This window comes from Pseudoliparis swirei, chromosome 19, assembly GCF_029220125.1.
Source record: "Pseudoliparis swirei isolate HS2019 ecotype Mariana Trench chromosome 19, NWPU_hadal_v1, whole genome shotgun sequence".
In the NCBI taxonomy this organism is placed as follows: Eukaryota; Metazoa; Chordata; class Actinopteri; order Perciformes; family Liparidae; genus Pseudoliparis; species Pseudoliparis swirei.
The window spans coordinates 10,637,770-10,709,157 of record NC_079406.1 but is presented as its reverse complement, the minus strand read 5'-3'; the positions used below and the strand labels follow the sequence as shown (position 1 = coordinate 10,709,157).

At 41.8% G+C, this 71,388-nt stretch overlaps 4 protein-coding genes and 1 non-coding gene across 7 annotated transcripts; 3 read left to right on the top strand and 2 right to left on the bottom strand.

The window, feature by feature from the left end:
• Positions 1-371: 371 nt before the first annotated feature.
• Positions 372-443, bottom strand: trnaa-ugc (transfer RNA alanine (anticodon UGC)). The gene has a single exon. It is a non-coding gene; the product is annotated as a tRNA-Ala (tRNA).
• A 3,362-nt stretch (positions 444-3,805) lies between these two features.
• On the top strand, positions 3,806-13,240 carry setd7 (SET domain containing 7, histone lysine methyltransferase). The gene is made up of 8 exons (XM_056439097.1): positions 3,806-3,999; positions 5,403-5,532; positions 6,386-6,587; positions 6,828-7,017; positions 8,232-8,313; positions 8,445-8,562; positions 10,935-11,092; positions 12,715-13,240. The coding sequence occupies exons 1-8, from the start codon at positions 3,960-3,962 to the stop codon at positions 12,905-12,907; spliced, it is 1,113 nt and encodes a 370-aa protein (XP_056295072.1). The 5' UTR covers positions 3,806-3,959; the 3' UTR covers positions 12,908-13,240.
• Positions 13,241-13,340: 100 nt separating this feature from the next.
• Positions 13,341-19,963, top strand: zgc:113425 (uncharacterized protein LOC541425 homolog). 2 transcript variants are annotated; one of them, XM_056439100.1, is made up of 6 exons: positions 13,341-15,026; positions 15,495-15,554; positions 16,492-16,623; positions 17,656-17,802; positions 18,759-18,816; positions 19,243-19,963. In XM_056439100.1, exons 1-6 carry the CDS (start codon positions 14,862-14,864, stop codon positions 19,374-19,376), a joined length of 696 nt encoding a protein of 231 aa, XP_056295075.1. In that variant the 5' UTR covers positions 13,341-14,861; the 3' UTR covers positions 19,377-19,963. The 2 variants fall into 2 exon arrangements, with proteins under 2 accessions (XP_056295075.1, XP_056295076.1); XM_056439101.1 differs by lacking the exon at positions 16,492-16,623.
• A 1,739-nt stretch (positions 19,964-21,702) lies between these two features.
• rab33ba (RAB33B, member RAS oncogene family a) lies at positions 21,703-23,839 on the bottom strand. Of its 2 annotated transcripts, XM_056439099.1 has the most exons (3): positions 23,469-23,839; positions 23,119-23,389; positions 21,703-22,574 (listed from the first exon to the last, which is right to left on the bottom strand). In XM_056439099.1, the coding sequence occupies exons 2-3, from the start codon at positions 23,344-23,346 to the stop codon at positions 22,077-22,079; spliced, it is 726 nt and encodes a 241-aa protein (XP_056295074.1). In that variant the 5' UTR covers positions 23,347-23,389; positions 23,469-23,839; the 3' UTR covers positions 21,703-22,076. The 2 variants fall into 2 exon arrangements, with proteins under 2 accessions (XP_056295074.1, XP_056295073.1); XM_056439098.1 differs by lacking the exon at positions 23,469-23,839 and having other exon boundaries at positions 23,119-23,459.
• Positions 23,840-30,814: 6,975 nt separating this feature from the next.
• On the top strand, positions 30,815-56,451 carry hspa9 (heat shock protein 9). The gene is made up of 16 exons (XM_056439095.1): positions 30,815-31,077; positions 32,339-32,400; positions 33,941-34,028; positions 35,865-36,046; positions 37,020-37,144; positions 37,230-37,303; positions 44,335-44,441; positions 44,599-44,761; positions 44,858-44,950; positions 47,016-47,225; positions 48,419-48,646; positions 48,792-49,014; positions 49,346-49,440; positions 53,341-53,433; positions 54,556-54,696; positions 55,215-56,451. The coding sequence occupies exons 1-16, from the start codon at positions 30,997-30,999 to the stop codon at positions 55,293-55,295; spliced, it is 2,046 nt and encodes a 681-aa protein (XP_056295070.1). The 5' UTR covers positions 30,815-30,996; the 3' UTR covers positions 55,296-56,451.
• The last annotated feature ends 14,937 nt before the right edge of the window (positions 56,452-71,388 follow it).

Here is a 71,388-nt window from a genome sequence, read left to right as displayed (position 1 = left end):
ATTGATGCTATCAGCTCAAGCTACAGGTAACTTTGACTTTGTGTTGATTTGGATTGTCCCTGTGGACAAAAGTGGTAATGTTTCCTTGCACCAGATCTTTGGAAAACCTCTCACTTTACTGCTGGCAGTCTGACAGTCTGCTCCCTGCAGTCCTAGTAGCCTACTGGTTATGCTGTGCCCCTGTGTTGCCGATTGGCTGAAACCATAAAGACATTTCATTTCTTAGATTGACTCTAAATGTATGATATAATATTATGAGCAGAATGTAGAGGATGTGTGGTTGTTCCCGGGTGGTTTTTTGTTGAACAATTGCATCCATTATCGGCATGCGGCCTAAAAGAGCATAACATAAATACACTTAAAAGAAACCATGGAGATGCCGGGGATTGAACCCGGGGCCTCATACATGCAAAGCATGCGCTCTACCACTGAGCTACAACCCCTGGATAGAAATCTGGGCTTGTACTTGTTTATTAAAAGATGGTGACGAAGAAGACAACTACGGCAAATAGCTTTGTATATAGTGTTTGCACCGGTTTGAATGGACATTCAGAGTTGAGTAGCAGGGACGAGCACAAAAAGCCCTCTATCGGAAGAAATAAGTGTTTACTTGGAATGAGGGAACCCACAACAAAGCTCTGTATTTCCTGTATCCTGTATCTCGTATTTTAATCCGCCACTTGTTTACGGATTAGCATAATGCGCACTTGATGAATATTAAATATATTTAAAGAAATAAAAATGTAAAACACAGCAAGAGTGCTCACAGGGGGGAAGCGGAAGTGCTCTGCTTCCACAGTGACGCAGTGGGTCTGACCGACGCGATCAGTCCAGTACTGCAAATAGCCTCCAGGGAGCGGAATAATACAAGCAGGAAAAGAAAGCAACACACTGCTGTCAATCACATTCAGCTATAAAGGTCAAGGAGATAATATATTGGCGTCATCCAGATAGTTAGTAGTGTTGTCTACATTATATAGAACGTATCTATGTATGTATAGTTTACATACGTATTACAATCAATAAAAGACACCCCAGTATGTTTAATATAGGTGAAATTACACCAAATGAAGCTCATGAACTGAAGAAAAACACACATTTCATTTATTGATGAATTAACCGTCTTTTTTTTGTTATAAAACGTCACTGTGCAGGAGAGTAATATAGGATAGTATATGTGATCAACAACATTAGAGTTGCAAACAATTGACTATCCTGTGATAAATCCTATTTAATTTCATAGACCTAATTGAAGTATGGAAGTAGGTGACTCAGATGAAATCTTCAGAGGTGGGTGTGAAAATACTTGTGTGGAATTTCATGCATGCAGTATTCCAATGAAACTCTGGAAGAGACAGAGTCCAGTAATTCTCAAGTAACCCACAAACCAGTAAGCACCCAATTATTCTCACATTGTGGAAAGTTACTCATCAAATACTTATATTCTGTCATGCCATATTATATTGAAAACACGCATTTAAATATTTGTTAAAACAATGTGTTGGTGCTTAAAAGTTCCGGGCAGCTGACCTTGAGAAATGCCACTTCATGCAGAGAGATGTAGCACTTTTGGTGCACTGGGTGCGTGGTGAATGCATTGGCACCATGCAAGATAAAGTGCAGGCAGTTACAGACTGACCCACCCCCACCAACCAGAAGCAGCTGAAGAGTTTTGGTAGGCCTAGCCTCGAACTACAGGAAGTTTGTATCGGGTTTTGCTTCCACTGCTGCGCCTTGTTTCAGCTGCTACAGAAGGTGCTTGCACAAGCCGACCCCAACTTGCCCTTTAGTTAATATGTCATTTACTGAGGTTAGTGCATGAGGGACGTTGAGGACTTTTTCCGTTGCTGCGACACCTATAAGACCCACCGGTTGTTCCCATGCTCCACAACAAAAGTTTTCATTGGAGAAACGGAAAGGCTGGCAGTGGATGTGGTGTGTCCGCTACCTAGCTTGGACAAGTGAAACCACTATGTCCTCTCCACCATATACTGTTTAACAGATTGGCCAGAGGTGTAAATGGTAAATGGATTATACTTGTATTGTGTTTTTCTTGTCTTCCGACCACTCAAAGCTCTTTAACAGTGCATGTCATCATTCACCCATTCATACACTGATGGGAGGAGCTACCATGCAAGGTGCCACCTGTCCATCAGGACTTTCTAACATTCACACACTGAAGGCACAACTGCGGGAGCAATTTGAGCTTCAGTGTCTTGCCTATAAGGGCACATCGACATGGACTAGTGGAGCTGGGAATCAAACCGCCGATCCTCTGATTGAAGGACGACCCTGCTCTACCACGTTTAGCCTTTCAAAAGCAAAATGTTTCACTATTGTCAAAAAATGATATACTCCAATGATCTATCAGCCCCATAAATTACATTTATATAGCCACTACTACACAAAATCATATTTTTCATATAATAATATATATAATTTAATAAATGGTATTAAATATCAGAACACACATTTGAACGCTTTATTCTAAAAGCTCAATTTGACAGAATCTTTGGTGCATGCATCTTAAATAGCTACACAGCATGGAGACCCATTTGCAAGAGCATTAGAGCAAGATATGTTTGCGAATATAATATTAATAGTCCTATATAATATAATAGTATTCATAATAATATAGGCAATTCCGGCTTCAAGGAAGAAGTTCAGTTGCCCAAAATAAAGCAGCAGGCAGCAAGTTTCACAAAGAGGAGCAAAGCCATTTTAGTTAGTTTCAGTTGAACCAATCACGCGCTTGTTTGATCATGATGCAGCTTGCATTCATATTTCTTGGCATTTGAGGGCATGTTTTAACAGCTTAATTAAAAATAACCAGCAGGTTTGGTAATGTTAGGACAAACTGTCTTTGATTCAAGGTCAAATTTAGTTTGGAACTAGCAGCCATTGAGAACCCATTGAGCAATGTTCAACAGTTTTACACATGTATTGTGATGAAACATTGCCAGCAGGATTTATATTGATCATAAAAACAATTTCATGTAATGCGTTAATTCAATTCAATTCAGTTTATTTGTATAGCCCATTTTCGCAAATTACAAATCTGTCTCGGAGTGCTTTACAATCTGTACATATAGACATCCCTGTCCCAGACCCTCACATCGGATCAGGAAAAACTCCCAAACAACCCGAGTACGATTTCTGTTCAGATTAGGGTTGTTATAGTAAACTGTGACTGAAACTAAACTGAAAAGAAGTAGTGAAAATATGGAAATATAGAGAAATTAATGAAATCTTAAAATGTGAAACTATAAAGACTAATAACAACATAAAAAATAAATAATTGGAAGAATTTTATTTATGTGATAATGTACCTTTGGACATATATATTTATATATTTTATTTTGTGTAATGTCATGTAATCAGGGTTGTTATTCTTATTCTTTAAACTGTTTTGTGTCTGTTTTTCACTGTGGACTATGTCTATTGTTGTCTGTATGAGTTTCCCTACTGGGGATTTATAAAATGGTCAATACTAATGAAATAAGACATTAAGCAAGACAAGAAATATGCAGTCACCAAACTGTCCACTGTGTAGCTTATTTTCCATCTAGATTCTAGAAGAAACACATCCCGCTTGTGATTGTTGGACTATCAAATCACTTTATTCTCATGAGTCCTCAGAGAAAGTTTTACATTTACCAGACGATGTAATCTCTCCAGTCTCCACACTGTTGTCCACCACGTGGTTCACTCTAGTTTGCTCTCAGATCAGATTAACCTGCAAGATGAATGTCTCATTTTACTGATTTCAAATTTTACAATACAGCATGATGTGCGTTTGATCGGAGTGTTTCCGTCTCCAGAGACACTTTGAGGATGAAGCGGAGAACTTCGGACAGAAAGAGGGACCTGTTGTCCCGTCATGTCCAAAATGAGCCACATGGGGGGCATGAGAAGCAGTCCTTACAGTGGCGTGGTGGGTCTCAGCAGCTTCCTGCGGCATGGACAGCGAGGATGAAAATATAGAAGAGGTTGTTGAAGGTAAGCAACATATTCTATTGTATACCCTGTTAGACGACACCGTAGCCTTTGCACGGTGTTTCTCGGTTGATTTGAGATTCGGAGTGTTCCGTAACTCTCCACGAGTCAGTCTGTCGCGAGGCCCGCCGTTAACTTCTCAGCGCCGGGGACTTTATTTATGCAGGAACCCCATTTGACGGGCTTTGAGGGCGGCCTGGGTAATATCAGAATCCCGCTGGCCCGGGTTATAGTGGTTCTTACCATTGAAGAGGTGTGCTTTGGATACTCTGTTGCTTACCTGAGCTGTTGAGTTGGTAGAAGTGAATGATTGAAACGAGCGTTATGTCACCTCCACGAAAAACCGGACACACAGGTGCAAAAATGGTCAAACGTTTGCTCTTTTTGTTGTTAGTTTTTATGAATCGTTAGGGTCAACTAGTACATTGGGTAATCCTGTGACCCACCAATATAATCAATAGTTTTTATGAAAGACAACTCTTGATTAACAAAAGTCATTCCTGCCTAAACTGTGACACTCTAAATCCAGCTCTAAAACAAAGAGCTTAAACACTGCTATTATTGCGATTTGTTTCTATTATGTATCCAATGCATGGAGCCCATGACGTTACACTCTTCATGTCTAATTGGCATGACAAGTCAGAGGGTTCTAACACATATTTGTAGAAATGCTAAGATGAGGGACGCTTGAGAGTATATGGCTCCTTGTTTACCTTTTTTTTTATTCACAATACTATTCCTGACAAATTGAAAAGATTAAAGCTGCTCTCGAAGTGACGATGGACCCCGTTTTGAACATTCACTGGACCGGAAATGCCCTCATATCCAGAGCTAAACCAGAGCTGAAAGAATCAATATTAGACATGCATTTGTCAGGTGGTATTTGCGATGTGCACCACCTAGTCCTATAATGTCAGTTTTTTAAATATGTAGCACTCACTGTATTGGGGATGAATCTAAATGAAAGAATGCGACAATGGAGAGTCTTTCAATGAATCTCTGATTACTTAAGGTTTAGGCTGACTTACAATATGATGGAGACACTAATTATGAAGGCATCCCAGCACCTCTTATAAAACATGTACATGCTTTACCTGATAGTTAGTTTATTTCCGTCCAAAGTAAATTCACAATGCCCAACATACTTTCTGTGATACCTTTCGGAATTTAATTATTAGATGCAGAGACTTCAACTTGAGTTGAGCTGATCTTGCAACATGACCATCATGGGGCCTCCTGGCTAGATCCTTCGACTAGACATACAGCACTGGAGCCCTTGACTGGTCCTTGACTGTGTCATACTTACAAACCAGCTACTAAATAACACGTTCTGTTCAGTTTCTTCAAGAATTAGAGTTTGGGTCACTGAGATATATGTGTGTGTGTGTGTGTGTGTGTGTGTTTAGGTCCAGTGGATGAAGATGATCAGCTCCACGGGTTCTGCACAGTAACCTATTCATCCAGTGATCGTTTTGAAGGACACTTCAACCACGGAGAGAAGAATGGCAAGGGAAAGTTCTTCTTCTTTGATGGAAGGTACTCTAAAGATAAGACAGCTGAGTAGTTTACCTCAACAATCACAATATGGTTTTAAAAAAAAGTTGATTCTAATACTACTTTTCAATAAAGAGATGAGAGCAGTCTGATTGTATGTGTTTGTGGGCTTTTTATGCAAAAGTTCTTGTGCATCGCATTTTATTGAATGTTGGAAAGTTAAGAATATGAACTTGCCTGCTTTTCAATGGATGTACTGGATCAGTCGATCATCTTGCCAGATAAGGGCAACCAGAAGTAACAGAAGTCTGCTCGCACAGAACACAGCTGTTTGCTTGTCACAGGACAGAGACCAAATACAAGGAACATTAGTGACTGTACTGTACATTGGCATGTGTTGTTGTTGAGCAGCTGTTTTCTCATAATTCTCCGACTTTATTCTGAAAATGGCATCCTATCAATATTTTTCCCAAAAAGTTTGGAAGATTACAACTTTGATCTCAAGATGCATTACATTTTCTTCTACGCATATCATCTACCTTTAAAAAAAAATATTTCCACTTAAATGAATATTGAATAATTGCAACATTTTTTAATAGTAAGACCACTTTTTCTCAAAATATTCTCATTATCAAAACATTTTGTGATCTAATAAACTATATACTCAAACTCTCAACAATGGCCCTAATACTATGTTGTATGTATTTCGTTGTAATAGTATACATCCAGCGGTATGTGTAATATTTTATTAGTTCGTAAGGTTAGTTGATAGACTAACATATTATCCGCACTGGGTGTGTTTACATGTACATTAATAATTCCATGTTGACCCTACTTGTCTTAAGGTGATTGACTTTAGTTAATTTAATTGTTCTTTTCTTCTGTCTATGCGTAGTATACTGGAAGGTTTCTATGTAGAGGATGGTCTGCAGGGCCAGGGCCTGTATACATACGAAGATGGAGCTGTCCTCTATGGGACATATTTGGATGGAGAGCTCAATGGACCCGCTCAGGAGTGCGATGCAGAGGGCCGGCTGGTGTTTAAGGGCCAATACAAAGACAACGACCGCTGTGGGGAATGCTGGATCTACTACCCTGTGAGTCAGCGCTGTGCTCACTGAAACACAGTACCTGTATGGAGAATTCACTCTCACATGACTTCAAGCCCCTCTGAAGATGAATACCTTATTTATATGGCAATGAATGTCCTCAAAAGCCTTGTTAGGCAGGAATATGGTAGGAATATGATATACTTCATATAGTTGAAGTAAAGTAAATGAGTGGTCTATGTTAACTGTCTGTATTATGCATGTTGGTGTGTACTGTGGTGCGTCTAGGATGGAGGCTGTGTGTTTGGGGAGGTGAATGTGGATGGGGAGATGACTGGAGAATCTGTAGGATACATCTACCCTGATGGACACACGGCTTTCTGTGGGAGCTTTGTTGATGGAGACATAATTAAGGCTCGCCTTGCCACCCTGATCACCAACGAAAGTGGAAGGCCGCGCTTCGAAATCACACCAAACAGTAAGGAGTAAATGGATCCGTTCAGAGTCCTCTCCTGAAATTGTCCACATTTGTTTGTCGAGATGCAAATCTTCTTTCTAGAAATGGGTACAAATAATGTGTAGGCTTGTTATTTCATGTTATGATATTGAGGTGTAAGAGATGAGAACTTTTATGAAATGTAAAACAAGCAAATATATGTTTTATCTATTTTTAAATTCCTTAAAAAAATCAATGTTTTTATCATATAGATGCAATATTACGGTTTGCCATAAATGGTCTTGAGATATTAAAGGCCCAGTGTGTAAGATTTAGTGGTGTTCTGCAGATTGCAACCAACTCAATACCCCTCTGCTCGCCCCTCCCTTTCCAAGCATGTCTGAGAACTACGGTGGCCTCGAGGTAGAGAGTTATCTTCAGCATTTTACTAGGAACTACTTATCAATACTCGGTTCAGTTTATCAATGACTGAATAATGTTTGTTTTTTAAACTAGTTTTTAAACAAATCAATTCAGAACAGGATTAGAATTTCTTTATAATACATTTTATTATAAAGAAAATGATTAATTTGTCCAAGCTAACGAAAAGATAACGATTCTTAGTTTCAATTCATTATACATCCACGAAAACATAGTTCTGAATACTATATTCCATTTCTGCCAATACAGCCATCTAAATATTACGCATTGTTCCTTTTTTAAAGGGATATTTGGCCCAGTATAAACGGTACACTTGACACATTTTGGTTGTCAAATATTATCAAAGAAGAGAGGGCTGAACTCCCGACTCTTGTGGTCAAATGTGGAGTGGCTAATTATATTATATCAATATTCAAGGACCGTTAAGTAGTGTTAAAGAACTGCATTACACTGCGTTTAGTTTTCAATAATCTTCTCTTACTGTGCATATAACGAGTACAATATTACTTTTCATAACGTTTTGTGATTTCAATGGCTGCAGTTCCTGCAATGCCTGTGGGCATGTAGAAGAACCAGCTATGCACATTTATAGGTTGATTTGGGATTTATAAAAGGAAATTGGAAGTGTACGCAAGGTTTCATAAATCAGAATATATTGTGTTGTTCGACCATTTCTTCATTTGTACATAAGCAAACATTAAGTGTGGATTTCACTCACTGTTTTATAAATGAGACCCCCTGGTTAATATTGTTCAACTTTGAATCACAGTGTAGGTAGACATCTTGACACCAGCATGACATCCTCTGTTTTTAAGGTTCTGTGTACTCGTACGACAAGTCCACATCCACTTGTATCACCACCCACGCTTTGCTTCCTGACCCTTATGAGAGTCAAAGGTAAGTAAGCTTCATACTGTACATGCTGCAAATCTGAAAAAGGACATCTCTCTCCCTGAATTCACCATCAGAATTGGAATGTGGGCACTCAGCACATCAGGACTGTGCTTCATATTGTATCCTTGTGTCAGGGTGTTTGTGGCAGACTCTCTGATCAGAGGAGCAGGAGAGGGCCTGTTTGCCAAGATGGACGCTGGTACTGACACTGTGATGGCTTTTTATAATGGAGTTCGCATCACACACTCTGAGGTATGATATGTAGAGCTTGTGTAAAGACCTGCAAGGCTTGTGGAGTAGCTGAACTCATTTTGAAAAAAAGAATTGTATCTACAATGTCTATGATAAAAAAATTTAATCCTCATATTAAATTTAAATAATGTAGTGAACAGGGAAGCATAAACATTTTAATTATTTGTAAAATTGTAAATGCAAAGGTTAACAGTGGTTAAGATAGATGGCTAAAAGTAATGACTACATGATTAACATAGTCTACTTAATATAATGCATACATGATTGAAATCTTTAGCTTAGGTAATAACATTTGAAATAGCTTATGGTAATAAATAAGCAGTGTTTAATAGGTAAGTTGAGCAATATATGACATTCAGAGCATTGATAACTATTTGCAATATTAAGATGTTGTGGAGTAAGGTCTAGCTGAAGACTTGCTGGGAAAGCAAGAGGTGGCGTCACCACGGTAAACTCTTAACTGCCTGCACGTTCGCATGTTGCAATATAAATGAAGTATAGAATTTCAATAACATTTTCATTATCGACAAACATGCTTTCACTTTCTGAATATACTTTATGTTAAGAACAAATAATTCTAAGGCAGGGAAACAGTATTCTATAGTTAACGTTATTTTACGATCTAACATGCAAGCTACCAAAACATAATATGCGATACCTATAGTTAGTTATTGCCTGTTTGTTATTAATGTAAATTAGATTCAGAAAGTGATGGCATGTTTATTTATATTGCAAATGTTGTTTCTATATTACACATTCATATCACCACTGGAAGGCAGTTATTACCTTCGCATTGAAAATGCCGGAAGGTTATGTTTTGATCGCCGTGTATTTATTTATTTATTTGTATGCGTGTTATTCGCAAAACTCAAAAAGTATTGAACCGAATCGCATGAAATTTGGTGGGATGATTGTTTATTATCCGGGGACCAGTTGATTAGATTTTGGGATCGATCGGGTCAAAGGTCAAGGTCATGAACAGGTCAAAATCTTTCGCAGAACTCAAAAAGTATTGAACTGAATCGCATGAAATTTGGTGGGATGATTGTTTATTATCCGGGGACCAGTTGATTAGATTTTGGGATCGATCGGGTCAAAGGTCAAGGTCAAAGGTCATGAACAGGTCAAATCTTCTTGAATCACATGGAATTTGGTGGGATGATTGGTTATTATCCGGGGACCATTTGATTAGATTTTGGGATCAATCGGGTCAAAGGTCAAAGGTCAAGGTCATGGAAAGGTCCAAAAAAAAAATTACCATACCACGATACATTTTTGTCCAATTGGCATGCAACTAATGCCAAAATGTTCATAATTCAATGCCCAATCTTGTGATATGCGAAGGTATGCGCTCTACCGAGTGCCCGTTCTAGTTACCTTCGCATTGAAAATGCCGGAATGTTTTGTTTTGATCGCCGTGTATTTATTTATTTATTTGTATGCGTGTTATTCGCAAAACTCAAAAAGTATTGAACCGAATCGCATGAAATTTAGTGGGATGATTGTTTATTATCCGGGGACCAGTTGATGAGATTTTGGGATCGATCGGGTCAAAGGTCAAAGGTCATGAACATGTCAAAATCTTTCGCAGAACTCAAAAAGTATTGAACCGAATCGTATGAAATTTGGTGGGATGATTGTTTATTATCCGGGGACCAGTTGATTAGATTTTGGGATTGATCGGGTCAAAGGTCAAAGGTCATGAACAGGTCAAAATCTTTCGCAGGACTCAAAGTATTGAACCGAATCGCATGAAATTTGGTGGGATGATTGTTTATTATCCGGGGACCAGTTGATTAGATTTTGGGATCGATCGGGTCAAAGGTCAAGGTCAAACGTCATGAACAGGTCAAAATGTTCTTGAATCGCATGAAATTTGGTGGGATGATTGGTTATTATCCGGGGACCATTTGATTAGATTTTGGGATCAATCGGGTCAAAGGTCAATGTCAAGGTCATGTAAAGGTCAAACTCTTTTTTTACCATAGCACGATACATTTTTGTCCAATTGGCATGCAACTAATGCCAAAATGTTCATAATTCAATGCCCAATCTTGTGATATGCGAAGGTATGCGCTCTACCGAGTGCCCATTCTAGTTATTTATTGTAATGATGCTTCCTCACTGTTTGCGCATACATGAGCAGGTTACAGTATTTATTTCATCATGTTATATTGTGTGGGTGTCTGTGTCTGTGTGTGTCTGACTGACTATTTTTTTTTATGGATTATGAAATATATATATAATTACTACACGTTTGAAATATTTAGCTAAAAGTATTGGATCTGTTAGAAACCAATTATTTTTGCAGTAGTTGTACTTATTAAACTATTTGTCATTGGGGTTTTTTATTAAACAAATGGACTCCTCAGGTGGACAGCAGAGACTGGGCACTGAACGGGAACACAATCTCATTGGACGAGGATACAGTGATTGACGTCCCTCAGCCATTGGATCAGACGGAGCACTACTGTGCCTCTCTTGGTCACAAGGCAAACCACTCCTTCATCCCTAATTGCAAATATGACCCGTGAGTACAAGCGGTCAGAAGTCTAGCACAGGGAGGGGAAGGGAGTCATGCATTTTCCAAACAAGATTACCATTTTCCGATTGAAAGTGAATTGACCCTTAATACCTAGCAGACAGAAGGCATATGCATTTAAAGGATATATCCAGGATGTCAAATTGATTGAACTCAACTAAATAAGTTTAATCATATTTATATTTTACTAGATGTAATTAAACCAAACCAATTTAAGCCTACATAAACTCAACTAAGCTGTAAATGGAACTCATCTCCTGATTCCCACCCCCCAAAAAAACTAGACAAAAGGTCTGAAAACTCACACATTTTCTGGTCTCGTACTGACCATGTAAATGTCTTGTAGAAGTAAGAACAATACAGACTCTAGGTATTACAAATAACATCATTAGGGCTGTCAATCGATTAAAACAAATTAACTAATTAATCGCTCATTTTGAAATTCATTAATCGCGATTAAAAGGTTTTTTTTCTTCCCAAGACTAAATCTTCTAAATGAACGAGTAATCCCTTCAGACAGTGTGTATTTTAGACACTTGTTTAATTGTATCTTTTTTTAAAGACAAAACTTCACACAGAGCTGTGTTTTCAAAGAGGCTCCTACCTATAAAGTGCCAGCGAGGTATTTAATATCGTGGATGATAAATTGTTTCTTCAGTGAAACATCCAGATTAGTAAACAAAGGTGTATTAGAGACCCCATTGGTCCTGTCATCTTTAACATTGAACAACAGCAGAACAAGTGGCCTTGGTAAACTGACAAATGTATCACGTTAACCCTCTGGAGTCTGGGCTCATTTTCTCGATTTTACAAAAAATGTAAATTCACCTTTTAAAGGCATGTGACACGTCCCAGTGTTTCCCCCACCATTCTATCAGGGTGAGGCCCCGCCCCCCTGTAATGTTCTCTATAGCGCCAGATTACAGCAGAAGTAATGTAAGGTTCTTTTCTTAAAGACGTCTTTGTTCTTTTATTAAACTAAACGTCTGTTATTGATCGTCTCTACACAGCAGCATGTCATTCTGTCTCGACGTGTCGTTCACTCTTCTCGGCTCTCCGTCCCGCGTGCCACAGAGCTCCATGCCGGCGTGTCTGCGCGCGCATCGGGGCGGAGCAACAACAAAAAAAGTCACCTGCACCTTCCGCCCCGCGTCACCGACATGTCGCCCTCTGCTTCTCTGTGAATATCGAGGAGCAGACGGGAGGAAGGAGGCGGACTGCCGCGGTTTGACACTCAGAGGAGTGCAAAAACTTAAACGCACACCGGAAGTAAACAAAGTTGCGTGAATTGCGTTAAAATATTTTAGTGCGTTAATCGCGGCCAAATTAATCGCATAGATTAACGCGTTAACGCTGACAGCCCTAAAAATAATACATGTGAATATTTGGGGATTATGGTACACATTAGTGGATTGTCTTCTGTGGCAATACAAATATTGAACTGCAATAAATCCTGTTTTCTCTTTACTGTGAAATCTCTAAAGGCACAATATGCTCCAAAATAATTAGAAAAGTTGATTCATGGTAATAGTGAATTATTGTCCAGCATTATGTGTCATTCTAAAAGCAAAGTGAAGTCATTATGGTTTTTGTGTGTTTGTTTTGTGTAGGTTTGTCCACCCTCGTTTTGGGCCCATCAAGTGTGTCCGAACCTTGAGGGCTGTGCAGAAAGATGAAGAGCTAACGGTTGCTTATGGTTATGATCACGAGACGCCTGGGAATAATGGCCCTGAGGCCCCTGATTGGTACAAACTGGGGCTGAAAGAGTTCCAGCAAAGACCGACAGCTCCCACTAAACTGTGAAAATACAGATGAATTACTGTCGACAATAAAACAGACCTCTACTGTACTAGCTTACAAGACTCCTGCAGTATTATGGCACTCAATATCACCTGCAGCTAACCACACCATATGCATTTGAGAAGTTGTCATGCACTATATGGTATTCAAATGTAATACTCCTTGAGCAACTCGGTAGGAATAGAAGCCTAAAGGTCTAAGCAACAGAAGAGCTATGCAAGAAACCAAATATTGATCGAGGAGACATGTCTCTGGCTGAAGGTGATTATCTGTCTGATTTTATCAGTGTTCTCTTTATCACATATTACTGGAAATAAAAATGACACTCAACTTTCACCATTTTCCAAATGTCACTCTCTGTACTTATTTATAATTATTTAATGCAGCACCTGCAGTTTACTTAGGGCTCCCCTCAAGGTGTAGAGTTTGACAGACTTTTTTAGGAAAACATTTATCTTTTGTCAAACTAGCTCACACCCCATTTGAACTAATTCACCCTGACTCGATCCATGTATGAGAGTATATCATATAGACAATTCATTCAGAATATCTGAAATTGGTTAAGAACTGTTATTTCAGGCTTATTTGTAATGTAAGGACTCTGATAGAAAATAATGGATGGCAGCAAAAGCCGACACAAAGCTTGTTCCACTTTTCAAACATGAGTATCTGTTCATATGCTACAAAATAAAGCTAAATTAAAAAAAATGTTGTATATCTACTACTAATAGTTAACCAATAAACATAGTATATGATGTCATGTTGCTATCCTTTTTGAAAACTAAAACACTGCACCTGTGCTGAAGACAAAATGGCAAATAAAATTGTACTTTTATATTTTGCGAGGATCAAAACCAAGACTATCTGAGGGTATTATGAATGAAATGCAGAAAGATAGGCAGCTAAGCTAAAATCCAGTTAAGATCATTTAAGTTTCATAAATATTTGTTCATACATCTGCTGCAACTGTATTATGTATTTTGCCAGGTTCATGTATCTGGAGTTAACATTTTTCAGCAGGCTAGTGTAATGTTCCCCATTCAACAGTTCAAAGGAATAACTATTACAGGTTTTGATGCATACATGATAACTATCAAACCTGTATTTAAATGTTTTACATCTGTAAATCTCTCAATCACACGTTACTAACTCTGCTTTCTCCCCGGAGTCCTTTTGACTTCACGTCTCATGGGGTCATCGGACCCTATGAGACGACATTGATCCTATCTGCCTGATGGATCATCGAGGTCTGGGTCGTGGAATTCCTGCTACCGACGACGCCACTGTCCTGTTGAGACTCCACCCACTGTTGAGACTCCGCCCACTGTTGAGACTCCGTCCACTCCGCCTCCCCACCGCCATCTGCCTGATGGATCGTGGAGGTCTCCATCGTGGAATAAGCCTACTATGAACTATTCATACACTCTGTCATATTCATTGAATGTATTTTAACTCTAAATCTGTCCTTCTGTACACATTACATCTATTGCATCTGTCCATCCTGGAGAGGGATCCTCCTCTGTTGCTCTCCTGAAGGTTTCTTCCCTTTTTTTCCCCCTGAAGGGTTATTTGGGAGTTTTTCCTGATCCGATGCGTGGTTTTGGGGCAGGGATGTCTATGTGTACAGATTGTAAAGCACTCCGAGACTAATTTGTAATTTGTGAAATTGGGCTATACAAATAAACTGAATTGAATTGAATCAAATCCTAACGCGAGAGTAGGGGGCGGGGCATCACTGCCTGAGAGTTCAACTCTGGGCTCTAAACCCGTTTCCACCTGCTGCCCGTCAGCAAGTTAATGGCTAAACCTCTACCTGCGGCCCGGAAGTTACACACAGCTGGAGAGAGAAAGTGTTTCAGAAACAGGCGCAAAGCCCGAACAAGTATCAAAGCGAGTCTCTCCTCGAGCTCAAACCGTCTCCCCTGACCGTAGAGAGATTGGTAGCGGCAGAGCGGCGATGGACCGATACAGGTATTTCATTTTCAACCAGAAGAGCGTGCTCGGCCTCGGTATTCTCCAGCTGGCTTGTGCGGGTCTTTGTGTGGTGTGTGGGTTCATAGACGCTGTTTTCCGCATCGACACCCCGCTGAGTACCACCAGGACACCGGTGTGGGGAGGACTGGTGAGCTGTCGATCCTGTGTCAGAAGTCTGCAGTATCAATTCAGTGGATCCATTCGGCATCTTGGAGCACAACGGGACTGACCGTTATGACCACCAGAAGTGCCCGTGTTCTGTGTGGCGAATAACATACGGGTTAACGTAGGGCTACTTTAGCCAAATCTGGGTGTAAATCATGTATACAAAAATAACGATTGTCTATATTATTAATATAATTGACATATGTCGAAGATCTGTATTTCAGCATTTCAACTCCGGCACTTCTCTTTTTATATATATATAGATATATATACACACACATACATATATTAATTAATAATTGAGAAAGGCAACAGTAAATGTCCTGAATCTTGAATGTGTTTAGGTGGGGAACTCATGGAAGAGATGTGATATAAAGGGATTTACCTGTCATCTGTACATGTATGTTGTAGTAATAACAATCTGCTTGTCATTTCTCTCACTTTCTTTTAGGTCATGGCCTCTCCAGGTGTACTGGCGCTGTTTGCCTCCCAACGGAAAAACTCCATACTGGTAAGTGATGTTTCCTCAACCTGTATGAGTTTTGGAATAATTTCCTCAGTAATTAAAGTTATTTTTGTTTTTCACAAAAGTAGAAAGCATTCTATTGATACACACTTAGTAAATATGCGAGACCGAACACTGTATTAATAATGTCTTGGCACTCCTTATTTATTTTCAAGAATTAGTTTTATGATTTTGATCTCCTACCTCTGTTCTTAGGGCATACATTCACAAAATACTATTTTTGGAAACAGTAACCCAAATTAAGCCTAACCCCAACCATGGAGTCCAAGATTGGAGGATCATTAGTTCTAACACAGAATTTAAAAATTCAACAATAGTAATTTCTCTTAACTATCTTGATACGGAACTTAATCATACTCTATACGGAGATTGTACAGCGATTTTTTTCAAGGAACATTGTGTGGCAATTACGGGGCTCTATTGGCAGAAATGGAAAATCTAATTATTTTTAAAAAAGCTTATATTACTGAGAAAAAAGGAATCATTGTGTTTTTGTGATTTTAGAATGAGCCATTTATAGTTTAAAGACAGTTTTATTTGTTTTAATTTTTCTGGACTTTTAGACACAAGTTAGATTGTAAAATCCACTGAAGCAAATTTGTGATTTTGGGCTTTACAAAATAAACTGAATTTAATTAAAATGTACAAATACATTTCTCATCATCTTTGATATTTTCTCTGCAGTATCAGTGTCCTACAGCAGTAAGACTTTGAAATTACATAGAGGAAGGCATGACTCCTCTCTGCATATTTGTAAATTGAACCTAACATAAATTGAATTACATTCTTTAAACAATATAATAATATAATAAGAAATTAAATGAATAATTAGTTAGAAAAAGAATTGCACAAATTCGCTCTTTCTTACTATCATGTACAGAGTTCCTTTTCTTTTGCCAAACTTGTCTTCCTGTCCCTGCAGGTGAGTGTGATGGTGGTAGCAGCCGGACTCTCCTGTGTGGCCGCAGTGTTTATATCAGGTTACTCCTGTCTGACACTGACCTACGGGGAGGAGGATAAAGAGGTCTTCCACCACCACGATAGTCCTCAAGTGGTAACGCATGCACGCTCGCACGCATGTTATTGGGGTCCACTCAACTAAATGTTGTTATAGAATGTTACAGTAGTCTCCCCTGGTATGTAACACTGTGGGGAGTGGGGACTTTGACAAAACATACATTTTATTAAAGTAATTCTTCTTCTTTTGGGGCCAAAACTATTACAAATGTAAAAAATACATTTAGTGTATAAATTATACTATTGCTTTCTCTAAAATAGTCATCATTAAAAGGAAAGAAAAAACATCAACATACCAGATGTGTCCAAACTTTTGACTGGTAGCCTACTGTATGTATGTGATACAGTGGCGGGCCGTGGGCCTGGGGCCTGGGCCTTCAGTGAGGTCCTACACAGTCCCCACCGAATTATGATGCTTTGACCAGGGCTCAGGCACTCAACTCACGGGCGTAGTATTGGTAGATCAGATCAAAAAAAAAAAAAAAAATTGCCGCCATTTTTCTCTATAGCATCTTGTTTTTTTTTATTAAACTAAACAGCCGCCTGATGTTGATCGATCTACACAACAGCATGTGTTTTTCTTCTGCCCTCGCGCCGCCTGCCAGAAATGCGCGCCGCGACGGAGGAGAAAAGAAAAAAAAAAAAACACTGCTTTCGTTGTTCACTAAACAGGTTCACCAAAGCGCAGCAGCAGATTTCAAGTATATGCTCCAAAATCGACATCTTCTCCTCCTTCCGCCATTGTGGGTTGAAAAAACAGCTTGTAGTCCGCGAATTAATTCCTTTATCAGTTTTCTACCTGCCCGCCCCACCCGCCGACCCGCCTTGTAATCCAATCAAAAGACCTGCTGCTCACGCCTGCTAGCTCAGCTGGCTCCTGTGGCCTTCGGGCCTTCGAAGGCCTAGAGGAACCAACTCTAGCTGATTGATTGAACAACACATGTCATTTCCATTTGAAGCTACCAGCGCCTTCAATGTGTGATATAGGCTATATGTACACTCTCAGATCGTCACATCTACAACTGGGCTACTTGAAGAAGGATTTCTACATTCTTTGTCATTTGCTCAGACGTTGGTGCTTCATCGGATGGTAAAGGGGGCCAACGCCACCATACTACTGACCTGCACCATCTGCCTGGCTCTCTCCTCTCTCGTGGCCTACGTGGGCTGCCGTAGTCTTCCATGCTGTGGCTGCTATGATGCCCGAACCGGATTGGTATAACAGAACGTTACTGTTGCTGTCTGTTCTCCACTGCACAAACGCAATTGTCAAGTAGTTATTTAGAATAACTGTAGAAAAAAGCGGCCTCTGTCACAGGGGGTGTATCAGCTGTATCTAGCTAGCTGATTGAGCTAATGCTCGCTCCAGGAGTTGGATAAGTGTCTCATATGCACATGTTATCATGGTAAAACGCTAAATTTGATTGTCTCAGATGAAATGTTTTCTATACAAACAATGTTCATGTATTGAGACGCATAGCTAGTTAGCCCTCATAACCTATTACAGTATGATAGTGAAAAACACAAGCTCAGACTTCTTTCCTCTCTAACATAACCATGTTAATTATGTTGTTAATAAGGCAAGATAAAGGTTATATTTTTGCTTACTTGTTACTATATTCCCTTCCCACATGTACATTGGCAAACGTGGAACAAGGAAACGTTTGTATCGTAATAGGCCGACTCCTCGTGGCAAATCAACATTTTCAAAACTCCCCAAGGTTCTCAACACTCACAACCCTCACGTATGCAACGGATATCATCTCAGGGAAACCACCAAATCTAAGAGGACAGAGCTGCTAACCTCACCATTAACTCTAAAATAGAAACAATGTAACAAAAGAAGAAGTGATTGGCTGATGATATGCTCTTGGAAGCAACACAACTTTAGCGTTCGGCCAGTCGTGCCTAGCATAAGATAGAATTGAAAAGTCATTGTATGATAAAAGAGAACCGTATGTTTTGAACACCATAATCACAAAGATGCTCTTATTCTGGACATGCTGTGAGAAATGTGCAACCTCTTTGGTGTTTTGTTAATGTTTTGCTTCCACTTGACAAAGAAAATCTTGTTGATTACGGTACACTGAATGCAAGGCTTTTTTTCCTCTTTGTAGAAAATATATTATATCTCCATAGCTGTGATTCTTTTGTTCTGTGTATATTTTACAGGAGACGCTTGTTCCTGAGTGTGACCCAGGTGACACCGAGATGGTTTGTACATGGCAAGGTAACTTATGTTAAATGTTGTCTTTACTGTTTCGTGGGTCAGCTGTGGCTGGCTGTGATTGGAAGATCGGCCGTTCAATCCCGGACTCCTCCAGAGCTCAGTGGTGGTTCAATCCCCGGCTCCTCCAGTCTGCTTGGTTAAGTGTCAATGGGCAGGATTCTAAACCCAACATACTGACCATCGGTGTGTGAGTGTATGTAAATAATTAGTTTAGATCCTGATGCTGCCAGTGTATGACTGTATGAATGAGTGGATGTTGACGTACAGCGCTTTGTGTAGTCGCAAGACTAGAAAAACGCTATATAAATGCAAGTCTATTTACCAACCATCACCATTTCCCAAACTAATCCTTGCGCCTAGTTGCTGCTGCTGTGTTTGGCAGTGTTTTTCTCCGACAGTCGAGTGATCCAGATTCCCTGTATCCAGCAGGAGGTGACAACAGTCTTTTCAACTGTCCTGCTCAGCCCACTGACCAGGGCATCAAGGAGGATGAGGGTCCCTCCAAACTGCTTCCATATAGCAGAATGACCTGGCACACATCCACAGAGAGACTTGTCTGACACATTCTTATTTTAGTTTTTTTCAATTCAATTCAATTTATTTTGTATAGCCCAAAATCACAAATTCCCCTCAGAAAACTTTACAATCTGAACACATACGACATCTCTGTCCCAGGACCTCAGATGAGATCAGGAAAACTCCCCAAAAAACTGGAAAAAAACTTTCACAGGGGAAAAAAAAGGAGAAACGTTTAGGAGAGCAACAGAGGAGGATCCATCTCCCCAGATGTACAGAAGCAATAGATGTCATGTGTGCAGATTTGTTATTTGTTTTCTCCATTCCAGAGAAGAGGGGGGTGGATTATGTTTCCTTATAGCTTTGCCTTCACCTTTCTTAATCTTTGGATGGAGTGAATATTGTGATTCAAGTTGTTTGTATTCTTGATTAGTCCGAACACTTTGGGCCTTGGTTTCTTCTTGACCAAAGCTTTCTGTAGCCAAAATCATTTAAACCTCGCCAGAGTTGAATACATGTTCATGAATTAATTGAATGCCTAATTCACTGAATGCTAAGTGCAAGTTAGCTATGTTCACAATATATGAATCCAAGATATTGTGTATTTAAAATAAAACTTTTTTTCAAGAGATCACAACATTTTGAAATGTTCAGGGTAGTTTAGTGCATGACAAAACCATTGCAACTACTTTTCCTGAGTAGTTTCATTCATTTGTAAATTGATACCCTTCTGTAAATTGTGATTTTTCTTTCTGGGCATTTGCAATAAGCAACACGTTTAGCATTATGCGTTAATGGCTTCAGTGAAGGAAAGGAAAAACAACATTATAGTCGGCCCTGGTGTGACACGACACTTTAAGAACAGAAGACAGCAGCAAATGGCTCAAACAAATTTCCCCAGAGATCAAGCACAGCCTGTCTCTTAATATTTTATCTGTTTGTATCTGAACACTGAGTCCTGAGACAAGGCCGTTTGGTTTGATATAGTTGTGTGCAGCATGATCAGCAGAGAAACCACAGGACCAGCTGTGGCCACTGCACACATAAAAGCACTAACCCAAAGCTGCAACCTCTGGTGATAACGACATCATGGCATATGGAGGGTTAATCGCTGTCAGCTTTTATCATACAATGGTGTCCGCCACATGCTAAATGTTGTTTTACAAGCTTACATACAGGATAAGTAATGGTGTACATGTAGAGGTGCACACTACGAAGCCGTACAGGCTATGGGAGGTATGTGTTTTTCCCGTTCTATTCACTAGCCGACACAGGTCGAATCTCTACTCGTTGACACATCTGGCTATTTGGTTGCCTTTCATAGAAGGAAATAGAAACATACAACTAGCAAAGATAAAATAGTAAATTCCATTCGCATCCTTAATCATAACATTCAGACGATTTCTGTAACACCCTTCACCCTTCCATCACTGATAGCACTTTTCCACCAAATTATCTTCCATTCAGGATTCAGGAATTCTTGGTGCTGGCAATCGGATCAACACAACCGTTGTAATCATTACCTTAACAGAGGGCATTGCACAATGCACAACAGAAGTAAACGTTAGTAGCAAGATGGCGGATGACATAGATTGAAAGCAAGCTCTTCCATTATCAGATGTTTTTCTTTTATCCAAAAAACAATAACGACAATAATAAGACAATTTTACACTTGACTTAAATCTGTAGAGTATAATATACTGCCACCAATGTATTTCATCATGGTCCAAACTTCATGGAATATTTAGTTTGTTGGTGAAAGTGCTGCAAACACAACCTGTTCCATGAGGCTGGAAAAGCGGTAGCCACCCACTGCAGAATTTTTTTTTAAAGGAAGAAACGTCAGAAACAAACTTGAGCTTAACAAAAAGGTACTTTCCATCAAAAGTAGGTGTCTTGAAGCAGTGGTAAGTATTTGTTCCTGACCACTTGAGAGCAGCTGGAGCAAGCGGTGAACAAAACCGTGACCAGTGTCTGACTAGCAGTGAGAAGCTTCCAACTGCAATTAGAAATGGAAGCAATGTGATAGAGTATTCCCTTCAGTCTCAATAAGTATTAGAATCGGGATGTGATTCGGCCATTTCCCAATGTGGTTCTACAGTAGTATAAATCTGTTTTACTACTACTCAATCAACTGCATAACTTCAGTGAGCTTGCTAAGCATGTTTTTATGTAAAGCATAATCAAGGCTTGGAGAAATTAGAGTTTATGACCACTGATATAACCAATATGTTTTTAAGAGCGGGTCCCACATGTGAATGCTCTGCTTGCGTGAACATGATGGTGATGCAATACTCATCGAAAATATTCCCTTGATTGGCAGTTGTTGGTGTTAACATGCAATACGTTGAGCATATTTTTTGAAGGAAATGCATTCAACAGGTTTTTATTATGTAACATGTTTTGATAAGAAACATGAAAATAAGTGAATTGAAACTGAATTAGAATCTCTTATTTGGCCACTTGTTAATTTCAGTTCATCATTGACCAATGATAGCTTTTGGCAGTCGAAAACAACATCCATACTGTAAATATTAACTCAAAACCAGTCAACGTAATTTAGAAAGTTAAGCATAGCATTGGGAAAACAGTATCCTCTTCTAATGGAGAAACTATCTCTGTTTGTGCTGATTGTAAAGCCATTTTGCAAGAACCATTCCTCTTTTCAAGACCTCCACACTTTCCTTAACTCCTTGCCTTCACTCCCCTCCGTCTTGTGCAGCTTCAGGCTGAAGTTGTCTTCCTCAGCAACTGCAGCCCCAGCTCCTGGCTCCATCTCCGCCATCATCCCTCCCCCTGCTCAGGTTGATGGTACCCACTGATCCCTCGGGAGGCTGGCTCAAAACCAGAGGCTTTTGAGACTTCAGCTTGTGGGCCACCGTCATAAAAATAGCCTCAACATGGTCACTGTTTCCTCCGCCATAGCTTCCATCTCCCTGGCTGTTTGGATTCTTTGCAGATGTCTCAAACAGGGGCATGGAATGGGCGTCAGCGAACTGTTGCGCCACGTCCGTGCCCACTTGAACGGAGTCTTGAAGGTCACACTTGTTTCCAACTAGGATTCTAGGTACTTCGGTGCCCAGCGCGTGCTGCTTGCACTCCTCAATCCATGCTGGGAGGCTGCGGAAGCTGGCAGCATTGGTCACATCATAGACAAAGACTACGGCATGCACGTTGCGGTAATAGTGCTGCACCATAGATTTCCTGAAGCGTTCCTGACCTGCAGTGTCCCACAGCTGGATCTGTGGGGGGACAGTTTGGAAATGGATAAGCAGTTTAATCCTATATTAAGGGATGCACCAATACATCTTTTACAATCATGATACCTGGGTTTAGGGTATCGCGTGATGTATATAACAGATCCTATTCCTTTTCTAACTTTGTAAAACAGATTAATACATTAATAAATGGATATGTTGAGTATACTGAATTGTTATTTATTATTGAAAACAATAATTGCCATTCCTATTAAAACACATATTGTTGGTTTGGATCTTTTTCCATGCGATGTGTTGACAATAAGAACCATCTAGAAAAACTAACTAAGACTTAACACCAATCCCCACACAAAAATGTAGTAATTCAAATACAATTTCTAAAATCCTCAGTATCTCAAGCTTGCCGTTTTGACTGATTTTTCAAATATGTTCCCCTTACATGCCTCCCCGCTTTTTAGGAGGGCAATACTACATTCTAGATATTACCCCCTTGTTGTCTATAAGAGGGATACGCTGTTATTTGCCCTGCTCGTGGCCCACAAATCAGACTGTTGATCGAAGAGCACACCTTGATCTTCTCGCAGTCAAAGTCGACCAGCCTCTCCCTGAAGTCCACCCCGATCGTTGCCTCGGTCTTCTCGGGGAACTTCCCAGCACAGAATCGGTAGGTGAGGCAGGTCTTCCCGACACCGGAGTCCCCGATCACGATGATTTTGAATATGCGGGTCCTCGGCGGAGGAAGAGTCGAGCTCGTCAGAGAACCAGAAAAATTAACCGACGACCCACTCTGCGCCATATCCGAGCGACAGCCTTCTCTGCGGCTGCGGCACTATGACAAGCTGAAGGACCGCTCTTTGTCAAAATACGTGAATAAGGCACAACATTTATTCGACGTGTAGATATTGTCAATATACTTACAGCATATTTAGTACAGTAAACAAATGCCTCGTTGTCCAGGAAAGTGTTTTCTCTCGCGAGATAAATATGTAACATTCTTCTTCTTTGCCATCTTTTACGTTACAGCGCATTACTGCCACCAACTGGTCTGGACCAGGATCAGGATCACGATGGTTTAGATTAGAATGTTTAGATATATGTACGGTAGATGTGTAGATAGATGTAAAGATAGATATATGTCTAGTTGTATAGATGTGGTGGCGGCTGGTTGAATCTTTTTTTGGAAGGGCCATCCAATAACAATTTAAATGCACAACATATATAATAGAATAGAATAATGAGGAACATTTACACTTTCCCTGCAGTAGGTGGTGGTCCGGGTTATCCAATATGGATAATCAGATCGCAGCGTCCGTGTACGGTCCGTGTACGTAATGTTATTTCGTTTTTTCGTTTCATTCCAAATACGGAATACGGAAATCACGTGGTTTTTTCGTTTTCCGTTTGAAAACGGAAAAACGGAATACCACCTCCGTATTTCGTTTCTGCCGTCTGAAACCAAAAACGATAGAACGGAAGTGCTTAAAATGAAGTCAAAATAAAAGCCAGTGATACATATTCGTATTAACCTTAGAAGAATATTAATTAATCAATATAAAGAATAAATAATTAAACGGGGATATTTTAACGATGCAAACACATAGCAGGGTAACGTTAGAAGAATATTAATTTGTCAATATAAAGAATAAAGAATTAAACCTGGATATGTTAGCGACAGTGGTGACGACGGGAAGTTTAATATTCATGTAGCCTACACAGCAAGAATCACCTTCTCACTTAATCGTTGCATTGTTTGATGCAACACAGTTCCTAATATAGATTAATCAAAGTAATGTTTCTGTGCAGACTATATTTCCACCGCAGAGTAAACGGTTCACCTTTATACCGCTAGATGGCAGTATACCTGTTATTGATACATATGTATTTAATGCCGTTTATTTCCTCTGATATTTATGTTCATGGTTAATTTCCAGCATAGTTGTATACATCATGTATTTACTTGTTTTATTTGGGTCATTTTGGAACTAAACATTCCCACATGGAAGAGTGAGGATATGATGACCACGAGGCAATACATATTGACAATTGAAAAATAAAGAGACAGTTGAGTTTTTCTTATTAAGCAGCGTTCAGTTAGCACCCAGTCACAGCACCACCTGTGCTTCACCTGTAACCTTCATTACTACATCATCATTACATCAACGGTTAATGGGGACACGTTTTTTGTTTTGTTTTTCGTTTTATGTTTATATGCATGTGTGTGTATGTATAGAGTGTGTGTTTATATGTATATATGTGTGTGTATATGTATGTATATGTATATGTATGTATGTGTGTATATATATATATATGATTCTTTGAAATAAGTTTTTTCGAGAAATCATAGGTTAGGGCACGTTAGCTTCAGCCTCGACCCTTTCGGTCTGCCACTTTCTTCTTTTGTTGAATTATGATTGTTGTATATTTTGCTGATCGAAATAAACTAAATCATCATAAACATGTAACCTGTTCTGTTGTGACTCTGCTGTCAGTGTCTTTACTCCTCTGACTACATCACATCATCATCATGTAGTACTTTGGTCTCCAGAAGGATGGAGCTCTGTGTTGTGTGTGAACATGTTTTGAGGAGCTGACTACATGAGTTATTGTATCAGAGTGAAACATGGAGAGCACAGCTCCTCTCACATCTCTAACATGTCTCACATAGTTTATAGTAGTGATTGGCGTTGTTGCCTGTGTTTAGCCGTAGGCCCCTATGGCTATATCTCTGCATGTACATTTAGATAAGCCATATTCAGCTCAGAGCCTTGTTTATCTTATAGAGCAACAGGTCATGACCTTCTTTAGCTCAGAGCAGCAGGTCATGACCTTGTTTAGCTAAGAGTAACAGGTTTAGCTCAGAGCAACAGGTCATGGCCTTCTTTAGTTTAGAGCAGCAGGTCATGGCCTTGTTTAGCTCAGAGCAGCAGCTCACATGTACTTATATCTGATCCAATGACATCTGCACACTTCTAGATGAGTAAAGTAAGACAATCTTTGGTATTTTCTAATTCTTTATGTCAAGCACAAGTTAACTACTCCCCTAAAAGAGGAAGCCTTCAGAATTAGTGGTAGCATTGCATTAGGATTACATTCCTGTATTTGAATTGTATTGCTGGATCTCAATTCCTCTGATTCTTCCATCTGCAGTTAATCTGCTCGCATGATTTACATCATCAAAGTTTTGCCTTCCAAGAGCTGTTCCAAATGAAAAGTGAATGTCAGATGTATGAACCGTCCTGACTGAGCTTCCACTGAAGCTTTATACCTGCTACAAGCTCAGGTCAAAATGGTGTTTAGTATTATGTGATTTACTAGGTTGGCTCAGATTGTTTATCATTGATGTTTGTTCCTGCTGTTTGATTGTAGTGCTCAGACATCAGCTGTGTTCTTAGTGAAGCAATAGGTGTCAGATAGGCATCCAAACTGAGGGTGTCAGGGTCCTTAAGCTGCCCTTCATAAACAAGCGAGGTTCCCAACCACATAGGGGTCCTCCTCCAGTGGGAAATCTTCACACTGGGTCCAAATCTGTGATATCCGGCTGTCGGGGAGACCGACTTCTTAGCCTGAAACAAGTGATACAATGGTGGCTAATGTATGAAGTTATCATGGCTTCACCGCCCTAAACCGGCTGCAACCGTCTTGTGTGTGTATATTTTGGGGTGTACGTTTGTTACCTAGGTCAGAGGTCGCTGAACAAGCCATCTTCCAGTGCCTTACTCACACCACTGGCAGGGGGTCAACACACCGTGTCACTATCAATAGTTGGTGTTACAGGTCCAGCCTTTCCCATTATAGATTAAAAATGAAATTCGTGCCAGACTTTGAAGACATAAGTGTTTATTCAAAAAGAACATAATTCTCCCTTTAAACCCCCAACATTTGAAGAAAAGAAAAAAACATCCCCTTCAGTTGAACCAATTAAAAAGCACAGACAATAACAACTTAGACACACAAAAAAACATCAGCGTTGACAATTTCTCCCCATTGCAGTGTGATTGAATGTATTGGTCAGAACAAGATCAATCGCATCAGGTATGGGTGATATTTGTGGTTACTCTTATGAACATGTGTTTGCAGTGCATGTGCTACACTACCAAACTTAGCTTTTCCGTTTCTACTTAATTGACTTGGAAGCTAAATAAGCACCACATCAAATTCCACTCCACTGAGGTGTGAAAGAGCGAGGGGCGTTGGCCCAACTGCTCTGGAGAAATATTACATGTTAGGGGGAAAAAGAAGAGAAAAGGATATTATGGTTAACTAGTTTGGAGACCCCAAACTAGTTAACCATAATACTCTACAAGTATTTGTTTGTAGCTTTCCGATCTTCGGCGTATAAGGACTCATAAAGCCCCCCCACCAGAATCAGCTTTAAGTGTGTACAAATAAAATTAATATGCCTTATCTAAATGTACATGCAGAGATATAGCCAAACGGCTAAACACAGGCAACAAAGCCTAACAATCACTACTATAAACTATGTGAGACATCTTAGAGATGTGAGGAGCTGTGCTCTCCATGTTTCACTCTGATACAATAACTCATGGAGTCAACTCCTCAAAACATGTTCACACACACAACACAGAGCTCCATCCTTCTGGAGACCAAAGTACTACATGATGATGATGTGATGTAGTCAGAGGACTAAGACAGCAGAGTAACAACAGAACAGGTTACATGTTGATGATGATGTGATGTAGTCAGAGGAGTAAGACACTGGCAGCAGAGTAACAACAGAACAGGTTACATGTTGATGATGATTTAGTTTATTTCGATCAGCAAAATATACAACAATCAAAATTCAACAAAAGAAGAAAGTGGCTGACCGAAAGGGTCGAGGCTGAAGCTAACGAGCTTATAAGTGCCCTAACCTATGATTTCTCGAAAAAACGTATTTCAAAGAATCATATATATATATATATATACTAGTGCTGTGAAAAATAACGCGTTAACGCGTTATGATTAAATTACAGGATTAATTAGTTAAATTTTTTTACCGCATTTAACGCATGCGCAGAATGAGCTTCCAATACGTCTGTTGTTGATGAGCAAGTTATGTGCACCCCTGTGTATAAATGTATATATCCGTCTTTTGTCATAAATCTTTATGTTCTCACAAAAATATACCGAGAATATCGGTAATATGTGATTAATCATGATTAATCCACAGAAACCTGTGATTAACCTGATTAAATTTTTTAATCGTTTCACAGCCCTAATATATATATATATATATATATATATATATACATACGTAGACATACTGTATACATACACATATATATACATACATATACACACACATACATAAACACACACACACACACACATACATACATAATGCAACGATTAAGTGAGAAGGTGATTCTTGCTGTGTACATGAATATTAAACTTCCCGTCGTCACCACTGTCGCTAACATATCCAGGTTTAATTCTTTATTCTTTATATTGACTAATTAATATTCTTCTAACGTTACCCTGCTATGTGTTTGCATCGTTAAAATATCCCCGTTTAATAATTTATTCTTTATATTGATTAATTAATATTCTTCTAAGGTTAATACGAATATGTATCACTGGCTTTTATTTTGACTTCATTTTAAGCACTTCCGTTCTGTCGTTTTTGGTTTCAGGCGGCAGAAACGAAATACGGAGGTGGTATTCCGTTTTTCCGTTTTTGGTTTTCAAACGGAAAACGAAAAAACCACGTGATTTCCGTATTCCGTATTTGGAATGAAACGAAAAAACAAAATAACATTACGTACACGGACCCGGTCCTTCAGGACCCTGGGTCTGCTGCATCATGAAACCCAACACTCAAGAATGATCAGCCTCACGTGATTGAAATTTAATTATATCCATAATAATACTGATTAAGGGAATTAACAGATCAATAAAAGATCATTATTACTATAAATCAAAGTTGTTAGTGGTCATTTTGTTGTTCAGATATAGGCCTACAATGAACATATATTTTATTACGATTGTTAATCAGAAAACAAGTAAAATATAAATCAAATATATCCCCAACCCAAATCAAATATAAAAAACAACACATTGGGGTTTTGTGACACGTCAATGTTATTAAAAGACGAGAAAGGACGATGCAAATAGGTCTTAGAACTCGAGACCGAATACTACCCAGCTTTCAACTAGAAATCAGCATTCAAATCACGGTAGGTGCCCACTGGGTTTTCCTTCTTCATTGGGGTTTATTGGCGGGTTTACAAACAACTGTGTGGTGCATTACCGTCACCAACTGGAATGGAGTGTGGATCAGGATGACTTTTCCTTCTTGCCCTATCACCAAATAATACTAAATAAAATAAAAAATACAAAAACAAAAAATAAATAAACGCATATAAACTAACCATATATACATACTGTACATATACACACATACATATATACATGTAAACATATATATATATATACACATACATATAGACATATATGCATACACACATACATACACATACCCACATATAAACATACATACTGTACATACACTCCCATACACACATACAACATATGCATCTATCTATAACTTCCCCAAACCAAACTAACCAACCAAAATAAATAAACAATTACACCTAGGGCTCATATTCTATCCATAATCTTAGTTAACCTAAGATAATGTAATTGTGCTTTATAGCACCAACTCGACCCACCCTGCAACACACCCACCATACCCAACCGTACCCCCTCCTTGCCGAGGCTTCCAGCTAGTTGACTCCTTTTCCACTCATACTTTTTTACATTTTATAATAATATGTTCTATAGTTTACTCCTCCCCACAATTGTCGCACCTGCCCGTGGCGTGTTTCCCTATTTTCCACAGCATCCCGTTCAACCTACTGTGTCCAAACCGCAGCCTTGAAATGAGAGTTTCTTCTCTCCTGTTCCCTCCTGCCCATCTCATTTCCCCCACTTTCTTCTGGACTCTGAAAAACCATCGCTCTTTTCCGTCCTCCTCCAATTGCTTCTGCTGCCTTTCCTTTAACCTCTTTTTAATAATATGTTTGGTCTCTGATTTAGTGAATTTAACTTCTACTTTTGTGATGCTATTGTTTGCTGCTTCTTATGCTGCTTTATCCGCCAATTCATTTCCCCTGACACCAACGTGAGCAGGAATCCATAAAAACACCATGTGCATACCCATCATTTGAATTCTGTATATGTTTGTTGTACTTCAATGAGGATGTACGGTCTACTGTCTGAATGGCTGTTCTGTATGCTATCTAATGATGAACTGGAGTCCGAACAGATGATTGCCCTCACTGGTCTTGTATCCTCTACCCAATCCAGTGCAAACATCATTGCCAGCATTTCCCCTGTGTACACTGAAACTCCCTCTGTAATCATTTCCCCTATTTTTATGTTAAATTCTGGAACTACGACTACGATTCCTTATCTTGTCCCCGAGAGTCTTTGATGCGTCTGTATAGATATCGACATAACTGTTGTATTTGTTAATAAATGCTTGAATTATCTGGACATTACCCGTACCTCCTCTCTCCCTGCTCTTGTTTTTTAGTAATGCAAAGTCTACTGTTGCCTCCGGGAGTATGCACGGTGCTATTGCTGGCAATGGAACTGTTGGACTGATGTTTAATTTATCAATGTTCATTTATTTTGCTTTCGGTGCTGCTGTCCATCCAAAGCAAACACCTCATTATACTTAGCACTTTCTTACATGTATCCTCTACTTTTAAAATATGTACAGGCCATGTGACCCTTTCGTCAAACCACAAACCCAGGCATTTTAAATGTTTTACTCTTTCCAATTCGTGATTATATAGTTTTACATCACTACCAATTAGTTTCTTGTAAGGAAAATTGCTTTTATTTTATCTGCTTAAAATGTAAAACCCCATTTATGTGACCACTCTTCTAGCCCACTGGGTTTACTCAGTATACCTGATGTAATACACGTGACATCGCCGTAGGCCCTACCCCTTTTTCCGGTTACATCATGACCTTCACATGCCCACTATTTAAAACGTCACCTGCCCTGTACTGCTCACGATCACAAATTCGCAAAATTAGCAGTCATTTATTCATATTCTATCTCAAACACCTTTCCTACATTATGTGTATCATATTTGTAAGAACATGCGTACCTTTATTTAATTCACAGCTCTAAAATATGTTCTTAACTTTTAAAAAACATACAGGCAGTTCATATGTAACCCAAGTTGGGGTCCTTCCGCGGTGTATGGTGCAACATGTGTTGGATAATTCCTTCTAGAAGATCATTCGCAGTTCTTTTCCAGTTGTAGTTCTGCCGGACCTGCGCTTTACTGTTAGCACCACCCTGGACACGCCGCCTGGAAGCCGATATACATCCGGAGATACATATTTAAGCTGTTAATAGTTCAACATCTCAGGGAGTTTGTTTGAACGTTATATTTGATTAAATTGGCCTGTTAGCCGAGTAGTCAAAATGTTGAGTGTCGCCAAATGCGTTTCAAGGACTCTCCCGATAAGGAACGGTACAAGAAATGTGTCCTCTTTAGTTAAAAGGGTGAGTTCCAAAGATTCTCGTATGATGTATTGTACGTATTTAGCTACGCTAATATTGACCATAGTTAGAACATTTGACAAGCCCCCGGCTAGCATAGCATGCTAACAGTGTTAGCAGGAGGCCAGCTTACTTAAGCTAACGTAACTAACGATACGATGTACATTGCATGTGGCTTAATATAAGCGAGCTGTATTCTTCAATTAGTATATATATATATATATAATTGTGTGGTGTTTAATAACGTTATCACTGTCTTATGTATTGCCACTTACAATGCATTAATTCCCTTTTTTGAAGTGCAAGCTAAGCTGATATCGGGTGTGTGGGGCTAAGGTGATGTCTTACCTGTTTAGCTATCTGGTTTTCACCACGCAATACGTGGTTTTTGATACTGTATTAAGTATCTTATGCTCTAGATTTAAGTAAGCATGTGTGTGTTGAATTAAAGTGGCTCACTCTTTCTGAGAGGTGACTAGTGACCTTCAATGAGGTGTCCCCTCCCCAACATGAGTCCTTGTAAGTGAGCAGTCATGCGAAACGTCGATCAAGCCAGCCGGCGCTTGACATGTAACGCGTGGTGCTGGGATAGCCCAACAAGCACAACAATATATATTTAAGCAATAATTTGTCCAGTTTGATATATGTGAAACAACACGGTGTACACATTATAATTAAATAATATGATATGAAGCTGCACCAATGTACTTTTTAAAAAAGAAAGGCTCGACAATGTGTCAAATGTCATGTTTTATTGTATAGTTTAAGAAATTTAACGATATTTAGATAAAATGACAATTCATAATTATGAATTTCCTCATATTTGAACTGGATGAAAGCAATGTAGTTTTTGTAACTGTTAGGGATCATGATTGTCCCATTATACAAGAAAAATATAAGTGGATGAATTAATATAATACTTTGTATCCATCATTAGGTCCCTATATTTTTTATGATTCCCTCAATTCATCACTTATTGATCTACTCAAGTATTGGTTGTACTGCTTTTAATATCATTTTAGGAAGTCAGTTGTGTACATGAGCGAATAGAAAAGACGTACGCTTTTCAGCTGTCTTCAATATTTGACCTTGTACAGATATTATGGTTTGTGGAATATGTATGTTGGTTATTAATGTCTTGGTATTTCATAGTCTACTGGGCTACTCGGAACAAGTTTTCAAAGCAAACTATCCTTATTGTAATTTAAAAAATAAAGATTAGAGAACAATGGTACATGTTGTAACTTCTTTTCTGTACACACAGGCATGTTGGACGGGTGGCTTCCAACCAGATGCTTTCAGAACTCTGTCCAGAAGGGACTATGCGTGAGTACCAGCACAAAAGCCACGATGTCTTTTTAATTGATGAGTTATAGTGAATGATAGTTTCTCACATATATACACTACCGTTCAAAAGTTTGGGATCACTTAGAAATGACTTTATTTTTCAAAGAAAAGCACTGTTTTTTCAATAAAGATAACATTAAATTAATCAGAAATACACTCTACATTGTTAATGTGGTAAATGACTATTCTAGGTGGAAACGTCTGGTTTCTAATGAAATATCTCCATAGGTGTATAGAGGCCCATTTCCATCAACTATCACTCCAGTGTTCTAATGGTACATTGTGTCTGCTAATCGTCTTAGAATACTAATATCTGATTAGAAAACCCTTGTGCAATTATGTTAGCACAGCTGAAAACAGTTATGCTGGTGATATAAGCTATACAACTGGCCTTCCTTTGAGCTTGAAGTTTGAAGAACAAAATTAATACTTCAAATATTAATAATTATTTCTAACCTTGTCAATGTCTTGACTATATTTTATATTCATTTGATAAATAAAAGTGTGATTTTTCATGGAAGACACAAAATTGTCTGGGTGATCCCAAACTTTTGAACGGTAGTGTATGCTCGGTTGTTTGAGAGCCAGAGAGTAGGATGTGAGTAACTATTTGTATACAAAGTATAACAATATCCTATGAGGAAAACATCACTGCTCTTGATTGTTTAGACTTTGTGGTTAAACTTCTATAATGATCATGCCGATAATAATACAATATTGGTAATTAAAGGCCCTTACAACTTAGCATGCAGAGCTTAGATATCATATATAGTTATCATGCTTGGCTGCTTTGTCTCAGCCAGCAGAGAAATGTACAAAAAAACAATAGTTTTTGACTGATTGTACATTCTATGGTTGTGTAAAATAGGAGCAGTGCATGACACTGTGTTGAGCTGATTGAATATAGTTTCACTATCGTTTACGTGTCTGTGCTTGTTTATTTATTGATAAAGTATTGTCTTTTTACTCGTATTGTATTGCATCTATAGTGCATGTTGCCATCTGCATGAGTAATCTTCTCTTCATCTGGTTCACTTCTGCACAGCAGCTTCTCTGCTCATGCTTTGTCTGTCTGTAGTTGGAGCTCAGCCCAACAGAGCACAGAAAATGCACGCTTTAGCCTGATGATATATCAGAACTTTAAAAAGTACTAATAAAATTACCAGTTATGTCGGGGCTAATCAGTACTCTGGTAAATTAGCACCAGGGCCCATTTAATATCGGTTTGCATAACACATCCTTGCATTCAGAGAACATGATACACCAATGGATCTTGCCATAGCCAGTGTCCAAATGGGCTGCTGTAGAAACATTGCAAGGCAAGATCATGCCAAAGAAGACGACCCGCTACCGATGTAGATATAAAGGCCTAATCTAAGCTAACGAACACACTACGATTCTTAGTTTAAATTAATTAGAAACTGATTAAATATTAGATATGAATCTGATATTCCATTCCCCCTAAATGTTACACTGTTCCTTAAACAAACCCTAATCATTGTGTATTTCTTCACTGTAGGTCAGAGGCCATCAAGGGCTCAGTCATTGGAATTGACCTGGGAACCACAAACTCGTGTGTTGCTGTCATGGAGGGGAAGCAGGCCAAGGTGAGGATGAACAAACACATCACATGTCTGTCAGATGGTAAAGTATGTCAACATGTGAGCTTTTTTCCTCAACAGTTTGTATTAAAATTTAACATTAAATGTTTATTAGCCAGTATACTCCATCAGCAGAGATCGTAAGACTCTCAAAGTGTTTTTGGATAGCTTCTCTGAATGGGATTTACATATACTTGGGTTGACCTTCTTATCGTGACTTGAGTGTGGCTGGGAATCTCTGCACTTTAGATGTAGCTTTACATCTGATAAGTGGCAACATCCAACCACACGCACACACCATGCCTTTTTTAGTGTATTATTAAAGGGTACCTGTTGTGATCTCGAATATGTAGCCAGATCAAAAGATAATGTGTTTCTAAAGGTTATTCATGCACTGACGGTCCAGTATTCAATAACAATACGTAGTTTAGGCTGTTCAAAGTTCCTCAACTCCGACAAGCTTCATTGCACTGGTGCTTGAATATGGCGCAGGTGGTGTGACGTCACATCGTTGATGGATCGACAGCCAGCCACAGCGGATGTGTTCAGAAACCAATGTAAACAACGTCGAGCGCTCGCAAACAAATGCTGAGAACTTGATAATAATATAGAAAACGGGCGAAATATGGACGATGAAAGATTGTCAGATTCAGAAACTGGATACTTGTATGAACCATTAAAAGCAGACTATCCCCATTTAGTTAATTGTGACAGCGATAGCGATGAGTGATGAAGTTGATGCCGAAGGACCGCCGGTCCAGATGCTTCACCGTGCGGACCGTGCACGCAAGTCGGCGGACGTTTGGTGCAGTTGTGGGAAATGTGCCACAAAAAACAGACAGAGTGCATTTGTTGTAAAGAGCACGAACTTATGTCCGATGATATAGTGTCATTAGACCTCATCTGCTTCACACAAAAGAGTGAGCTTGATAGCTACATCGCGCATAAGCCAGCGCTGGAGATGTCTTTCATTGATGCAATGATCGGCCGACATGTTCGGGGGTGCTAGTGACTTTTTCTTTGCTCCGTCCGTCCCGATGCGTGCAAACCGGTGTCGGGAGCTCCGCGCACGAGACGGCGGGCAGAGGACTGTTAACGCAACACGTAGAGACAGAAATGACATGCTGCTGCTGTAATGTGGCGCTATAGAGAAAGTGACAGGGGGGCGGGCCAATTTTTTAAAATGTCATGCGATCTACCAATACTACGCCGCGATCGACTGGCAGGTCGCCGCGATCGACGTGTTGAGCACCCCTGATATAGATTGTGTAATTCTTGAGGCCACCGATCTATCCCAAGAAGCAACGCGTGTAGAAGTGGCTCCGGATTGGCTGAATTCCTTTCAACGACTCTACGTCATAGTGTCCTTTGACATGAGTAAATAACTGGCAAGATGTCTGCGCCCTGAAGCGTTCACGGACTCGGAATGTTGACAAAGAAATGTAAAGCCTCGGGCTATGCGTGACTTGTTGACAATAGCGGCAGGGAAAATATGATTTATTTGATGCGCCTAATGGATGTAGCACGTTGTTGATTTTGACTACAGGTACCCTTTAACATGGAAACGCTTATTTAAAGAGACTATTTTTGTTTGTAGCATTATGGTACATGAAAGGAGGCGTTTTTATAAATTGTGTTGAAACAGTGCATCATGCATAACATTGAATAATATTAGTCAGTGTTTACTGGAAGGAGAATAAACCTTGACAATGGAATAGATTTTTAATAAACTTTGGCTTGAAAACAGATTTGTATAATTGTCAATACTGACTGGTCAAGTAAGGCTTTCCGATATGTCTGAAGTTTCATGAAGCAACTAAAGGTTTTCTCTTGGCCTCTCAGGTGTTGGAGAATGCAGAGGGAGCCAGAACGACTCCTTCTGTTGTCGCTTTCACAGCAGACGGAGAGCGTCTGGTGGGCATGCCTGCTAAACGGCAGTCTGTCACCAACCCTCAAAACACACTGTATGCCACCAAGAGACTGATTGGACGTCGCTTTGACGATGCCGAGGTCCAGAAAGAGATGTAAGTTTCATGTAGGTGTGGGGGGAGAAAACATTAAATCATGTAAGAATCTGAATGGATTCAAAGCTTCCAAAATCATTTCAAGAAATGTTTTCCTCCAAAATAAACAAAAAATTTCATGAGAAAATGAGTATTTGAGTGTTGAAGAAAAAGCTACAATGCCTCAGCTGTTTCTCCACGAGCACTGAATGTACCGCATGACATGAATCACGCATCACTTTTATTAAGTGAAACAAAGTCAAACAAGTAATAATGATAATAATGATAGCGGAGAACTAGCTATCTTCCAATGTTTTTTTTAATGTTTTAATATTGTGATTTTTACTGAAAAAGTAGTAGGGAGAATAGCTGAATGTTTTCTTTCAACCAGCTACCACCTTATTTAGGTTGTGTTGTAGTGAGATGAAGGCGTAACTTACAAATGCAAATCAAGCTGTTCCTCGCCCATTGCCACGATTTCAGAGCGAGCGACTGGAATAAATAGAAACGGGGCATTCGAAAAAGCTTCAGCTCAAAACAGTGCACTGCACTACCCAGTGCTGCGGCTACTCTGTCTACTCAAGTACCAGTGATGTTTTGTTATGTATTTTTGGTTAGTTTCTGAGAATTAACATGTTTATTTGAAAATATAACATTTATTAAATATATGTTTTTGTTTATTTGTGCAAGTTTGGCATGAATAAACCCACACTTTGCTTTCATGTCCTAATTAAATCCTTCAATTAACACCCCAACATAGTGAATCAAATTTGAATCGATATCTTTTAATTGTATCCTGACTGAATTAAATTGTGGGTTACTGAATGAATTGCATCTTACTTTCCTGAGAGCATTTTATTTTGGATGCACTACAAAGAAATGTATACCCAGATTAATTAGTGTTCAGTAAATGTTGAACATTTTAGACAAAATGAATATTAACTAAAATCATAAGTCTCTTTTTAACGTTTTATTTTGTATTTTATGTCAATAGGAAGAACGTCCCCTTTAAGATTGTGCGTGCATCTAATGGTGATGCTTGGGTGGAGGTTCGTGGGAAAATGTACTCTCCCAGCCAAAGTGGAGCCTTCATCCTGATGAAGATGAAGGAGACTGCCGGTATGACTGAAATGGCTGAATAGATGTTTCTTTTCAATTGACCATGTGACTTAGTTTGGTTGGTAATTTGGAATTTGTGTTTCAGAGAACTATCTGGGAACCAAAGTCAAGAATGCTGTGGTCACTGTACCAGCTTACTTTAACGACTCTCAGAGACAGGTACGCACACTTCAGTTTGATGAGCATGTATTTATCCATTCTGAGTAGAATCTGTCTGATTGAGCATTCCTATAAAAGTATTTACATGAGCACTACAACAGTCAGACAAGGCGCTATGTTTCAGAAAGAAAAGCGTAAAAGTGTCGACACTAAAGTCACCCCTCAACCATAACATGGATTTTGTTGAGAACTCTAGGCCAGGGGCATTCAATTAAAGTTCAGCAAAGTCCTTTTTAGAGGGAATTTCCTCAAGCAAAGGTCCAGAACAGAGGTCTCAAACTCAACTTGCTTGGGGGCCCCTGGAGGTAGAGTGGGTGTGGCTAGGCTGCATCAAGTATTTAAAAAATAAATTACAACTGATCCAATGATCTTTATTAATAACAATTCAGAACATGAATGGTTGGACAGGTTCTTCAGAACATGAACGGTTCTTCAGAACATTAACATTTGAACAGGGTCTTCTGCACATGCCTTCTCTTGACTACTCCTGGCAGTGCTTCCTCTCACACAGCTGAGCCACATTTGGCTTGAGGGAGGAAGCCATTGAGACCTTCAGTATTGCTTGAAGATGTAAAGGGGGTTTGGACCTGTTCTTTGACTTATTAAAGTTCAAGGTGGTGAAGAGATTTTCACACATGTGCTCCCAAAAAGGCACATAGTCTGCTTGAACATCCTGGAAAGCTCAAGGAAGGTTAGGGCATGTGGTTGCCCACTATCCTCCTTGAACTTTGCTTTGAGTTCAGAGTTGCAGGTCCATGAGCTCCATGTGAAGCACAGGACGGCCTCTTGTACATCGAAAGAGAAGGTCAACAAACATCTGAAAAGTGTCTCTGTGTGTCTTGAAGTCTGCAAACCTGTGATCTAATTCCTCCTGAAGCTCTACAATGGCTTCAGCATACTTCTAAGCACTGATTGTTGTGCATACATTAGTTGGCTGTAACTCAGTGGGAAAAGTCCTGTAACCACAAGATCCCCCGTTCGATCCCCGCTCTCCCTATAGTTCATGTTGAACTGTCCTTGAGGAAAGCGCTGAAGCTCGAGTTGCTCCTTGGCGCTTCACTGCAGCCCACAGCTCCTTAATAACAAAATGATGGGTCAATGCAGAGAAGAAATTCCCCACAAGGATCAAGAAAGGATATATTATTATTATTAGTGCCTTGCATGCTGGGAAATGGCAGAGGTGTGTCTGAGAGGGCTTTCCATAACACAAGTTGTGTGGAGAATGCTCTGACGTAATCATAGAAGCACTGAAAAGCTGCCCTTGAAGTATCGTTTTTGTGGTATTTTATCCATTTCTGGTATGATATTTATGGCAGGTATCGTATCAAAGTTATAATTTTGGTATTGTGACAACCCTCGCAGAAGAGAGGGAGAAAAGACTCGGAAAAGGCTCAAGGGGGGCGCAAGTGACTTTTTTTCGTCCCGATGTGCGCTCACACGCCGGCATCGGAGCTCTGCGGCGCGCGAGACGGAGATCGGAGTGGTGTTAACGCGACACGTAGAGACAGAAATGACCTGCTGCTGTAGAGACGACCAACAACAGACGTATTGGAAGCTCATTCTGCATGCGCTAACATTTTTTTACTTATTAATCCTGTAATTTAATCATAACGCGTTATTTTTCACAGCACTAATATAAAGAAAATGTAAACTTGTTGTTAATATTAGGGTCCGAGCGACTGACGAGAATACCCTATTGATATTGTTAGGGGAATTATTATTATTATTCCGCTTTTTATTTTTGAACATTAGGCTCATATTTGGGGTACTTCCTCGCAACAAAAAGTTAAACAATTTGGCAAGCTTTTAGGCTCGGTGGAAATAGACAGATGACATACACCTTGAAATTCGACTTAACAAAATTGCCCGTTTTGTCACTGGCAATAATTGCCCACTTTCTGTAATTTTTTATGTTTAAAAACTATTACTTAATCTCATCCAATCCTTCCAAAAATAATCATGCATGATGCCAGTCAAGGCCTGAACACATTAACATGAATAAACAAACACATTTGTCACAGTAACATCTACTAAAAAACTAAATGACAAGTTTCAGATCATATTGCATGCTTTTAGGCTAGTAAAACAGTATTTAGTACATATGATACTTCTGTTTTTTTGGTATTTCCTCTTTGTACATCCATTTCCCTCAGCAATATTGAACTTTTGTGTGGAAGACAGGACTACATTGAATCTAAATTTTCAATTTTTTTATCAAAACCATGAATTTTGACATTCAAGGAGGAAACAGGGCCCCCAAGTGGAGAAAATAAATAACTGCGTCACAAAACTGAATTGAAGAAACAAACATTTGTCATAGGAACACCAATTCAAAAGTAAAATTACTATAATGTATTCACTTTCTCTAATTCAATTCAGTTTATTTGTATAGCCCATTTTTACAAATTACAAATTTGTCTCAGAAGGTTTTACAATCTGTACATACAGACATCCCTGTCCCAGAACCTCACATCGGATCAGGAAAAACTCCCAAACAACCCTTCACGGGGAAAAGAGAGGAGGAGTGGGCGGAGCATCAGCAAAGCAGTCTCATAGGATCGTCGATAAGACGTGACGTCACAAGGACTCCGGGGAGGAAGCAGAGTTAATAATGTGCAATAGAGATGAAAATTCATCCATAAGTAGAGAGAAAAGAGGAGATAGGTCCTCAGTGCATCCTAAACTTCCCCCAGCAGCCTATAAGCCTATAGCAGCATATCAAGGGGCTGGACCAGGGCAAACCTGATTCAGCCCTAACTATAAGCTCTGTCAAAGAGGAAAGTCTTAAGTCTACTCTTAAATGAGGTGACTGTGTCTGCCTCCCGGACTAAAATTGGAAGCTGGTTCCATAAAAGAGGAACTTGATAACTGAAGGCTCTGGCTCCAATCCTACTTTTTAAGACTCTAGGAACTACAAGTAGACCCGCATTTAGTGAGCGCAGCTCTCTAGTGGGGCAATATGGTACTACAAGCTCCTTGAGATATGATGGAGCGTCACCAATCAAGGCTTTGTACGTTAAGAGAAGAATTTAAAAGTGATTCTTGATTTTACAGGGAGCCAGTGCAGAGCAGCTAGTGCAGGAGTGATGTGATCTCTTTTCTTAGTTTTAGTGAGAACACGAGCTGCAGCATTCTGGATCAACTGGAGGGACCTAAGAGACTTATTAGAGCAGCCTGATAATAAGGAGTTGCAGTAATCCAGTCTAGAAGTAACAAACGCTTGAACCATTTTTTTCTGCATCTTTTTGAGATGAGATGTGCCTGATTTTGAAACCTTAAAAAAATGCAGTCCTTGAGATTTGCTTCACGTGGGAGGTAAAGGAGAAGTCCCGATCAAAGATAACGCCAAGATTCTTTCCAGTGGTGTTGGATGCCAGGGCAATGCCATCTACAGAAACCACATCACCAGATAATTGATCTCTTAGGTGCTCAGGGCCGAGTAAAATTACTTCGGTTTTGTCTGAGTTTAACATCAAGAAGTTGCAGGTCATCCATGTTTTTATTTCTTAAAGACATGCTTGCATTGTACTGAGCTGGTTGGTCTCCTCTGGTTTGATCGATAGATATAATTGAGTATCATCTGCATAACAATGAAAGTTTATGGAGTTTTTCCTGATAAAATTGACCAAAGGAAGCATGTATAAGATAAATAAAATTGGTCCAAGTACAGACCTTTGCTTTAGTTTGCGGGTCTGAGGGTTATACCAGGGAGCAAACCTCCTCTGCCTCACTGTCTTCTTCTTCAGAGTGGCTATCGAGTCCAGTGTCATTCTCAGTGAGCCTGTGGCACTATCAACAAGATGAGCAATCTGGCACGGACTAAAGTTAGACCAGGAGTCCTCTGTTATATTGAGATGTGGTATTGAATCAAATGCAGAAGGAATCGCTTCTTTAAATTTAGCTACAGCACTGTCGGTTAGACATCTGGTGTAGAAACTTTGGACTAACGGTGTACACTCCGGTAGGATAAACTTAAAAGTTATAAGTTTGTGGTCTGACAGAAGAGGGTTCTGTGGGAAGACGTTCAAATGCTCAATGTCAATGCCATATGTAAGAACAAGATCAAGCGTGTGGCCAAAGCTGTGAGTGGGTTTCTGTACTCTCTGACAGAAGCCAATCGAGTCCAACAATGAGATGAATGCAGCACTAAGGCAATCATTATCAACATCCACATGAATATTAAAATCTCCTACAATAATATCTTTATCAGTTTTAAGAACCAAACTTGATATAAACTCTGAAAATGCAGATATAAGTAGTAATTATGACATTTAATAGTCCTGTTTTGTTGCACTGCAGAAATAATTGTGTTAACTTGTATAAGGTTATTTTGTACGACTCCTATTCTGTTTACTTTTGATTTATTTAATTGAAGTGGCCGTGGGACAGACAGTCTCTACTCTAGAGTTGTGGGTGGGTAACTGCTCGAATGGAAGAGCAGAGAAGGGTGTAAGCAGGCACGTGCACAGACATTTTGGGGGGCAAGTGCTCAAACCAAAAAAAAGGGCGCCCATCGCCAAAATGATTTTTCCAAGTTAAGGAGTTGGTTGCAAGCAACACTTGAAACACATTGTGTCGTGAGAAGACATGAGAGTTGAACAAAATGACATGTTTTCTATTAACAATTACAATATATTTTCATTTACAAAATAATAGGAGCCAAAAATGCCATATAATAAACAACGTACTAACCTCGACCGTTCGGTCATGCCGGGAAATATCAAACTTCTGTAAAAACGTTAAGGCCTCTATCTGATATTTCCCAGCATGACATCACTCTTGGTTAGTAAGAAGCTATTACAAGTGTTGTTGTTTTCTTGCGTTTACTCTTTTCACCCTCTGCAATTACTCATACAAGATTGATCTTTGTAAAACTGGAACAGACAAAACAAAGAGAAACATACCACATAAAACAATGTGGCACATGGATAGCATGACACCGAGCGCTATTGTTAGCATAGTTTAGCTGCTCTGTTCTAGCTGTGAATTATTGTGACATTTATAAAATGAATTAATAAATTCAACATACTTTCGAAATTGTCTAAATGGCATTTATAAAACAGATCTCTCTCTATCTATTTGTATCTCTCTCTCTCTGTCTCTCAAACATGACGTCAGTAAACAGCTGGACTAGGCTTTGAAATCACGGATTTCGGGAATTTGTGTTTGTTTATTTTTTTTAGGAAACGTCGGACCAGTTGTGACGTAATATTTTCAGTGGTGGTTAATTTATCACCAAACAACGTCAGGGGACAAACACCGTCATGACTCATGACCTGTGTGTCTGATGCTGCGGGTCAGAGGAGAAGGAGGTGCACCCGTTTGGTGGCGCGAGGAGCACTGCGCGGAGGAGGAAGTGAAGGAGGAGGGAGGGGCGCGGCTGGGGCTCGTGAGCGCCGCGGAGCATGTCGGGGCGAAATTCTCACAAGAACTCCAATAAATGCCCCGACAGATATCCAAACACATTTGGGAGGACTTGATGACAGAGACTATTTTTTATTCTTAAATACTTATTAATGAAGAAAAAAAGTGGGCTCCAGCAAAAAGGGCACTTTTCTCATCCAGGGCAAATGGGCTGGTGCTTGAGCACCACTAGGGCTCTATCTGTGCACGTGCCTGGGTGTAAGACTACAACTCTGCTCCCGCTTCCTGATCTGAACCCTGGGTTGTCATGGATTAAGTCCGGTGATCAACTTGGTCATGTTTGCAGAAATGAGATGTGCTCCGTCCAAAGTGGGATGGATGCTGTCTCTCCTCATCAGATCAGGTTTCCCCCAGAAGGTCTCCCAGTTGTCTACGTAGCCCACATCGTTGGCTGGACAGCACCTGGACAACCAGCGGTTGAATGACGACATTCGGCTAAACAATTCGTCATTGATCAAATTCGGGAGGGGACCAGAGAAAACTACGGTGTCCGACAATGTCTTGGCATAAGCACACACCGATTCCACATTAATTTTAGTACCCTCATTCCCACCGATATTACAATCTTACTGTATCTACGCTTCTCCTTAACCAGCCGTTTTAAACGAGACTCAATGTCGCCCGCTCTGGCCCCCGGTAGGCAAACGACTGGTCCGTGGCTTCGCTATTTTCACGTTCCTGACTATAGAGCTTCCGATACCCAGGGTGTGCTCCTCAGCGGGTGTGTCGCTGAGCAGGGAAAACCGGTTTGAAACGTGAAGTGGTTGGTGCACAGCGGGCTTCTGTATAGACTTACTACTCCTGCGAACAGTTACCCAGCCTCCCGGCTGCCGGGGAACAGCTAGCAGCTGACTGTAGCTCTGCGCCGACTACAGGAGAGGGTGGGCTAACTAGCATAGCTGTCTGAGCTTTGATGGTGCAGAGCCGTGTATCTAACCCACTTAGACCTGCCTCCAACCTAGCAAATAAACTACACTTGTTGCATGTATTGTTATCATTAAGGGAGGCAGAGGGATAACTATACATGACACACTGAGCGGGGGGGGGAGTGGAGGAAGTCATGCTCCCTGCTAAGCTGGCAACCGGAAGAGGTGCAATAGCTTACCGGAAGAGTGAGATGATGCGTTCAGGAGCAGCTCAGATAATCATAACTGAGACCTTAATCAAACTATTGTCTCATTAATAAATTTCTTCCCTGTAAAGGGGTTGTTTGGGAGTTTTTTCCTGATCCGATGTGAGGTTCTGGGACAGGGATGTCTATGTGTACAGATTGTAAAGCCCTCTTGAGGTCCTTTGGAGAATGGGCTATACAAAATAAAATGAATTGAATTAATTTGTGTAATTAAAGGTGCACTGTATGCTTTGGAATTCTCATTGTTAGTTTAAATACTAAATGTTCTCACTTTTACATGTATACACTGAGGTTTCACAAAATGTATGGTCATGAAAATTTGGTTTAGTCATGGAAATCCATTGTTCAAAATGTGTATGAACCCTGAGACGAGAACCTGGATGAGATATATTTGTTAGTTTATTCCTTTTTCGTTCAATGTTCCTTTTCCAGAAGTGTGGACAAAATGCACAACATTCCCATTTGATTTGTTTAGGCTACCAAAGATGCTGGTCAGATCGCTGGTCTAAACGTCCTGCGTGTAATCAATGAGCCAACAGCTGCTGCTCTGGCTTACGGTCTGGAAAAAACCCAGGATAAAGTGTAAGTAGAGAACGTTCACTTCAACTGCTGGTGTTGACAACGACAACCAATCAGTTCTGACAAACACAGAAACGGATAAATAGTTTGCATAGGGAAACCCTGAACGTGGTTGGTATTTTATTCAGTTATTGGTTGTTTGACTTGCGGCTGTTTCCAGAATTGCTGTGTATGATCTGGGTGGAGGTACGTTTGATATCTCAGTCCTGGAGATCCAGAAGGGAGTTTTTGAGGTGAAGTCCACCAACGGTGACACTTTCCTGGGGGGAGAGGACTTCGACCAGCAACTCCTCCAACACATTGTCAAGGAGTTCAAGAAAGAGGTAATCATTTATGTTTCTACCTTTTTTTTCTTTCTTTTACCTGTAGTCCAGTCAGTATTTTAAAGCCTTCATGTTTGTTTTGGCTTGTCACTTCAGTCTGGTGTAGATCTGATGAAAGACATCATGGGGCTTCAGCGAGTCCGAGAGGCAGCTGAGAAGGCCAAATGTGAGCTGTCCTCTTCACTACAGGTACACAGATAAGAAACCTCATCATTGTTGACACCATTTAAATGCACTCTATTCCAACTCAATATTTACAGGTCATGTTAATATTAGCATATCCTGTTTTGAATGTTATTGCGAATGGAGAATTTGACAATTGAATTGTTCGATCCCCGGCTCCACTACCCCGTGTCAATGTCTCCTTGGGCATGTCACTTAATATAAATTGCTCCCCTAACTGCCTAAAACGGGTCAGGAACCTTTTTGACTGGGAGAGCCATAAAAGCCGGATCTCTGCGGCGCGCGACATGGCGAGCGTTAACGCGACACGTGGAGACAGAGTGACATGCTGCTGTGTAGAGACGATCAATAACAGACGTTTAGTTTAATAAAAGAACAAAGACGTCTTTAAGAAAAGGACCTGACATTACTGCTGCTGTCATCTGGCGCGATAGAGAACATTACAGGGTGGCGGGCGGAGATTTTTTTTTCCAACTCAAAATTGTCTGCGAGCCATATGCCGTCACTGGAAGAGCCATATTTGGCTCGCGAGCCATAGGTTCCCGACCCCTGGCCTAAAATATATGTATCTTAGTTCCTGCTGATGTGCAGGTGGAAACTTAGCTCCTGCCATTAATGTATGAATTTGTGTAAATGATGCAATCTAGTGTTAAAGAGCTTTGATTGGTCGGAAGACTCTAAAAGCGTCATACAAGTACAGGTCTATTTACCTTTATTATATTATGTTTAGTTTATGTGAATGATTATTTTGATATCGATTAATCTGTTGAGAATTTTTTTCGATTAATCGGATACAAAAACACTAATTTTCAACCCTTTATTCAAAACAGGGTTCGTACGGTCATGGAAAACCTGGAAAAGTATGCTTTGGAATTCTCATTGTTAGTTTAAATACTACATCTTCTCACTTGTTCATGGATACACAGAGTTTTCACTAAATGTTTAATCATGGAAATTTGGTTTAAAATCATGGAAAGGTCCTGGAGATCCACTGGTCAGCATGTGTATGAACCCTGTCACAAACAGTCTGACAACGGTTTACTCTCCTGAGTTGGCTATTTATGGGTTAAACGCCTCATACGGTGAGGGGGCGTGGCTTATCTCCGTTGCCTTTCTCCATGGAAAAATATTTTCAGCCATCCGCCACGGAATAAATAACCACTTTCTCTACGTTATACTTCTTGTGGAAATGCCACACACGTCATAGCGCCCTGGTGTCTGGGTTCATAACGTCACCTGTAGGCGCACGCAGCTCCGTGAATGTCACTCCGACTACGTGAATGACTTCCGCATCCAGCGCCACGAGAGCAGCAGCAGCCAATTAGATTCATCAACAGAGGAGCAGCTCAGTGCTGATTGGCTCTCACAACGCAGCATTATGGTCTGTCCTCTCCGCTCCGCTCTGGTTTCTCCTGCGCCGCTCTGCTCTCAACTCAACTTTTGTTATACTCCGCGACTTATTGAGCGCCGTAATAATTGCGCAACACAACGAATCGATAATGAAATTCGTTGCCAACTATATTAATAATCGATTTTTATCGATTTGTTGTTGCAGCCCTAATTATGTTAACCAAACACGAAGCAAATTCATAGTTGCGGGGTTATTTGTGCTAGATCTGCTGGAAGGGAAGAGTCACTTATCTCACCCGTGTGCGCGGATGTGTGCGCGCATCACGGCAGAGCGCATCGCTATAAGTGTTGACGGGGGGGGGTGACTTCAAAAGTAGGTAAACGAAAATTACAGGGTGGCAGGCGGAAATTTCAGGGTGGCGAGCCGCCACCCTGTTATAATGGTAGGGGAATCACTGAAAAGGGATTCCCATATAACTACAGACTGATCCAGATTTGTAAAGTCTGATTTTTTTTTTTTTTTCATGTTCTCCACAAGACGACATGCAAATAACTCGGGTGGATTTTGGATCAATTGGTGCTAGATTTTGCTGACATTGCAGCGACTCCATCAACACTATAAATATTGCCATAAAGGCTTAATATGGCAGCTTCGTTATTGTTAGTAGCATATGATTTATACACTTTCACTGAGTAATCACATGTTTATTATCTCTTTCAGACTGACATAAACCTTCCCTACCTGACAATGGATGCTTCAGGTCCCAAACATCTCAACATAAAGCTGACTCGTGCTCAGTTTGAAGGCATTGTGGGTGACTTGATCCGACGCACTGTGGCTCCCTGTCAGAAGGCCATGCAGGATGCTGAGGTGTCCAAGGGAGACATAGGCGAGGTGCTGCTGGTTGGAGGAATGAGCCGTATGCCCAAGGTACTTATCACAGTATGACCTCTGATACCACAGGTCCTAACAAAGAGATTTTAGGGAAGTTTATTTGACATGAAGAGAAGGAGGACATTCCATAGCATGAAGCTACAAAAAAGTCCATACCGAGACTAGTCAAAGTAGGACTGCGGCAATAATTTTCCCTCAGCTTGTTATTGACGCAAAAAACTGCATCATCATCAATAATAGAAATTGGCAGATTGGCACCCGGTCTTCTTTCATGCCTCAGTTCACAGAGCTCCCATGGCTCACCTGCCAGCAAAAATAAATAAACAAACAAACCGGTTTGTTGGTTAGTTGAGAGTGGATGAGCGCAGCAGCTCCTTGCGCTATGGCCTTGAGGAAAACTGGGTGCCGTACAAATGCGCTGCTGTAACACAGAGCAGGTGTGTTGTGAGAATTTCTGGTGCCTTGATAGAAAAGAAAAAAAATACCTCTTGTATTTTCCAACGAAAGGTAAGTCTATCGGGTTAGGAAATGTAGAGTCTCTTCTGATATTTTTATTTGAAGAGTAATTGTTTACATTGCAAGACTAATCGGTAAAATCGAAGCGTCAAAGCCACTTTAATTTAGTGTATTCTGTCGGAGGAGTTTGTTAATTTAAAATGCCTGAAAACAATGAAAAATGCAGAAATTGGGGGATTATTTGCAGCGGCCCATAGTGTTTGACTATAATGAAAATAACAGCAGCCACAGCAAATGTTTTGTAAATCAGACAGTATGTAGGAGTTTGCAAAAAGAAAGTTTGTCACAAAATTCCAAATGGCAACTTTTGCAAAAAAAAAAATTTGTGGGGCAGGTGGACATGTGTCAAATTTCAAGTAATCTGTCATACCGGCTGAGGGGCGTCAGCTGTCCAACTAGTAGTCGCTGCTAGGAGCCTTTTTATACACACATATGACACTTATATCACATTTTCACCCTGCCTAAGTGAGTTTTGGAGCTTGGCCAGTCACCCAAATATGTGCCCAATGTTAGAAAATAAAAAATTTGAGGAAAATTAATAAATATGTAGAATTTCAATAGGGTCCTCTCGTCTCAGACTCTAATAAGGATAAACAATTAAGTCTACTCTTAAATGTGGTAACTCTGCTTCCTAGACTGAAAGTTGAAGCTGGTTCCATAAAAGAGGAGCTTGATAACTGTTCTGTTTTAACATTAGGTGTTTGTCTCTGCAGGTTCAACAAACGGTTCAGGATCTGTTCGGCCGCGCTCCCAGCAAGTCCGTCAACCCTGATGAGGCCGTTGCCATAGGAGCAGCCATCCAGGGTGGTGTTTTGGCTGGTGATGTCACTGATGTGCTGCTGTTGGATGTGACACCGTTGTCTCTGGGTATTGAGACCCTGGGCGGGGTGTTCACCAAACTCATCAACAGGAACACTACAATTCCCACCAAGAAGAGCCAGGTACTGAAACCAGTTGTGCAAGGTGTCCAAATTGATTTTTCCCAGAATGAGCCTTTTAATAGCCTCTCTGGTTTAAACAATAACACCCGTTAACCGTGTCTGTAAGTGCAAACATGTTTTAAAGTAACTATCTGCTCTCCTCCAGGTGTTCTCCACTGCAGCTGATGGACAAACTCAGGTTGAGATCAAGGTGTGTCAGGGAGAAAGAGAGATGGCAGTAGACAACAAGGTCCTGGGTCAGTTCACACTGGTGGGAATCCCCCCCGCACCTCGCGGTGTTCCACAGGTTGAGGTTACTTTTGACATTGATGCCAATGGCATCGTCCACGTCTCCGCCAAGGACAAGGGAACAGGCCGAGAACAGCAAGGTTAGTCATTTATTGATTTGAATATACATTAACAAGCATTTTGTTCATGATTTCTGAACCTTGTCTTCAGTAAGAATAAATGAATTCTCAATGCTAATGTTGACACGCATGTCGTAGTAATTCCTGAGGACTAAATGGTAATGTCTTTAGAATATTGGCAACAGAATATTGTTCCAGTAACCTGGCTTCATGGTGTAATAATGAATCGGCATTTTGGGAGCTTGACTCCATGACGTCTTTTAACTTTGTTTGCATTCAGTTTAATCGGCAGATATACATTTCAAATGGTGTTGAGTGTGAGCATATTCTTGTTTCTCTGCACTCTGCTCAGTTGTGATCCAGTCATCAGGAGGTCTCAGTAAAGATGACATCGAGAACATGATAAAAAATGCTGAAAAGTATGCAGAGGAGGACAGGAGGAGAAAGGTAATGACTGGAAAAACAGTATCGTGGATTAACACGATAATGAGGCATGGGCTTTGTCCCTTCTGGCTCACTTTTGCCAGACGATTTGCTGGTGCGGGCTATATATGTATATGTGTGTGTATAGATACACTCTCTCTCTCTCGCTCTCTCAAAAGTTGAAGAACACTCGCATTGTTCCAGTTTTTATTGAAATGTAAGAAGTTTAAGTCCAGTAAATAAACTGAAAAAAAACTGCCAGAGGTTAAACAAAAAAGTTTAGGTTACCAAAAACTGAAAAATAATGTAAGTTTCAGAGTTATACAAAAACGCTCTTTTCTGGGAACAAGTAATGGGTTAACAACTTGCAGCTATTCTGCAACATGTTGGAAGAACTTTCTGAACAATATTTGATTTCCATTGTAGAAAGAATGCTGCAAGTTGAGATGTTCTAAAACTTTAGACACGGTATAATGAGTACTTCATACCGAAGGGAAAGCTACTCTACCTACTTTTTATACCAAGTGTCTGGCTTTAGGACCCACCATCACCCCTGAATGAAAAGCCAAAATCTAAGAAAATTTTAAACTTCTCAAATCGAGTAAATGAAATGATGGTGCAGTTTGAAGCCGAGTACACAATATCATAGTATACCAACACAACTAGTTATAAATGTTACACTCAATTAGCTTTTTTAATAAAAAAAAACAAAAGTGCATCTTCAGGACACACGGTAAAACAACATGCATAACAATTCAGTAACTTCAGTCTTTTTTTTTTTACACTCAACTGCTTTCATGCACAAATGTACTGAGAAGCAGTTTAAAAAAAGACCCAAATGATGTAATGCACTGAATCTATGAAATTTGTTTACTACTAGACTAGGTTTAATACTCATTAGTATAACAATTTCGTTTTATTTTCCCAGTAGGTGTTTCTCTGATCAATTCGAACGTTTCGTCATGTAAATGTACTCCGGACTGCACCGGCATCATGCATCATTATTTTTGGCAGGATTGGTTGATGTTGCAGCAACTGTCTTTAACATAACAAACTGCACAGTGTATTCGGTTACACACAACATCACGGTTTTTGGTGAAAACTCACCATTTCGATAACTATTCATCTTCATGGTCTTTAGATCATTCCTAAATGAAATTGAAGTTGATCGGGTACATTTTGTGGGAGGAGTGTGTAAAAGTAAATCAGTGAAAAATGACAAACGGACAAATTGGGCATATTACTGTAGCCTCCCCTAGTGTTTATATAGCACAGGATTGTTTTTGTGTGTAAAATGCAATGTGCACATATACTGCAAGTATTGAGTAATTAGTCAAAATACTGTTGAAGTTATGAGCATTGAAAAACAAGACTACCCCTAAGAGGTTCATTGCTCCATAATGCCTTAACACAGTGGTTCTCACTCTGGTGCGCCAAGGCATTAAAGGTGGAGTGCAAGGGGAAATGCAGATTTTGTTATTTTAAGACCTTTATTGAGAACTTCACATAATACAAAGTACACAATATGACATAAAACTAAGTCATTAAAGGGTACCTGTAGTGCAAAACAACAACGTGCTACATCCATTCGGCGCATCAAATAAATCATATTTACCCCGCCGCTATTGTCAACAAGTCACGCATAGCCCGAGGATTTACATTTCTTTGTCAACATTCCGAGTCCGTGAACGCTTCAGGGCGCAGCCATTTTGCTAGTTATTTACTCATGTCAAAGCTAACTATGACGTTGAGTCGTTGAAAGGAATTCAGCCAATCCGGAGTATGCAGGCAAATGTTAGGCCTCTCGCTTATGGGAGAATAAAGGTGAATATATTCAGAATATTAGTAATAATCACACCAACTCTGGTGATCGCAAATTAGCCTACATGAAACAACTGGCAAACTTACCGATTTGACAGTTCTCCTCGGTGCAGGCCCCGAACATGTCGGCCGATCATTGCATCAATGAAAGACATCTCCAGCGCTGGCTTATGCGCGATGTAGCTATCAAGCTCACTCTTTTGTGTGAAGCAGATGAGGTCTAATGACACTATATCATCGGACATAAGTTCGTGCTTTTACAACAAATGCACTCTATGTCTGTTTTTGTGGCACACATTTCACAACTGCACCAAACGTCCGCCGACTTGCGTGCACGGTCCGCACGGTGAAGCATCTGGACCGCGGTCCTTCGCATCAACTTCATCAGAATCATCGCTGTCACAATTCACTAAATGGGGATAGTCTGCTTTTAAAGGTTCAAACAAGTATCCAGTTGCTGAATCAGACAATCTTTCATCGTCCATATTATCAATCTCTCAGCATTTGTTTGCGGCGCCGACGTTGTTTATATTGGTATCTGAACACATCCGCTGTGGCTGGCTGTCGATCTCTCAACGATTTGACGTCACACCACCCGCGACATATTCAAGCTCCAGTGCAATGTCGCATGTCGGAGTTGAGGACTTTGAACAGCCTAAACTATGTATTGTTATTGAATACTGGACCGTCAGTGCATGAATAACCTTTAGAAACACATTATCTTTTGATCTGGCTACATATTCGCTTTCACTACAGGTACCCTTTAATAAAGAGCAAAATGACAGTACTTTAGTGTAAATGTTTACATTACGGCACTAACGGGTTACGCTGCGCAGGCCGGGATTCTTGGCAACTTGCAACATCCTACCTCTGAGTTGGGCATTCCTGCTGTTGCCCTTCAAAACAAGAGCTTCACATTGATCATGACTTGAGAGTGGCCGTATCAAGCCTGCAACCCCGTTTTGAAAAGAGGTGTAATGGAAAGCTTATTGCAACCTATAATAATGATCAAATGTATCTGCACTCGTTTTGTTTTGCAAAGGTGCCACGTTATTGTTTTAGTTTTTTAAAGATATGCAGTGTAAAACTCAGTAACATTCTTTATTGCCAAATATTTTTTTGCCAATTATTAGTTCTTTTTTGCACAGAACTGTATTTATATTCTAATACAGTGATTGAAAACCTGTATTAGTTTTGTGTCTGATGGAGCAATCTGGTTTAATAGAAAGTGATTTCTAAATAATTGTAATAATTAATAAAAGCAGAGATGGAGGAGTCACAAAATATTGTTATTTCAATAATAAATTAGCATGGACCATTTTGTTACAATTTTGTTGGGCGGTGGGGCATGAACATCTTCTTCCGAAGTGGGGCATGACAAACAGTTTGAGAACCACTGCCGTTAACACAATGTTAGGTATGAATCGGACCCAGCATGGCGAAGTGCCCAATTAGGTGTTTTGCCCAAAATTCAAAATGGTGCAAAATCTGAGGGGTCTGAGCCTCTTTTTTTGTAGAGCTGGAGGAGATTGACATATTTCAATAGGACATTCTGGGTGAGAGTTGTTACTTTGAAGGGGTGCTAGAGACTTTTTTGTTTTTAAACTCCTGGTCCTCTCATTTGCGCTCGTAGAGGGGGAGCCGCCGGCCGAGAACGTCCGCCTGACAGTCAAACGTTTTTTCCCCTTGAGTGCAAAGGAAGAAATTACGCTTTGCAAATACTTCACTAGTTCCTGTATTCAGTGTAGCGCTAAAAGACACACTTACAACATGCTTCATGTATCTCTATGTGAAGCGTTTGTCACATAACGCTGATTTACTTCGGCAGTAGGTGGCGCTTTGACCGTTTATATTTCTTTTTGCCCACGCAAAGACTGAAAACTGGTCCATGACCTACTTTTAGCTTCCACCCATATTAAAAATGTTTCATCTGACATGCACTTGAAAACTTGTAGGTATCAACTTTCTCAGTTCCTACTCATTTTTCTACCAGTAGGACGATTAGTCTGTATCCCTGTTACATATTAAGTCATTCACTGATATGTTTGATGCTGTTTGTTGTATGGTGTTGTCTCCTTACAAGCCTCATTGTATTGTGCACAGGACCAAGTGGAGGCAGTTAACATGGCTGAGGGCATCGTCCATGACACCGAATCCAAGATGGAGGAGTTCAAGGACCAGCTTCCAGCTGATGAGGTTAAACTTAAATATTTTTACCTTCGCATTGAAAATGCAGAAGGTTATGTTTTGATCGCCATTTATTTGTATGCGTGTTATTCGCATAACAAAAAAAGTTTTAAACCGAATCGCATGAAATTTGGTGGGATGATTGGTTATTATCCGGGGACCATTTGATTAGATTTTGGGATCGTTCGGGTCAAAGGTCAAGGTTATTGAAAGGTCCAAATCTTCTTTTTACCATAGCACGGTCAATTTGTATCCAATTGGCATGCAACTAATGCCAAAATGTTCATAATTCAATGCCCAATATTGTGATATGCGAAGGTATGCGCTCTACCGAGTGCCCATTCTAGTTTTACATGTGGAGGGGGTCAGTATAAGCGTGGTGGCACCAGATCAGACCATCAAGGGATCAGGCCTAAAGTGCATCCATCACAGCGTGGCGGGGAGCTGGATTCCTCCCATCCCAAAATGCAGAAGTATTATGCAATAGTTTCTTTAGGTATTCAGTGGAGGCTGACTTTCAGTAGCCTAGTTGTACACATTATTTACTGGGACATATTTCACAGCTAAGAGTACAGAAAGTGCGTGCAGTGTTAAAAAATATAAACGAAGTAGTTCTTAAAGTTAAAATATCAGACGTAATTGTAAGCCTCTCTGCGTGCGTCTGCTCACGACATCCACTAACCGAAATCATTTCTAATGGGACAACGACACAGCAACAGGCTTAAAGTAATTTTCAATGGGAGAAGGGGACATGAAACTAAAAATTGCTATTGCTCTGTAAAGGGGGTTAAGTAGTTGTTTATTGCAATCTACCAGGAGAGGGCTCCCATCTTTAATCTTGCACCCGTCTCATTTCTCTAGTAAACATTGTATGTTTGCCACAATGAGAACAAAAATATTGTTTTTAATCAACATATTGTTGGTCTAATGCAAGTAACTATTGTTTTTACACAAGTTAAAATTTGAGGCATTTTGTAGGCATTACTGATATAGGAGGTAACCACAGACTGGAGATAGGGGTTTGAATCCTGGCATTATTAAATGATGGGCAATCCACCACTTTGTACTTCTTGTCTTTTACACATAGCCCGGCTTTATTCATTAATCTTTCCTGTTTGTTTCCATCCTCAGTGCACCAAGCTGAAGGAGGATATCTCAAAGGTCCGGGATCTTCTGGCCAACAAGGACTCTGAAACAGGAGAGAACATCAAACAGGCGGCCACCAACCTGCAGCAGGCGTCACTTAAACTCTTCGAAATGGCATACAAGAAGGTAGGAACATGACTGACACTAATTTATTTTGGTACTTTGTCATCGTCATCTCTGACAGTAACATTTAATTTTGAAGGTCAGTAATTTATGTGGATTTCTTTCAAAATAAACTATTAATCTTTTGATCTATTACTTTATGAGACATGCTTCCTAAAACCCAAAGTTAAAGACCCAAAGAAAAGCAGCTAATCCTCGCATGTAATCTGTAACTTTGGAATGTGTGTCATATTTGACCTTTACACCTGATTTAGGAAAATAAGTGATTTTTGTTGTCAAATGATTTATAGATTAATTGTTTCAGCTGGTATTATGCCTGCCTGAAGACATTTGACATTGATTTAATGTTTGGCAGGTCTGCTATTGTACCAATTGAACACGTGTGTATATTGTGTATCAAATTACATCATTGTTACTGACAGAAACAAAAAAAGTAAATTGTGACAGACCTGTAAAACAATGTACCAGCTTCCGTCTGACATGCATGTCCTTAACACTAACGCATGAATTCCTTCCTGCAGATGGCGGCAGATCGGGACAGTGGCAGCAGCAGCAGCAGCTCAAGCTCATCAGAGGGAGAGAAGAAGGAAGGCCAGCAGTAGACCTTTGTACTCGTCACTGGGTTTCCATGACATTGGAAGACTGTCTGGCTCGCCGATGGACTGAGTGGGGGGGCAACAGTCTAGAGTGACAAGCTGAATCTTAGTCATTCTCGCCGTAATATATTCTACTACTGTGTTTTTGCAGTAAAATTCTTGAGTAAAAAGCTGAGTCAATGTATTATGCTCCATGTCCTCTCCTATCCTGTCAGTAATTTAATTGTCAAAAAAAAAAAGTAATGTATGTTATTTTTACAAAGTTGTTCATTTGCATTCTGAGGTAGTAAAGTTTTTTTTTTGTCTCTAAGACATCATGTAGGTGTAATGTTCTTCGGCTGCGTCTTCTGAAGCAGTTAAGCTGTTAATGGCTCAGCTCGACTCGTAGAAACAAAAAAAATAGTTCCGAGTTCAACAGCTTGTACACAGCGGACAGCCCTGCTTCATAATGTCGAGTGATCTAACTCATTCTACCTATTCTGTTTTAATAGTGCACTCGCAACAACTTCATCAGAAACTTGCCAGGTCTCGGTTGTCTTGAGTTCTCTTAAAGAGTTCTTCACCCATGCAGAACCATGGTAATGAGGTGGTTTTCTTTTCCATTGCTTTACCTTTTTTATAGTTCTGTATAAATGCACCTGCAGCACAGAAGAATTATGTATGATCCCTTTTGTTCTTATTCTGACAATTTTTTTTTAAAGGGGCTTATTAATAATAATTAATGTAAGTCTTAGATCTGAGTCTGGATTTTGGCGTATCCCAACACAGGATGTCATCTCATGCCAGACTGAACCGGAGGAAGAGTTAATGCAATAAACCAGAACGGGCTGTACATTCCTATGTCATTCCCCTCCAGTAGCAGTATTGTTGCTGCCTATGAGTAATGTGATTGGTGCCACCTGCTTGCCTGAAAAGGGATCCAGGGTGCTCTACATATGAAAGAAGCAATGAGGCAGTACTAAAGTGAAAGCAAATTTTTTTTTTGTGTCTTTATTTTGCTGAAGAAAAACATTGATGGTCACAATAACTATTTGTCTTTTTGAATAAAAATCAGAACTGTGAAGTCCATCGGAAAAACAGTTTGAAGAATCAGAGCGAGCTGTAGTTTTTCAATCGCCCACATGATGTAATAAAGTGGCTGTTCCCCCTCAGCCAAACTTCACCTGTAGTGAACATTAATCTGAATGCAGTAAACAGCTGTCATGCTGCATCAGCCTTTGAAAGATAGAAGTCCTCTACCAATACACCAAACTTTCACAACCATCCAATTGTGTATCCCCTTTGATTGCAAATTGGAGTTGTGTGGCAGCGCTTCCTAAACCCTACATATGGGCAGATGCTGTTCCGGTAGCCATCATGAGAGTTCCATCAAGAAAATGAAAGGTTTTGGTTTTTTTGGGCTTTATTTACAAAAAAAGAAAGTGTTGAATGTAATGTGTGTGAATCAACTTAGCTCTTCACTGAGAATATAAGAACTAATGCCATAATTTCAGTAAACCAGGCACCATACGTTTTCAATCATTCAAATGAAATGTTTTTAATTTAAATGTTCTGTTCGGTCATATGTGGATCACAACAGAGATGGAACAGGCTGTAGATGAAAGTCAAAGTATAGGGAAGTGAGACATCCATAACCAAGTTTTTGAAGTCAACTTAACAAGCCTTGCAAAGATGGAGAGGAGCCGTGTCCGCATAACATTTTTGTTGCTTTGACATTGCTTATAAGAATATTTCTTCTTCCACAACTATTGTTGAAGCCTACCGGGTGATACCCATGCTAAAATGGAGACTGAGTTCAGCAAAACCAATCCTTGTTGCTGAGGAGCAACTAAGATGACTGCTTCAGGAGCTGGAGTCATGTCTGACAATACAGCTGCTGGAGAAGAGACTGCATGATGTACACTACAGGCTGATTACTGTTGAAATTGATACAATCTTGAGTAACAATATTTGGGAGGCGATAAACCAATAGGCTATTTGTTTTGATTGCTTCATCAAATGTATGTCCAATGACAAATGCATTGGATCTGGAGTTTACAGTACCATATTACCCCACTAGAGGGCTCACAGTACCAGTTTACCCTACTAGAGGGCTCATAGTACCATATTACCCCACTAGAGGGCTCACAGTACCATATTCCCCTACTAGAGGGCTCATAGTACCATAGTACCCCACTAGAGAGTGTATAGTACCATATTACCCTACTCGAGGGCTCATAGTACCATCTTACCCCACTAGAGAGTGTATAGTACCATATCACCCTACTAGAGGGCTCATAGTACCATCTTACCCCACTAGAGAGTGTATAGTACCATATTACCCTACTCGAGGGCTCATAGTACCATCTTACCCCACTAGAGAGTGTATAGTACCATATTATGCTTATAGTCGTTATATGCTGCATGTCGTCATTGTCGAGGTGGTGCCCAGCAAACAATGTGGGCTACGTAGATAACTGGGAGACTTTCTGGGGAAAACCTGATCTGATGAGGAGAGGGGGGGGTGGGGGGTGCAGGTGACTTTTTCTTTGCTCCGCCCCGATGCGCGCACATACGCCGGCATCGGAGCTCTGCAGCGCGCGAGACGGAGAGCCGAGAAGTGTTAACGCGACACGTAGAGACAGAAGTGACATGCTGTTGGTTAGATACGATCAATAACAAACGGCTGTTTAGATTAATAAAAGAACAAAGACGTCTTTAAGAAAAGGAACCTTAAATTACTTCTGCTGTAATCTGGCGCGATAGAGAAAATTACAGGGTGGCGGGCGGAGTTTTATTTTTTCCAATTTAAAATTGTCTGGGAGTCATATGCCGTCACCGGAAGAGCCATATATGGCTCGCGAGACAAAGGTTCCCAACCCCTGATTTAGATGTTCATTAATGATTGCCTTAGTGCTGCATTTATGTCATTGTTGAATGTGACAGGTTTCTAGCCGTCACTAGTAGGTTCTCCCTATAAGCACCACGGAATGAGCAGTCGGAGTGATATTTGGTAATCTATTTTATTATTCCGGACCGCAGACAGTGTCTGCTCAGCACTCCACCCCTGTCTTCAGTCCATCCAGCTCCTTTTGAAGACAAAGCCTCACAGATACACAACCACAGATTATCATCAGCTGGACTGATTACCCATCAGACCAGCTGATGACAATCAGACACCGTTCCCTGAACCACACCCCCGCTCCACCCACTCTGCAGCCAAGCCTAAACACACCCCGCTGCCACATACCTCCACCGCCCGACTTAGGCCGGGGCAACATCCGTCCTAACCTCCTCCCCCCCCCCCCCCCCCATGAGAGCGGGAGAGGAAGTCAGCCACAACCATCTGCGTCCCCGGCCTATGGATCACCTTGAAATTAAAAGGCTGTAAAGCCAGATACCACCGAGTGATTCGGGCGTTGGTATCTTTCATGCGGTGGAGCCATTGGAGCGGGGTGTGGTCCGACCAGAGCGTGAATGAGCGTCCCAGGAGGTAGTAGCGCAGGGATTCGACCGCCCACTGGATGGCCAGGCACTCCTTCTCCACCGTGCTGTACCTGCCCTCCCTCTCCGACAGCTTGCGGCTGATGTACAGCACGGGGCGGTCAACCCCCTCTACCTGCTGAGACAAAACGGCCCCCAGCCGTCTGTTCGACGCATCAGTCTGCAGAGTAAAAGGGAGAGAGAAGTTAGGTGTGTGAAGGAGTGGTTCCCCACAGAGAGCTTGCTTTACCTCCTCAAACACCAACTGGCATCGCTCCGTCCACTGGACCGGATCTGAGGCACCTTTCCGGGTCAGTCGAGGGGCTGGTCAGCTCTGCAAAGTTCGGGATGAACCGCCTGTAATAGCCCGCCAGCCCCAAAAACTGCCTCGCCTCTTTTTTAGTCTTGGGCCGCGGGCAGGCTGCGATGGCGGCGGTCTTGTCCACCTGAGGGCGCACCTGCCCGGCGCCCAAGTGGTACCCCAGATACCGTACCTCCCTCCGTCCAACTGCACACTTCCCGGGTTGGCCGTAGCCCCGCCTGCCTCAGGGACTCCAGCACCGCGCCACCCGCTGCACATGCTCCGCCCAGGTGGTGCTGTGTATGATCACATCATCCAAGTAGGCGGCAGCATATGCAGCGTGCGGACGCAGCACCCTGTCCATAAGGCGTTGAAAGGTGGCTGGGGCCCCGAACAACCCAAAGGGAAGCGTGGTGAATTGGTATAACCCAAACGGAGTGGAGAAGGCCGTTTTTTCCTTAGACTCTGGCGACAGAGGAATCTGCCAGTAGCCCTTGGTTAAATCCAGTGTCGTAAAGAAACGCGCAGTGCCCAGTCCGTCCAGGAGCTCGTCGACCCGGGGCATTGGGTAAGCATCGAACCGTGACACATCGTTCACCCTGCGATAGTCCACGCAGAACCGTATAGACCCATCCTTCTTGACCACAAGAACAATGGGGCTACACCAGACACTGTGGGACTCTTCTATTACCCCCATCTCCAGCATTGCAGCCAATTCCCGCTGAACCACCTTTCTCTTGTGTTCAGGTAACCTGTAGGGTCGTGACCGCATTGTCACGCCCGGGGGAGTCTCAATCTCGTGCGTCCTGGAAGGAGAGAGAACACATCAGCAAACTGCTTTTGCAACCGGGCAATGTGTTTTCTGGGTCCCGGAGAGACGGTCTTCACAAAGGAGCGAGGCCGGATTGGTGGATTTTGGGACCTCAGGCCCCAGCTCCTCTCTCTCAGATACCGAGGACACCAGAGAAACAGACTCCGCCTCCCTCCATGCTTTTAGGAGGTTGAGGTGGTAAATCTGTGTAGCTCCGCCCCTATCAGAACGCACCACCTCATAGTCGACATCCCCCACTCGCCGTGTGACCACAAAGGGCCCTTGCCACTTGGCGAGGAGTTTAGAGCTGGAAGAAGGAAGCAGTACAAGTACCTTCTCTCCCGGTGTGAATTGTCTCAGCCTGGCACCTCTGTTGTACAGCCGCTGCAGACGCTCCTAGGCCTGGAGCAAATTCTCACGTGACAGCTGACCCAGTGTGTGGAGCTTTGCTCGCAGGTCCAGGACGTGTTGGATCTCGTTTTTACTGGTGCTCAGCCCCTCCTCCCAGTTTTCTTTAATGAGGTCGAGCACCCCCCATGGAGTCGCCTCGCGAAACCTCCGCCGGTGATCCTCCGGAGTCAGACCCAGCCGATCCATCACTGCCTTTCGCACGTCCACGTAACTGTGGCGTGCTGCTGGGGGGAGCCCCAGGGCCGCATTCTGTGCCTCCCTGGTGAGCAGGGGCAGGAGGCGAATCGCCCACTCCCCCGCTGGCCAGCCGCATGCCTCCGCCACCATCTCAAAAGTCTCCAGGAACGACTGCGCGTCGTCCCCCGCCGTCATTTTTTTGAGCGCCACCCCTGCCATGGGGGAAGGGATAGGTGTGGCCGCAGCAGTCTGGGCGGCGAGCAGTTCCAGGGCGCTCCTCTGCTCCTCTGCCTGGGCCAGGAGCTTCCCCAGTGTCTGCCGGCCTGCCTCCGCCTGGTCCTGCAGCATTGCTGCCATCCGCCCCAGCATCTGCCCCAGCTGAATCCATGGCTGGGTTGGCTGATCTGGGTGCTGCTGGATGCTTTCCATGTGCCGTACGTGATGGCTGCTGTGTTGCGAGCTCCCGGATTTTGTAGTAGTTTTTTGTTATTTATTCTTCTTATTGCGACTATTTTTGCACAAAACGTTAGCAGCCAGTTAACGTACGACAGATGCACACTTCTGGAGATTGGATCGGCAGTTGCTCGCCGCCTACCAGAATTTTTCAACTCTTACTCGGACGTCCCGCCAGGAACAGTAGCGGAACTATCTCCGTCCATTTTAGGCGCGATCTCACGCAAAGCCGCCGACGGAGGGGAAGCGAGCTGGCGTGCTGGTTAGGCTGAGACGTCGAGCCAATCGACCCCACTACCCACCATTTTACTGGCAAATGTACAGTCTTTGGACAATAAGCTATGCGAGCTACAGGCTCGTATTCAATTCCACCGGAAACTAAGGACAACTGCATCATCTGCCTTACGGAGACATGGATGTCGGAGGAGGTTACCGACTCAGCCATCGAGCCGGCAGGATTTTCCGTCCACCGTGGACAGAACAAAGACTCTCTCTGGTAAAGATCGTGGAGGGGTATGTCTCATGATAAACAGATCTTGGTGCAACCAAAGTCATGTACATACTCTCAAGTCGTTCTGTTCCCCGGACCTGGAGTACCTAATGCTCATGTGTCGACCATTCTGGCTACCGGGGGAGTTTACAGCAGTCACCGTAACTGCTGTGTACATTCCGCCTCAAGCTAACACGGACATAGCGCTGAAGGAACTCTACGGGGCGATCAGCGAGCAGGAGTCGGCACACCCAGAGGCTGCTTTCATTGTGGCGGGGGACTTCAACAAAGCGAACCTGAAGAAAGTTCTCCAAGTTCTACCAACACATAACAAGCAACACGCGGGGGGAGCGGATTCTCGACCACTGCTACACTCCCTTCCGGGATGGATACAAAGCCCTCCTCCGCCCACCGCTCGGCAAATCGGACCACCGCTCCATCCAACTACTCCCGCCTACAGGCAGAGGCTAAAGCAGCAACCAATCGCTGTGAAGGAAGTGCAACGCTGGTCGGACCAATCGGAGTCTATGCTACAGGACTGTTTTGAACGTGCTGACTGGGATGTGTTCAGGGTCGCCGGACAACAACGCCAGTGAGTACGCGTCCTCAGTCACCGGGTTCATCAAGAAATGCATAGATGACGTTGTTCCTACCAAGTCGGTTCGGATTTATCCCAACCAGAAACCGTGGATAAATGGCGATGTTCGCGCTGCACTCCGACGCGTAACACCGCCTTTGACTCGGGAATATGGCGGAATACAAAGAGCCCGCTACGACCTCCGTAAGACCATCGGCTCTGCCAAGCGGGAGTTCAGGAACAAGGTGGAGGAAAAGCTCAAGAGCCATGACGTGAGAGGTGTGTGGAAGGGGCTACAGACAATCACGGACTTCAGAGGAGAACCAGCGGTGAATAGCCCTCCTCTACCTCCCTCCCAGGCGAGCTAAATACATTCTTTGCACGGTTCGACGTGAGCGGCAGCCCGCCGAAGGCAGCGCCGCCGAGGAGACCAGCCTGCTGATCATCTCAGAGGCTGACGTGCGCAGAGCCTTCAAGCGGGTGGACATCCGGAAGGCGGCAGGTCCCGACCACATCCCGGGGCGCGCCCTCAGAGCATGTGCAGACCAGTTGGCAGGAGTCTTCGCAGACATCTTCAACCTCTCCCTGTCCCAGGCTGTTGTTCCTGAGAGCTTCAAGATGTCCACCATTGTGCCTGTCCCCAAACACCCCAAGGTAACCTGCCTGAATGACTGGAGACCCGTAGCCCTCACCTCGATTGTCAGTAAATGCTTCGAGAGGTTGGTCAAGGACTTCATTTGTTCCATGTTGCCTGCCACGCTGGACCCATGGCAATTTGCATATCGTCAAAACAGATCCACCGACGACGCAATTGCCATGGCACTTCACACCGCCCTTTCCCACCTGGAGGAGGAACTGTTGTGTGCGAATGCTGGTTGTGGACTACAGCTCAGCGTTCAACACTATTGTTCCCGCCAAGCTTGACACCAAGCTCAGAGGTCTAGGCCTGCACTCTACCATGTGCAGCTGGATACTGGACTTCCTGTCGGGCCGCCAGGTGGTGAGGATGGGCAGTACCACCTCAGAGCCGCTGACCCTCAACACGGGAGCCCCTCAGGGATGCGTGTTGAGCCCTCTCCTCTACTCCCTGTACACCCACGACTGCACGGCCATGCACAGCTCCAACGTCATCATCAAGTTTGCTGACGACACAACAGTGTTGGGGCTGATCACCGACGACGACGAGACAGCCTACAGGGAGGAGGTTGGATCACTGGTACAGTGGTGCCAGGAGAACAGCCTCGTCCTCAACGTCAAGAAGACCAAGGAGCTGATCGTGGACTACAGGAAGCGGAGAGGAGAGCACACCCCCATCTCCATAGACGGAGTTGCAGTAGAGAGGGTCAGCAGCTTCAAGTTCCTCGGCGTGCACATCTCCGAGGACCACGCACACCACTCACGTGGTGAAAAGGGCCCAACAACGCCTGTATTTCCTTAGGCGACTGAGGAAATTCAACATGGCCCCCCGCATCCTCAGATCATTCTACACCAGTACCATCGAGAGTGTTCTGACAGGTTGCATCACCGTCTGGTACGGGAACTGCACCGCCCTGGAGCGTAGGGCACTACAGAGGGTGGTGCGGTCGGCACAGTACATCGTTGGAGGTGAGCTTCCCTCCATCCTGGACATATACACCAGGCGGTGCGTGGCCAGGGCCAAACGGATGATGAAAGACAATAACCACCCCGGCCACAAACTGTTCACCCTTCTACCGTCATGCAGGCGATACCGCAGTATCAAGTGCCGCACAAACAGACTGAGGACAGCTTCTTCAGTCAGGCCATCAGGCTGCTGAACAAGGACTGAGACCCTCATTAACGTCATTAATATCTATGGCCATGGTGTATATTTTATTACATTGTTTTATATATATATATATTGTATATATATATTGTATGTATATACATATATATATATATTGTCTCAAAAAAGTGTATATTTTATTACATTGTTTTATATATATATATTGTCATGATGTATATTCTATTACATTGTTTTATATATATATTGTTAATACTTTCTTCTTTTTTGTGTGTGGATATTGTATAGTTTATTCTCATTCTTATTCTTTTTTTAGTCTGCTACTGCTGTCGGGTGTTTTGCACATAAGAATTTCACAAACCGATTATACTTGTATAAAAGGGGATGTGACAATAAAAAACTTGAAACTTGAAACTTGATGTGCTTTGTTTTTAAAAAAAAGGGCTCCACGTTTGGCTCCAGTGTGACAAGTGTGTAGCCATCACTAGTAGGTTCCCCCCCCTAAGCACCAATAAGGGATAAGCAGCCAGAGGGATATTCAATCATAAAGTTTATTCCGAGCGCAGACTGTGTCTCTGCTTTCCACGCTCCTGATCTTCTGTCTGTCCAGCTCCTTTATGGAGACAGCCTCAGATACACAAACATAGACCGTCATCAGCTGGACTGATTACCAATCTGATTACCAATCAGTCCAGCTGATGACAATCAGACACCGTTCCCTGAACCACACCCCCGCTCCACCCACTCTGCAGCCGAGCCTAAACACACCCCGCTGCCACAGTTAGCGTTCGATGTCAGCAGAAATATTGCTCTAGTCCCTCCTTTCCGAGAAACTGAGGTTGAAGCCTACTTCAGCGCATTTGAGCGTATTGCCACCACCCTGCATTGGCCCAAGGAGGCCTGGTCTCTACTGCTACAATGCAAGTTGGTTGGGAAGGCACAGGAGGTGTGTGCAGCGCTCTCTATTGAAGACAGTCTACGGTATGACCAGGTAAAAAATGCGATACTTAGGACTTATGAGCTGGTGCCGGAAGCCTATCGACAACGGTTTCGTAGTCTGAGGAAATCTCCCCCTCAAACCTTTGTTGAGTTTGCGAGAGAAAAGGTGATGCTATTTGACAGATGGTGCCTAGCCAGCAAAGTCACGGATTTTAGCTCACTCCGGGAATTGATTTTGTTGGAGGAGTTTAGGAACTGTGTTCCAGAGCGGGTCATGGTGTACCTAAACGAACAGAAAGCCACAACTGTGCAGGAAGCTGCTGTCCTTGCGGAGGAGTTTGCATTGACCCACAATAGCGTATTCGTGGGGAAGCGGGAAATGGCTACCCATGATAATAGCCCAAGAAATGCTGACTCGTTTTTCCCACCTTTCCCGCGTTCACAAGGGCCCTTCGCGAACCCAAAGTCAGAGAAGCAGTGCTTCTATTGCCACAACACTGGTCACGTCATTGCTGAATGCCTTACACTCAAGCGCAAACAGCAGCCTCAACCAGTAATGCCAGCCAAGGGTATTGGTTTAATCAAAACGATTACTCTTCCTGACTCTCCAGGAACAATTGGTACTTCTGAAGAACGGGATGAATGTTTTAAACCATTTATTTTTACTGGATGTGTTTCATTGACAGGAGTGGAGGAAGACCAGCGACCGGTGAAGATCTTGAGAGACACTGGTGGTTCACAGTCTTTCATTCTCGCTGACCTCCTGCCTTTCAGCACTGGGACCTCTTGTGAAGCTAGTGCAATAGTACGGGGCATTGAGATGGGTTACATACCTGCCTCGCTACATCGGGTGCATGTTAGGACAACATTAATTTCTGGGGTTTTTGATGTTGCTGTGCGCTACTCCTTCCCTATTCCAGGGGTTGAGTTCATTATGGGCAATGATATAGCAGGGGAAAAGGTACTGCCTAGTGTTGAGGTAGTGAATATGCCCATCACTAATCCAGAGAAGGTTGACGTAGTGAAAAGTTATCCCGATGTGTTTTGTGCCAGTGTCCTCACCAGGGGCCTCATTTATAAAGGGATTTACGCAAGAAAAAATGGCGTACGCCGTTTCTACGCAAGGTTTGCGATTTATAAAATACTAACTTGACTGGAAAAGGTGCGGTCCTCCACGCAAACTCGAACCCATGCGTACGCACTAAGCACAACAACAGGAGAGACGAGAAACTGCGACACCGTTGGCAGAAGGAAGAATGGAGAGAAATATGTGGAAATAATACCATCAATATGTTACTCATTTATCATATGAAGGACTACTTTTCAAACATTGATTAAAGCCAATCTTAAAATGATTAAACAAACTTCTGTTGCGACTCCTCAGTGCACACAGACACATAACTTGGAGAAATAAATAAATACGGATATGTTATTTAAAACCACCTCGAATATGTTGTGTTAATGTTATGAAATGTATTCTCATAAATGATGCGGTAAGCAGGAGGACAGAATTACGTCTATACTGATATATCATGTGCGTCTGAGGACGGGCACACCTCGGTGTGCAACTATATACGTTCTGTGATTAAAAAAGCTTCATGGTCTAAAATCAATTATCGATAATAACTTCTAACAGTAGCAGGCTAAAACAAGGGTTAACACAGATTCAGCTTTAGGTGCCTTACATATAGAGTGAAAAGGAAGCCATATAACTATTAATATTCCTTATGATTAGGACGAATCTCTGTCTTATTATGGCTAGCAAATGGACCAGTCAATAAAAGCAGGGTCATTTCACCACCTGTACCTTATCATATACAATCAGGTGGCCGGGTGTGTATAAAAAGACGTGCCACAATGCGTAATGACGCACAATGGCTGATTTGGCACTATTAGAGGACTTGGCAAATGGAAGAGTGCGGAGGGTGTGTAATTTCAGAGACCGGCAAGATTTGCTGGCCAATGATGATGAGTGGCTCATGAGCCGGTTCCGACTTCCAAGAGCCGTTTTACTAGAGCTGTGTGCTGTGTTGGGTCCGGAGTTAGAGGAGCACCCGAAGGAACCGAGCCGTGCCGGTTCCAATCCAAGTATTGACAACACTTGGATTTCTGGCAACCGGCACGTTTCAGAGCAGATGGCGGCGCTGTAGCAACACTGAGAGAAGAAGGGAAGACGGATTCTGAGAGCTCACCTGTCTCTCCAAAGATGGAGCTAAACCTGCGCTGTGACTGTGTGGACTGTCATTGCCCACGTGAGCGTTGAAGTCTCCCAGGAGAACTATGGAGTCGGCAGGCGGTGCCCTCTCCAGGACCCCTCCCACCGACTCCAAGAAGGCCGGATACTCTGAACTGCGGTTTGGTGCATAAGCACAAACCACAGTCAGAGCTTTACTCCCCGCAACCCATAGGCGCAGGGAGGCGACCCTCTCGTTCTCCGGGGCAAACTCCAACACGGCAGCGCTCAGCCGGGGCTTGTGAGTATCCCACTCCCGCCCGGCGCCTCTCACCCTGGGCAACTCCAGAAAAGAAGAGAGTCCAACCCTTCTCCAGGAGCTTGGTTCCAGAGCCAACGCTGTGCATGGAGGTGAGCCCAACTAGATCTAGTTGGTACTGCTCCACCTCCCGCACCAGCTCCGGCTCCTTCCCCGCTAGCGAGGTGACGTATCCACGTCCCTAGAGCTAGTCTATGTCGCCGGCGATCGGCTCGCCCAGGTCCCCTGCCCAGCCTGCCGCCCGGTCTACATAGCACCCGACCCCGATGATTGTCCCTGCGGGTGGTGGGTCCACAGGGTTGCTGCTCGATGTCGTTTCTTCGGGCTGAGCCCGACCGGGCCCCATAGGCAGGCCCGGCCACCAGACGCTCGCCGACGAGCTCCCCTCCTGGGTCTGGCTCCGGGAGGGTGCCCCGGTTTCCCTTGTCCGGGCGAGGTAGCTGAAGCGCGAGTGCTGCTTTTCATCAGGGTTTTTGAACCGCTCTTAGTCTGGACTCTCACCCGAGACCTGTTTGCCTTGGGAGACCCTACCAGGGGCTAATGCCCCGGACAACATAGCTCCCGGGATCACTGAGCCTCTCAAACTCCTCCACCACGTTAAGGTGGCGATTCACTCAAGAAGTCACTTAGATTATCCATCCTGTGAGCATGTATTGCAAGGAAAGTTATTGGATGATATCATCATACATAATCATATATACAAAACAAGAGTCTTGGGCTCCAGATGAGTTATTTTGTGAGAGAAGTGGCATTGTAACTTTGCATTTGTACAGTTTTTTTTTCAAATCTGTGACACCACTACTGTGTTCTGCAATGCAACATGGCTAATATTTATATAAATGTGAAAGACATTGAATCATACAGGTTGTATACTGTAAATGTAGCTTATATAAAAGGCGAGTCACTAAATATTTTTTTGAGGTCTGAGGCACTCGCTCTAAGTTTCAGGACAGACTGCTGCTGTAACTGCAGTGAAGTCTTGGTCAAATACATTTTTCTTAATCTTGGTGCATGCCAACATTTGGAAATGCAATCATACGGTGTAGTATGACCTATGAAGTACCCTATGTATAGTGTAAGTGTAGTTTTGTCAGGATAACTTTCACCTTTCAATTAAAAAACAACATGAACCATCCGCTCGTAAACCTCTCTTTTTCATTACTAAGGAAGCGCTTTATATAAAAAATATATTCATTAAAAAGAATACATGCAAAAGAGGATGAGAACTGAAGACTATTTTAAACATAACAGTAACGTTTACCTCAAAGTCGATACATAAACGTAGTAATATATTGCCGGACACAAACTTAAAATGTCAATACAATACCAAATCACTGACATCAAAACACAGAGTTGCGTTTCATGTTTCGTGTAGGCTACCTGCGTGCAGGTACCGGAGGCAGAGAGAGGGGCTGCCGTCTCAGCCGGTAGCTGAGTTTACAATAATTTGCCATTTTTTAAGATACAAACTGTTAGCTGAACAGGTAGGCCACATACAGACAGCTTTAGCTTATTTGACAACGATTTGCTGCTAGCTTAACCAGCGCTGTGGCGAAAGCGCTGTGGTGAAGTACAATTTACCGAGACATCAGGTCAAAATAGCGGAAAATAACGCTATTCTACAAGTTGTTGAGCGGCCGTTCGCCTCTCATTGGCTTTTACCTGCGAAGGTTGTATTGCAGGTACAGTGACAAGGTAGTTGCTGTTAGCTCAAACCTTATCTTTACTTCACCTGGTTCACTGTTTCTTCAACACAGCTTCCCTGCTCTGCTTTGTTACGCCCCACCCTCAGTCAGTATCTAAGTCGAAATAATGAGATAGTATCTCATAATTATGAGATAGTAAGTCGAAATAATGAGATAGTATCTCATAATTATGAGATAGTGAAGTCATAATTATGAGATAGTAAGTCATAATTATGAGATAGTAAGTCGAAATAATGAGATAGTATCTCATAATTATGACTTAGCATCTCATAATTATGAGATAGTAAGTCGAAATTATGAGATAGTATCTCATAATTATGAGATAGTAAGTCGAAATAATGAGATAGTATCTCATAATTATGAGATAGTAAGTCGAAATTATGAGATAGTGAAGTCATAATTATGAGATAGTAAGTCGAAATAATGAGATAGTATCTCATAATTATGACTTAGCATCTCATAATTATGAGATAGTAAGTCGAAATTATGAGATAGTTAAGTCATAATTATGAGATACTATCTCATAATTATGACTTACAGGATGTTAATTTTTTTTTCACAGTGGCGGAAACGGGCTTCCATAATATAGCGACAGGGATCAGCGAACAAGTATTTTTTATTTTTTGTGTGTGTTGTTCTGTTTGCAGTAGTACTGCATAAAGTGACAGGAAGGTAGAGCAAACAGACAGCGTAAAGTGAAAAATGAGAAGAAACACAACTAATAAATAGAAAAAAACAACAACAAAACAATTGAAAATAAGAAAAAATAATGAATCATAATACGTCCACCCACAAACCCACCCACACCCATGGCCTTTACATTTGTTCACAGATTTTTGTAATACATGGTTTTGGTTGCAATAAATCAGACAGATGGACAGAACCTAACGCGCCTCAATTATTGGGCAACACTGACAGGTCTTGGAAATAGGAAATGAAAGGCTGCCACTTCGTCGTGAAATGGTCATTACAGCCTCTAAGTGTATATTTGATTTTTTCAAGACTCAGGAAAAACATTACATCCTTAAGCCAGGCAGACTGAGATGGTGGACCTGGAGACTTCCAAGCAAGCACTATTCTGCGACGAACCAGAAGAGAAGTAAAAGCAATGATATCATTTTCTTTGGTACTATATAGGATGGGTTTGGCAGGGATTCCAAAGATTGCCAGAAGAGGGCACGGTTGTAGCTTGATCCCTAAAACTATAGATAAGATATTAAAAACATAGCACCAGAAATGTCCAAGTTTAGGACACGCCCAAAACATGTGTGGTAAATCTGCTTGAGGATAGTCACAATGGTTACATCCTGCATCATGGTCTGGGAACATTTTAGCTAGTCTGCTATTACTAAAGTGCATCCTATGGACCACCTTGAACTGGATAAGACCAAGTCTGGCACAGGACGTAGATGTGTTCACCCTCCTCAGTACACCCACCCACCAATTCTCTGTCAAGTTTGCATTCAACTCACTTTCCCATTTGGCTTTGATTGTAGAAAAGGTATCTATTGTCGTTATGATCTGGTTGTAGACTTTAGAGATCAGCCCCTTCTGAGTTGGATGTGTGTCTAGTAGGCTTTCCCAAAGTGTTTTGCAAAGGAGGTCAGGGTATGACTGGAAGTGTTTCCTTACAAAGTGGCGGACCTGAAAATATCTGAAAAGATTTGAACGCTCCAGGTCATATCTCTCACAAAGACAGTCAAAGCTAGAGAAGTGGTCATTGTCGTAAAGATCCTTGAAACACATCAGTCCTTTTTTTGCCCACTGTGAGAAAGTTTTATCCACTACAGACGGTGGGAATAGATGATTTCTTTCTAATCGGACCCATAGAGGAAGCGGTTTGGAATTTAAAGTGACGACGGAATTGAATCCAAATTCTAAGTGTAGCGAGGACAATCGGGTTAGAAGAGTGGCTGGACAGTTCTATCGGAAGAGATGAGTACACCAATGCAGGAAGAGATGAAAAGTAGCAGGAATGAGCCTCCAAAAGACACCAGTCAGATCTCTCCTCTGTAGTGCTCCGGTATTGGCTGCCCCAGACTTCACCAAACCCTTCAAGATAGAGGTGGATGCAAGTGCTACTGGAGAGCGGGAGCAGTGCTGCTTCAAGATGGAGCAGATGACATCAGCCATCCAGTCTCTTACTATTCGGTCAAGTTTAAACGCCCACAGCTTAATTACTCGACCATAGAGAAGGAAACGTTAGCTATGCTCCTGGCTTTGTAACACTTTGAGGTCTATGTAGGTTCCAGTGCGGCTGCTGTTGTGGTATACACGGACCACAACCCTTTGGTGTTCCTAAACCGGATGTATAACCAGAACCAGAGACTGATGCGTTAGGCCTTACTAGTCCAAGAGTATAACCTTGAGATTATCCATAAGAAGGGTGTTGATAATATCGTTGCCGATGTGGGGTAAGAGGGCCGTCCTGCAACCGCAAGGTTGTGGGTTCGATCCCCGCTCTCCCCATTAGTTGCAAGTCGAAGTGTCCTTGAGCAAGGCACTGAACCCCCAGTTG

Excerpts from the sequence above, each read along its gene's own strand:
- setd7 (XM_056439097.1), top strand. The coding sequence starts at position 3,960 with ATGGACAGCGAGGATGAAAATATAGAAGAGGTTGTTGAAG. Across the intron at positions 6,588-6,827 it reads AATGCTGGATCTACTACCCT|GATGGAGGCTGTGTGTTTGG; the intron begins GTGAGTCAGCGC and ends TGGTGCGTCTAG. Across the intron at positions 7,018-8,231 it reads CTTCGAAATCACACCAAACA|GTTCTGTGTACTCGTACGAC; the intron begins GTAAGGAGTAAA and ends TCTGTTTTTAAG.
- zgc:113425 (XM_056439100.1), top strand. The coding sequence starts at position 14,862 with ATGGACCGATACAGGTATTTCATTTTCAACCAGAAGAGCGTGCTCGGC. Across the intron at positions 15,027-15,494 it reads CACCGGTGTGGGGAGGACTG|GTCATGGCCTCTCCAGGTGT; the intron begins GTGAGCTGTCGA and ends ACTTTCTTTTAG. Across the intron at positions 18,817-19,242 it reads GATGGTTTGTACATGGCAAG|CAGGAGGTGACAACAGTCTT; the intron begins GTAACTTATGTT and ends CCCTGTATCCAG.
- rab33ba (XM_056439099.1), bottom strand. The coding sequence starts at position 23,346 with ATGGCGCAGAGTGGGTCGTCGGTTAATTTTTCTGGTTCTCTGACGAGC. Across the intron at positions 22,575-23,118 it reads TTGACTGCGAGAAGATCAAG|ATCCAGCTGTGGGACACTGC; the intron begins GTGTGCTCTTCG and ends GTCCCCCCACAG.
- hspa9 (XM_056439095.1), top strand. The coding sequence starts at position 30,997 with ATGTTGAGTGTCGCCAAATGCGTTTCAAGGACTCTCCCGATAAGGAAC. Across the intron at positions 32,401-33,940 it reads CTGTCCAGAAGGGACTATGC|GTCAGAGGCCATCAAGGGCT; the intron begins GTGAGTACCAGC and ends TCTTCACTGTAG. Across the intron at positions 44,442-44,598 it reads GAAAAAACCCAGGATAAAGT|AATTGCTGTGTATGATCTGG; the intron begins GTAAGTAGAGAA and ends GGCTGTTTCCAG.